The sequence below is a fragment of the Rhinatrema bivittatum genome, chromosome 3 (genome assembly GCF_901001135.1).
Source record: "Rhinatrema bivittatum chromosome 3, aRhiBiv1.1, whole genome shotgun sequence".
NCBI lineage: Eukaryota > Metazoa > Chordata > Amphibia > Gymnophiona > Rhinatrematidae > Rhinatrema > Rhinatrema bivittatum.
The window spans coordinates 276,831,165-276,903,253 of NC_042617.1; the positions used below are offsets into that span (position 1 = coordinate 276,831,165).

At 45.4% G+C, this 72,089-nt stretch overlaps 1 protein-coding gene across 4 annotated transcripts; it reads right to left on the bottom strand.

Annotated features, from left to right (window-relative positions):
• Nucleotides 1–25,075: 25,075 nt before the first annotated feature.
• On the bottom strand, nt 25,076–43,374 carry LOC115087484 (myosin light polypeptide 6-like). 4 transcript variants are annotated; one of them, XM_029594730.1, is made up of 8 exons: nt 43,226–43,374; nt 43,058–43,085; nt 42,914–42,943; nt 36,662–36,805; nt 31,741–31,914; nt 26,771–26,848; nt 26,343–26,384; nt 25,076–25,444 (listed from the first exon to the last, which is right to left on the bottom strand). In XM_029594730.1, exons 1-7 carry the CDS (start codon nt 43,226–43,228, stop codon nt 26,356–26,358), a joined length of 486 nt encoding a protein of 161 aa, XP_029450590.1. In that variant the 5' UTR covers nt 43,229–43,374; the 3' UTR covers nt 25,076–25,444; nt 26,343–26,355. The 4 variants fall into 4 exon arrangements, with proteins under 4 accessions (XP_029450590.1, XP_029450589.1, XP_029450592.1 ...); XM_029594729.1 differs by lacking the exon at nt 26,343–26,384 and having other exon boundaries at nt 43,226–43,371; XM_029594732.1 differs by lacking the exons at nt 26,343–26,384; nt 42,914–42,943 and having other exon boundaries at nt 43,226–43,368.
• Nucleotides 43,375–72,089: the final 28,715 nt, after the last annotated feature.

Here is a 72,089-nt window from a genome sequence, read left to right on the forward strand (position 1 = left end):
CCTTTTCATTTGTATCTGTTGTTTCTCAGCTGTTACATTTTTAGTTTTGAATTGTTTTATGATGCTTTGTTTTATTTTTTAGATGTTTTTATCATGATTATATATGTACTATTGTGATCTGTCATAATCTTATGGAATGCACAGAATATAAATATTGTAAATAAATAAGTAAATAAATAAATAACCAGACTCACTGCTGGTAAACAGTGTCTACCTGTGACAGGAAAGTGACTGAAGTAGTGGGAGCGAGTGGCTGTCAAAAGGCATGAAAGCAAGATCCAGCCTAATGTTTTTTCTAATATGTGGAAGGGTTAGACAGTAAAGCATGCCTGTTTACTCTTAAATTTCCATATTAGCTGCAACCAAGCTGGGGGGAGGAGTGAATAAATAAGATAAAAGATTTAAAAAAAAAAAAAAAGGAAACATGGGTTAAGGTTTGCTGACTACACTTTAATCCCGTAAAATGGGAAACTGTACATGCAGTATGTAAAAATCTGGATGTCCGTTATTATCGTGGAAGAGGAAAAACCAGGAAAGCAACCCATGGAGAGCGAGGAGAATGGAGGGGGTTCACCATAACAAATTACCACAAAGATAGCTACAGCAGTTGAGAAAGCTAATAGTAAGTTTAGGCTCATAACCAGTCGAAAGAGGAAAAATTCCCTCTCTATGGGTCTCTGATGAGAACCCCAGTTGCGTACTGTGTCCAGCTCTGAAAACCACATCTACAAAAGGACACAGACTAGGTGGAGGAAACTTAAGAGGCACCAAAATAGTGCATGGCTTACACGAAGAGGCCGGAAGACTTAAAGATGGCCCCCTTAAAAAGGAAAGGAAGGGGAAGGAAGTGAGGTCATGCACCCAAATGGGTGCCTGAAATTGGAACTCCCGCCTGTGTCTGCTATTGCAGCGATCCGCAACAATTGCTTAATAGAGATTAAGTAGCAAAAACAGGCATGATGTCAACGTGCAAAAAAATCGATTAATTTGAAGCATTTCACATATGTCGCCAGTGCGGCACTGATGGAAGAAGGCCCATCAGGTGACAAATGCATGGAAAATGGAGCAGACGAGGTAGACCAGAACAATGGTGCAGCTAAGCCTGATGCAACTCATTTAAACTGTTCAGAACTTCTAACTCATGCCAACTTCCAAAGCTGGTTTAATGAACTGCACCACAATATAAGAACTATTAAAAATTAGATCTTTGGGGGTCCTGACCTGTGTGGAGGGAAGGAGCCGACCAGACCTGCCTGGTACAGAGGAGTGGTGAGGAATTGTGATCGCCTGCAGCTGTGGGACTCCTGCCCCTGAAGTCATCTGCCAGAGACCATGAGCTGAAAAGCCCCCCGGGACTGCGGCGCATCGTAGCTGCCGGCGCATCGTCTAAGCCGCACACGTCCAAGGGGCGTGCGGGACTTAGATCGACTTTGATCGACTTAGATCGCTTTTGGAAATTATTGGGCTGTATATGGGGCGTATAAGGAAGGCGAAATTTGTCACCCTCCTCCCCAACCGCACAAAGATCTGGCCCGATGGACGCTCATGTCTGCAGGATTTCGCCGCAAAGGGACTGCACTAGAGATTCTCTTGAGGTCTCGTTGAGTCCCGGCACTGGCCCAACGCCTCTACAACTCCCACCCGGAAAATCAGGAGTAGAATCCAATATGGAAGAGCAAGCAAGAGTAAGTGATTTGGATACTGTTCCTCAATCACCAAATGTTGCAGGGACTTCCCAGTCTGAATTAGACAGACAGGGGATAGTTGAGGATTCTCCAATACTTAACATTGAGAGTGCAAGGTTGGATACTGTTGACACAAACAATGTGACATTGGGGGATATATGGAGGATGATGATCAAATTGGACTCTAACATGCAAACTATGAATCTATCTCTTGGAGCAATTGTAAATCGTAACAAGATTTTAATACAGGAACAGGGGAAAAAGTTAAATGGGATGAAACAACTGTGTCTAACTTATCTATAGAATAGATAATGTTAAGAAAATGGAAGATTTACATACAGCAGATAATGTTATTTTACATGCAAATGTGGAAAATTTGGAAAATTTTATGCGTATAAGAAATCTGCGTATTGTGAATTTTCCAATTACCAGATTGCTTTCACCATTAGAGATGTTCTCGAAATATGTAAGAGAAATCTTAGTATGTGAAGAGGTTCCAGCTATCTCGAAAATGTACTATTTCCCATGCCAATTAGGTAATACACCTGGGAGAGAAGGAGAAAACCCCAGGTATATCTACCTTTTTGGAGGAATCAATAGATTTGATAAGTAAGAGAACAACCTTGTTTGTTTCCTTTGCTCTAGAAAGAGATAAGGAGAATATTATGGAAAAATTCTTTAAGAATAAAGATATATTGTTTTGTGGGCAGTAGGGATGTGAATCGTTTTCCATATCGTCTTAACGATAGAAATCGTGTGGCAGGGCAAGAAAATCGTCTTAGGCACGATTTTTTAGTTAAAAAATCGTTAAAAATCGTTTTTTCCGATTAGTGCGCACTAACTCGAGTTAGTGCGCACTAACTGAAAATGATACAATTTGACACTTTTCAGGTCAGTTAAGGTCAGTTTAGGAATGAATATGTATTCCTATTGGCTGCCCTCTTATTTATTCATGTTACCAAGCTTCCTACTGACAGTATATGGGGGATGGGAAATGGAAACAGTTGGTAGCTTGACAAAACAAGTAATGTGATCAGTCAATGTGACTAGAACTTGTGCCCTAACCCTGATACCAGGGGTATTGTGATCTTCCTGCACACAGTGCCCTATCCCTATTAATACCAGGAGTGTTGTGATCTTCCTGCACACAGTGCCCTATCCCTAATACCAGGGGTGTTGTGATCTTCCTGCACACAGTGCCCTATTCCTGATACTGGGGGTGTTGTGATCTTCCTGCACACAGTGCCCTATCCCTATTAATACCAGGAGTGTTGTGATCTTCCTGCACACAGTGCCCTATCCCTAATACCAGGGGTGTTGTGATCTTCCTGCACACAGTGCCCTATTCCTGATACTGGGGGTGTTGTGATCTTCCTGCACACAGTGCCCTATTCCTGATACCGGGGGTGTTGTGATCTTCTTGCACACATCCTGGTATCAGGGATAGGGCACTGCATGCAGGAAGATCACAACACTCCTGGTATTAATAGGGATAGGGCACTGCATGCAGGAAGATCACAACACTCCTGGTATTAATAGGGATAGGGCACTGCATGCAGGAAGATCACAACACCCCTGGTATCAGGGATAGGGCACTGTGTGCAGGAAGATCACAATACCCCGAAGAAGTGAGGGTCAGGCAGCTCCCCCCTGTCTGTGAAGCCAGCCTCTCACTAGTAATGCAGGGAGGGAGCTGTCTCAGACTTCACCATCCTCCCCCCCCCCTCACCCACACACCATTCACTAGCTGGGACATGGGGGAAGTCAGGAGTGAGGGTCAGGCAGCTCCCCCCTGTCTGTGAAGCCAGCCTCTCACTAGTAATGCAGGGAGGGAGCTGTCTCAGACTTCACCATCCTCCCCCCCCCCTCACCCACACACCATTCACTAGCTGGGACATGGGGGGAAGTCAGGAGTGAGGGTCAGGCAGCTCCCCCCTGTCTGTGAAGCCAGCCTCTCACTAGTAATGCAGGAAGGGAGCTGTCTCAGACTTCACCATCCTCCCCCCCCCCTCCTCACCCACACACCATTCACTAGCTGGGACATGGGGGAAGTCAGGAGTGAGGGTCAGGCAGCTCCCCCCTGTCTGTGAAGCCAGCCTCTCACTAGTAATGCAGGGAGGGAGCTGTCTCAGACTTCACCCCCCCCCCCCCCCCCCCTCACCCACACACCATTCACTAGCTGGGACATGGGGGAAGTCAGGAGTGAGGGTCAGGCAGCTCCCCCCTGTCTGTGAAGCCAGCCTCTCACTAGTAATGCAGGGAGGGAGCTGTCTCAGACTGGTATCAGGGTTAGGGCACTGTGTGCAGGAAGATCACAACACTCCTGGTATTAATAGGGATAGGGCACTGTAAGAGATGACTGTAGTAGATTGAATAAAGATCTGATGTTTCTGCTCTCCTCACACCAAACAAAAACAACACACAAGCAGAGAAGCCCTTCTTACAAAGCTGAGCTAGTGAGTTAAGTAGGAGGAAAAGTAAACATACTTGTGCCAGTGTGGCTATTTAAAAAATACACTTACCAACAATCAATTACATATATTTGAACTGTGTACAGTTCCAGCCAGGACCACCTTTCTAAAATGCACAGTGATTGGCAAATTCAACATGCACTAGCATTTCAGGTGCCTGCTAACAAAAATAATAAACAAACAAGTTCTAGTCACGTGAGTGCTGATCATTACATTACTTTTTTTGTCAAGCTTCCAACTGTTTCCATTTCACATCCCCCCAACCATTACCTCAGTATTAGCCTTGGTAACATCAATAGATAAGAGCACAGCCAGCCAATAGGAATACATACATACATATTCATTCCTAAGTGACCTTTACTGACCTGGGAAGTGTGAACAATTTGTTTCATTTTCTGTTGGTGTTCGTTAGTTTCCAGTTCCATTTCCCATCCCCCCAACCATCACCTCAGTGGTAACCTTGGTAACATCAATAGATAAGAGGGCAGCCAGCCAATAGGAACACATATTCATTCCTAACTGACCTTCAGTGACCTGGAAAGTGTTTATTTGTATCATTTTCAGTTAGTGCGCACTAAATCGAGTTAGTGCGCACTAACCGGGGAGTTAGTGCGCACTAACTCGAGTTAGTGCGCACTAACACGATTTAACGATTTTTAACGATAAATCGTTAGAATTTCTATTGTATCGTGTTCTATAACGATTTAAGACGATATAAACATTATCGGATGATAATTTTAATCGTTGAAAAATGATTCACATCCCTAGTGGGCAGAAGGTTTTCATTTTTCCTGATGTCTCTAAACCAACACAGGTTAGGAGAAGGCAGTTTTTAGCCCTAAAAAATGCAACATTAGAGCTGGGGCAACTTTTTTTTTTAAGTACTCCAGCAAATGCTGCATTAATTATCAGGGAAAAAAAATTATTTTTTCTCAACCTTCACATTTGGAGAATTTTTTGAGAGATAAAACTCATGCAAAGCTAGAGAACAAAGTATCACCTATGTTAAGCCAAACAGAATAAAATAATTGTCATTGCTCCTACCTCTTTGATAAAATATTATTTGGATTGAAAGTCGCCTTTCATTATGTGGCCCCCACATTATAAGTTTAAATATAGCAGTGATTTAGTTATTGTATAGTGAAAGTTTCCCTTAGATATTTGGAAATATTGCTGTTATATTTAATTTACCTGATTTATGCATGAATAATGCAAAATTTTGTTGTAATGATTTTGAAAAATCTCAATAAAGAATAAATTATTTTTAAAAAAAATTAGATCTTTGATACAGTGGCTGATCTCAAGGAAGATTTCACTGACCTGGGGTGTGTGTGTAGGAAGTGGAGGGCCACTTGGATGAGCATAATGCAGCATGGCAGAAAAATCACAGGGTGGTAAATCCACTGACAGTGAAAAATAAAGATTTTGAAGGATCGCATCAAAGATCTAGAAAATAGGTCACGGAGGGGGAAGCTCTGCATAAGAAGAATCCTGGAGGGAGACACTTTTTAGATTGTGTGCAAGTTGCCATGAGTATCTGCATGGTGATCCTGAGACATGACGAGGAGGCAGAAGATATGCCCAAGATAGATCAGGAAAGGGCTCAGCCCAGGGGAAGATCTGGCGAGAGACATAGTAAATTTATCAAAACAGACCACTATTAAGGCAAAAGTCCTCAGCCAAGCGAGAAAAATTAGAGAAATACAATGGATTATCTGGAGATAAGGTGGAGATATTCTCTGCAAAGAAAACTACAGATACAAATGATTGTGTTGATGTAGTGTTAAGGAGAGTCCGCTCGGTTGGTTTTGGTTTTTTTTTCTCTGCAGTTTTTAGATGAATCTGAAGATTTTTAAGCAAGTTTATCCATGGAAGCATTTCAGTCCATACTCTTGTCCTATACATAGTTTTCACAGGTTATTGTTCAGCTAAATTCTCTTGATCTAGTCATTGGTTGTTTAAATTTACTTCATTCTGCTTTGATAATTGATTATACTGAAGGGGTCGCAGGTGGCACACCAGGTTATATGGGGGGTGCTTTTCAGCTTTTCTCTCACTCCATCTGCTGGAAGGGAGGCTTAACCCAGCGGTCTGGACTGATCCTTGGTACTACAGGAACAGCACACAGCAGGGACTCGCAAGATACTGTGTTCAATTCTGGTCGCCGCATCTCAAAAAAGATATAATTGTGATGGAGAAGGTACAGAGAAGGGCTACCAAAATGATAAGGGGAATGGAACAACTCCCCTATGAGGAAAGACTAAAGAGGTTAGGGCTGTTCAGCTTGGAGAAGATACGGCTGAGGGGGGATATGATAGAGGTGTTTAAAATCATGAGAGGTCTAGAACGGGTAGATGTGAATCAGTTATTTACTCTTTCGGATAATAGAAAGACTAGGGGGCACTCCATGAAGTTAGCATGTGGCACATTTAAAACTAATCGGAGAAAGTTCTTTTTTACTCAATGCACAATTAAACTCTGGAATTTGTTACCAGAGGAGGTGGTTAGTGCAGTTAGTATAGCTGTGTTTAAAAAAGGATTGGATAAGTTCTTCGAGGAGAAGTCCATTACCTGCTATTAAGTTCACTTAGAGAATAGCCACTGCTATTACTAGCAACGGTAACATGGAATAGACTTAGTTTTTGGGGTACTTGCCAGGTTCTTATGGCCTGGATTGGCCACTGTTGGAAACAGGATGCTGGGCTTGATGGACCCTTGGTCTGACCCAGTATGGCATGTTCTTATTGTTCCTGTTCGGCCTACACTTTACAATTAATGGAATGGCCTCTTGGGTCAAAACAGTGGAAGAGGCAGCTGAAATTCTGCATGCAGCAGGGTTGATACAGAAATTACCAGCTAGTAAGGGGGCTTCCATCCACTAGCAAGGAAGGTCCCATCAAATGGCAGTGGATACAACATTGTGGCAGGAGGCTGCGGAGACAGTCCAGAGAATCATCTTCTTGAAAGAGCCTGACATGGGATAAGAAGGAACCTCTGATTTTCATTTGGTTGTGCCTGCTTCCTAGAGACATGCCTAGAGGACAAGTCTGTGGATAATTTTGGGGTAAGGAGCGACAGTGTGCAGTTTAACTGGATCACTGGTTTGGATTGTTCATTTTGCAATAACAGTTGAGGATATTAATATTGTTCAAAGATTTTCTGGAGCGGGTTTGGTTCTGGGGATATCTGTGGGTGGAATCTGGTGGTGGAGGCATCATTCCGCAAAGAGGAGGAATGGAGGAGAAGATTGGGAAGGGTGGATTAGGGAAGGAGAAAGAGGGAGGGAGGGGGGATTCAATAATGGTACCATTGGAAAGTTATTCTGTGATAATGCAAATCGAAAGGAGAACAATGCTTATGGGTGCAGACTAGTGTCAGAGATGGTGGAGAAAGAGAAGGTCTTTGTTAGAGGAATTAAGGGATATATAGCAGGGATATTCTAACATTGATGGTGCATGAATGGCAAGAATGAAAATTGCATCCCTAAATGTAAAGGGTTTAAATACTTAATTTAAAAGGAAATGACTATTAAAAGATGTGATGCAGATGAATATTAATATTTATTTTTGCAGAAACTAATTTGAGGAAAAGGAATGAGAATCTGTTGCTTTTGAATTGCTATCCTCAGCAATAGTTTGCTTTGGCTACTCTGCAAAACAAATATAGTGGAGTGGAGATTCTTTTTGCAAAAAACATGGTCGTGGATGTGTAGTCAGTCATTAGGGATGTAGAGGGACGATCTATTATCGCCAAGATAAGAATGAATAAAGAGATGTATACCTTAGTAAGTATTTATGCACCTAATACAGCTCAAGGAGTGTTTTTTTATTCCATTCTAAGGTCCTTGAAAGCTGGGCTGAGGGACATGTTATAATTGGCAGGGATTTTAATTTGACAAGGCACACATTCTTGGATAACTGTAGGTGGGTGTTTATCCTCATGGTTTCATAGGAAGAGTTTGAAATCACTGATGTCTGACTGGGGATTAATTGATATCTGGAGACTGTTTCACCCTAGTGTAATTACACATTCTATTTGAAGGTCTATTCAAGAATTATAATAGTCAGAGATAGGGCCAATAACTCAAGTCTGTCCTTTCAGCCATATAGTTATGTTTATCATAATCAGGTGGGAACACAGGAAAATGTTTTTGGAAACTTAACAAAAGCCTGCTAGACCAAGAATTTTGTGATAAAACTAAGTTCAGATCTGCAGGAATATTTACTGGATAATAATAATGGTGAAGTTTCCCCAGTTACCTTATAAGACTGCCTGAAAGTGGTGGCTAAGGGGAAAATTCATTGCAAGAGCATCATATGTAAAACAGCAGATGGAAAGGGAAACAGCAGGTTATCCATTTTGCAGAAAATAGAGAAACTGGAAGGTATACATAAGAGGAATGCTTCTTCACACCTTAGGAAAGAGCTGAAGAATTTAGATCTAAGAGAGATTGCCTTTCAATTGAATAAAGCCAAAATAGGAATACTCCAAAGGGGGCAACAAAGCTAGCAGAATATTAGCTGAGAAATTAAAGGAGAAAATGACAAAATCAGATTTAAAAAATCAAAGAAAGAGCGGGAAAAATGATTCATGATACAGAAGGAATTAGTAGCCACTTCTTCCAATTTTATAGACTTGTACTCTGCTGACCAGAATATCAAGGCAGATATAGACAAAGACTTAGAGTAGGTTAAGTTGTCAACAGTGAAAGGGAAGGGAGGACTAAACAAGGAAATAGTTTTCAAAGTTGATCAGGCAATCAAGGACCTTAAACAGAGTAAAGCACCAGGTGCAGATGGCTTCTCCATGAAATTCTATAAAAATATGGGCCTCATTATTACCAAACTGCTGGTCTCTATGTTTAGTTATTTATTGATGAACAATTACATAGCAGTGGATTAAAATATGGCAGGAATTACGGTACTAGCAAAAACCAGAAGATATTATGTGGGTTGTATAGGCCCATTTTGTTCATTAATGTAGATCTAAAGATTTTGGCAAAAGTGTTGGCCTGGAGATTTGGAGCTCTAGCTTCTTCATTGATACATTACAAATAGAGTTTTGTCCCAGGGAAACTAGCTTCAGACAATGATCATAGGGCATTGTCTCAATGTTGTGTCCACCATACTAAATTCATCCCCTCTGTCTTTCTAACAATTGATGCGGTAAAAGGTTTAATATGGTGCACTGGGATACTTATTCATGCTTATGGAAAAAATGGGGTTGGGAAGGAAATTTCATAACCTGGCTGAGAAAGTTCTATGCAGGGCCAACTACTTGCATAAAGATAATGGGAGATATTCCCCATTTCCTGTATGTAGGGGCACCAGGCAGGGCTCTCCTTTGTCACCACTGCTTTTTGCTCTTTATTTGGGAGTTTTGACTGAGAGAATTAGAAGTTCAGCTGAGAATCAAGGAGGTACTACTACCTTTAATAGAACAGATGGAGGTAACCTGCATGGAGCAGTGATTACTACCATTAACAGAACATATGGGGGGTAACTTGCACCAAGTGGTAGTTGCTACCATGGGCAGATTGGTCTTTATCTGCCATCCATACTATGTTATTTTACAGCAACATAAAAACATAGAAAAGGACAGCAGAAAAGGACATAATTGTCCATCTCGTCTGCCCAGCAAGCTCACATCCTATTTGGTTCACAGACTGATGGTCTGGGCCTTGTAGGTTACTTGTTTGAAATCAATTTCCTGTTGTCCTCTGCCATTGTGGTAGAGAGCACTGCTGGGATTACCCCAGCTGTGTTATGGTTAATTCTTTAAGGGTAATATGAGTCTCATCTATAAGTCACCCCCCTTGGTTATTAGTCTACCTAGACTTCCTCTTGTGCTATTTGATTTACATTTTGCACTGGCATGTCTCATAGGATTTACATTATGCACTGGCATATGACCCCTGTGCCTGCTGGTTTCCCAGACTGCCGCCTTTTGCTGTCAGATTTATTTTTAACTGTATGAAGGACTGTGCCTCTTTCCTCATTTCACTTCCCTCGCCTCTAGGGATTTACAGTGTTTATCTCATGTCCTTTTGAATTCCCTCACTGTCCCAGTCCTCACCACATCCTCCGGTAGGGCGTTCCATGCATCCACCACCCTCTCTGAGAAGAAATATTTCCTGACATTCAATCTGACACATCCTCCCTGGAGCTTCATTCCATGACCTCTAGTTCTCCTTATTTCTTTCCAACAAAAGAGGTTTGTTATTAAAGTTGCATCATTTATGCTTTTTAAGTATCTGAAGGTCTGTATCATGTCTCCTCTGCTCCTCCTCTCCTCCAGGGTGTACATATTGAGGACCTTCAACCTCGCCTCATAAGACTTTTGGTGGAGACCCCCCCACCATTCTGGTTGCTTTTCTCTGGTCCATCTCCATCCTATCTCTGTCCCCTTTGAGGTACGGTCTCCAGAACTGTACACAGTACTCCAGGTGGGGTCTCACCAGGGACCTGTACAAGGGAATTATCACTTCCTTTTTTTTTTTTTTTTACTGGATACTTCTCTTTCTATGCAGCCCAGCATTCTTCTGGCCTTGGCTATCGCCTTGTCACATTTTTTCATATTCAGATCGCTAGACACTATCAGCCCAATGTCCCTCTCTTGCTCCGTGCACATCAGTCCTTCTCCCCCCAGCTTGTATAACTCTTTTGGGTTACCCCTCCTCAGATGCATGACTCTGCACTTCTTGGCATTAAACTTCAGCTGCCATGTTTCAGACCACTTCTCTAGTTTCTTTAAATCTCTATTCATTCTGTCCACACCTTCCAGAGTGTCCACTCTGTTGCAGGTCTTTGTGTCATCCACGAATAGGTAGATTTTGTCCTCTATTCCCTCAGCACTGTCCCTCACAAGATATTAAACAAGACCGGTCCTAGCACCAAACCCTGCATCATACCACTCAACACTGTTCTGAGTAGCTTCCATAGACCATCACACGCTGTCTTCTATCAGACAACCAGTTTGTAATCCACAACACCATCTTGTCACTCAGCCCTAAACTTCTCATTTTGTTCATGAGTCTTCTGTGCGGGACCATATCAAAAGCTTTACTAAATTCCAAGTAGATCACATCTAGTGCATTTCCCTGATCCAGTTCCTTAGTCACCCAATCAAAGAAGTCTATCAGATTCATCTAACATGGCCTCCCTTGGTGAATCCATGCTGTCTCGGATCAAACAACCCTCCAGATTGTAAATAGCTATCCTTTCTTTCAACAGTGTCTCCATTAATTTGCAAACCACCGAGGTGAGGCTAACAGGCCTGTAATTTCCAGCCTTTTTCCTACTCCTACTCGTGTGTAGCGATACCACCCTCGCACGTCTCCAATCTCTAGGCTCAACCCCCGCATCTAGTGATCTATTGAACAGGATGCACAGAGGACCTGCCAGCACATCCCTGAGTTCTTTGAGTATCCTAGGGTGAATCTCGTCCGGCCCCCATGGCTTTGTCTCATTTTACCTAGCTCTTCCCATACATTTTCTTGCATGAAAGGCATATCTTTTATTTCACCCCCCTCTACAATATTTTTAACCAACAGAGATCCTTCTCCTGGGTCTTTTGTGGTGAACACTGAGCTGAAGTATTTGTTTAATATTTCTGCCATCTCTTTGTCTTTCTCCATACAATGATCTGTGTCAACTTTTACTTTCAGAATACCTCTTTGGACTTCTCTTTTCATTGATGTATCTGAAAAATGTTTTGTTACCTCTTTTAACCTCTTTGGCAATGTTTATCTCTGCCTGACTTTTTGCTTTCCTGATTACTATTTTTGTTTCTCTCAGTTTCCTCCAGTATTCTTCCCTGTGTTCCACGTTTTGGGATCTTTTGTATTTTCTGAATGCTGTTTTTTTTTTGCTCTTATAATCTCAGCCACTTTCTTAGTGTATCAGATTGTTTTTTTTTTCTTTTGCTCTTTCTTACTTGTTTAACCAATCTATTTGTTGCCTTTTTGATTATTCCTTTTAGGTTGGCCCACTGCTGTTCTACCCCCTCCTTTTCCTCCCAGTCCTTTATTTGTAGCTCCAGTTACTTCCCCATTTCGACAAAGTCCATATTTTTTTAAATTCAGCACCCTGGTCTTTGAGTAGAAGATGAAGAGTATAAATTATCATTATTTGCTGATGTTTTATTCACAATAGCACAATCAGAGCTTCCACCTCTAATAAAAGAACTAGTGAGATTTGGCGGGGTCTTGGAATACAAAATCAACAAAGAGAAGTCAGAACTGCTAAATATTTAATTTTCAGATAACCAAATAGCATTTATAAAAACTAGATTCCCAATTAAGGTGGTAAGAATAGGTCTGAAATATCTTGAAGTGAGAACAGGCACCCATTTAGGCCAATTATCGGGCCGATTCAGTAAAGTCCACGGGAGAGCGGACGAACGCCCGCTCTCCCGGCGCGCGCACAGGCCACTTGCCTATGCCCGCGATTCTGTATTTAAATTAGGTGGTGCAGTAGAAATGGGCAAAAGGAGGCGCTGGGGACACTAGCGCATCCCTAGCGCCTCCTTTTTGACAGGAGCGGCGGCTGTCAGCGGGTTTGACAGCCGACGCTCAATTTTGCCGGCGTAGGTTCTCGAGCCCGCTGACAGCCACGGGCTCGGAAACCAGACACCGGCAAAATTGAGCATCCGGTTTTCGGCCCGACAGCCGCCGGCCCATTTAAAAAATTTTTTTGTTTAACTTTTTTTTACCCTTTGGGACCTCCGACTTAATATCGCCATGATTTTAAGTCAGAGGGAGCACAGAAAAGCAGTTTTTACTGCTTTTCTGTGCACTTTCCCGGTGCTGGCAGAAACTAGTTCCTACCTTTGGGTAGGCGCTAATTTCTTAAAGTAAAATGTGCGGCTTGGCTGCACATTTTACTTTCTGTATTGTGCGGGCATACCTAATAGCGCCATCAACATGCATTTGCATGTTGAGGGCGCTATTAGGTGCCACGGGTTGGACGCGCGTTTTCCGCCCCTTACTGAATAAGGGGTAAGGGAAAACACGCGTCCAAGGGCAGGTTAACAGTGTGCTCCGTCGAAGCGCACTGTACTGTATCGGCCTGTATATAAGCTGAATTATGAGGGGCTAATGAAGAGAAATTACACAAGATCTACTACACTGGGATAGGGAAAGCTCCCATCACTTGGAAGGTCTGAAGCTATAAAACGAATATATTACCAAGATTATTTCTTTCAGACGCTCCCAATAAGCATCCTGGAGGAATCATTTAGAATATGGCAGAGAAAACTGCTTAGATTCATAGGGAAAAGAAAACCTACCAGGGCAGCGGGGGAGAGTGATGTATCAAACGAAGGAGAGGGGGGATTGGCAGTTCTTTGCCTACAGCTTAAAGCAGTTACGACTGACATAAAAACAGAAATTAAAAAGTGGGTTTGTACAGATCGGGCTATGATGGGTGGATCACTACTGGAAGTGCTAACTTGGCTACCCAAAAAGGCAAGGTTCTTACCAGCTATGATGCCCCCTATTCCAGGAATGACTATCAGGTCGATACTGTAAGACCGCGGGAGAGCGGACGAACGCCCGCTCTCCCGGCGCGCGCACCGGCCCTTCGCCGGTGCGGGCGATTCAGTATTTAAATGAGGCGACGCGGTGCAAACGAGGGAAAGGAGGCGCTAGGGACACTAGCGCGTCCCTAGCGCCTCCTTTTGGCCTGGAGCGGCGGCTGTCAGCGGGTTTGACAGCCGACGCTCAATTTTGCCGGCGTCGGTTCTCGAGCCCGCTGACAGCCACGGGCTCGGAAACCGGACGCCGGCAAAATTGAGCGTCCGGTTTTCGGCCCGACAGCTGCGGGCCGAATTCAAAATTTATTTTTTTTTTTTTTACTTTTTTTTACTTTTGGGGACCTCCGACTTAATATCACTATGATATTAAGTCGGAGGGTGCACAGAAAAGCAGTTTTTACTGCTTTTCTGTGCACTTTCCTGGCGCTGGAAGAAATTAGCGCCGACCTTTGGGTCGGCGCTAATTTCTTAGAGTAAAATGTGCGGCTTGGCTGCACATTTTACTTACTGAATCGCGCGCGCATACCTAATAGGGCCATCAACATGCATTTGCATGTTGAGGGCGCTATTAGGTGCCGCGGGTGGGCCGCGTGTTTTCCTCCCTTTACTGAATAAGGGGTAAGGGAAAACACGCGTCCAGAGCAGGCTGACAGTGCGCTCCGACGGAGCACACTTTACTGTATCGACCTGTATGAAAGTAAGGGATAAATGGAGGTCTTCTATAGTAGGTGATAGGAAATATAATTTCAGAACATCCTGCCATCATAATAGGGAATTTGAGCAGAGTACTATGATGGTTGCTTTTGCTAGATGGAAAGAAAAGGGATGCACAAAACTAAAAGAAATGTGGGAGGGCAAGGGTATACAGCTGTTTGCTAAAGTACAGCAAACATCTGCACTACCAGATGAAGATTTTTTTTATCTTCAGGTATATCCCATGCTGTAGTTACACGATGTTAGATTCCATATATTAGGAGCTACCACCCAGGAAAGAGATCTAGGCGTCATAGTGGATAACACATTGAAATCGTCGGTACAGTGAGCTGCGGCAGTCAAAAAAGCAAACAGAATGTTGGGAATTATTAGAAAGGGAATGGTGAATAAAACGGAAAATGTCATAATTCCTCTGTATCGTTCCTTGGTGAAACCGCACCTTGAATACTGTGTACAATTCTGGTCACCGCATCTCAAAAAAGATATAATTGTGATGGAGAAGGTACGAGAAGGGCAACCAAAATGATAAAGGGAATGAAACAGCTCCCCTATGAGGAAAGACTAAAGAGGTTAGGACTTTTCAGCTGGGAGAAGAGACTGCTGAGGGGGGACATGATAGAGGTGTTTAAAATCATGAGAGGTCTAGAACGGGTAGATGTGAATCGGTTATTTACTCTTTTGGATAGTAGAAAGACTAGGGGGCACTCCATGAAGTTAGCAAGTAGCACATTTACAACTAAATGCAGAAAATTCTTTTTCACTCAACACACAATTAAACTCTGGAATTTGTTGCCAGGAGATGTGGTTAATGTACTTAGTGTAGATGGGTTTAAAAAAGGTTTGGATGAGTTCTTGGAGGAGAAGTCCATTACCTAATAGCAAGTTGACTTAGAAAATAGCCACTGCTTTTACTAGCAACTGTAGAATGGGATATACTTAGGGGTGGATTTTCAAAGGCCTGGCGACGCGTATGTAAGTCCTGGGGCTTTACTAAAGGGGCGGGAAGGGGGTGGGGCGGGGGCAAGGCGGGGCGGTCCGGAGCTGGGCAGGGGCGGGTCAGAGGCTCCAGGCACAGTGGCCATTTGCGCTCTTCTTGGGATCGCGCACTGGCAGTTGGCCGGTGCGCGCAACTTACTTCAGCCCCAGGGCTGAAGTAAGTTTTGAAATGCAATCAAAAAATAGAAAAAGGTAGGGGGGAAAGGGTGGGGGTGATAGGGGAAGGGACACATGTACGCCCTGATTTTATAACTTGCACGCACAAGTTATAAAATCGGGCGTACATGTGTGAGCGCCGGGTAGCACGCGCACCCTTTTAAAATCTACCCCTTAGTTTTTGGGTACTTGCCAGGTACTTATAACCTGGATTGGCCACTGTTGGAAACAGGATGCTGGGCTTGATGGATCCTTGGTCTGATCCAGTATGGCAATTTCTTATGTTCTTATCACTATATGAAACAGAGAGGTGTTTGAGAAATTACTACTTGCCTGATAATTTCCTTTTCCTTAGACCAGACAGATGAATTCAGCACCAGTGTGTTATGCACCTTTACCAGCATATGGAGACGGAGCAAATCTGATGTCACAGTATATATATCCCTACAGTGACATCAGCCTGCCTGTATTCTCTTCAAAAGCCAACTGTGGACAGACCAGCAAAAAACTTGATTAATAACAGAGAACCATTTCAGTACTCAGCCAACAGGAAGCACTGAGCTCAGACAAAGAATGCATTATACTGTACCCATGTATTCCAGTAATTTATCTCCCCCATACTTGTAATAATATTGTTCAGTAAATTCTCCCCTCCTTATTTGCAACATCCCTGTACCTTTGTAGATACTTCCGGAAATTTTCTCCACCTCAATTATATTAATACTGTACCCTTGTATCTTTTCTCTCCACCTTTACCTCTTTAATACTGTACAAGTTAAACCCCCCCCACGTTATTAACTCCCTGTTCCACATACATTAATACTGTACCCATGTATATATTCTCCCCACCTTATTTCGCTAATTCTGTACAAGTTATAACCCCCCCCCCCAGTTCTTAACTCCCTGTTCAACGTACTTTCACTGTTTAGTTCTATGTAAACCGATATGATGTTTCAATGAATATCGTGTTTAAATAAATAAAAATTAAATAAATTAACACTGGTCTAGAGATTGGTCTAACACTTACCAGTAACCTCTGAAACACGTAGCCACGCAGGAAGGCCATAATACAATCATTCGGCAGCCAAGGGTGGGAAGCTGAATTCATCTATCTGGTCTAAGAAAAAGGAAATTATCAGGCAAGTAGTAGTTTCTCATTTCCTAGTGCCCAGACAGATGAATTCAGAACCAGTGAGATGCTACTCCCGAATAAGGCGGGAGGCTGCCTGCGGCCCTGTCAAAACCACACGTGCAAAGACTACATCCTCCCGGGCTTGCACATCCAAACGATAATACCTGGGAAAAGGTGTCCAAGGAGGACCACATCGCAGCTCAGCAAATGTCAAAGGGAGACAACAATGTAACTTCCGCCCAAAACAACCGCCTGAGCCCTGGTGGAATGAGCCCTAACCTGACTAGGTAACGGCTTTTCAGCATCCACATACATGGCCATGACTACTTCCTTAATCCAGCGAGCTATTGTAGCCCGCAAAGCTGGCTTGCCCTATTTACCGGAAAGGTTTAGAAACCTCCAGATACCTCACGATATGTCTCTTGACATGCAAGGGTCGTAACAGGCAATATTCCCCTGCATCTCTCTCTCCCTATCCAGAGGTGGCAGGGAAAGGGACTAATTCAAGTGAAAATATGAGACCACTTTTGGCAAAAAGGAAGGAACAGTACGCAGCTGTTCACCTCTGGAGTCACCCGAAGGAATGGCTCGTGGCAAAACAAGGCCTGCAGCTTGGATATTCAATGCGCAGAACAAATCACCACAAGAAACACCATTTTCAAGGTCAGTAACCCCAAGCAAAGGCTAAATGTATGGCCCGCTAAGAAATCCAACACCAGATTAAGACTCCACAAGGGTACCAGTAACTGCAAGGGAGGACGAAGATGTTTCACCTCTTTCAAGAAATGGGCCACATCTGGATGAGCCAATAAGGATTTACCATTCATCTGACCCCTGAAACAGGCAAGAGCCGCTACTTGCATCTTTAAGGAATTAAGGGCCAACCCTTTATTCAATCCATCCTGCAAAAATTCCAAAATGAGCGGAATCTTAACTGAACAAGGAAGAACATTTCAATCTTCACACCAAGTCTCAAACACTTGCCAAATCCGCACATAGGCTAAGGAAGTGGAGAACTTTCTCGCTCTTAGCAAGTTGGCAATCACCACGGTAGAATATTCTTGCTTCAGTAACCGAGCCTTTTCAAGGGCCATACTGTAAGACAAAATAGAGTCAGATCTTTGTGAAAAACAGGTCCCTGCCATAAAGAATCCTGTGCGCTGGAAACCGGAGGGGGGAAGTCTACCAGGAGCTGTCACAGATCCACATACCATGGTCTCCTGGGCCAATCCGGTGCCACCAAAAGCACCATCCCTCTGTGACCCTCGACCCTCTGAACCATTTTGCCCAAATGGGCCATGGGGCAAACGCATACAGCAGCTCGTCTTCTGGTCATACTTGCATGAGAGCATTGATACCCAAGGACTGCGGATTTCTTCTGTGAATGAAGAATCGAGGAAACCGCATTGTGAGAAGTCGCCAACAAGTCTAGAAATGGAAGGCCCCAGTGATCCACTATCAGCTGAAACGCTTTGTCTCACAATACCCATTCTCCTGGGTCCAGATTCTCCCTGTTGAGAAAGTCTGCTCTTAGATTGTCTTTTCTTGCAACGTGCGAGGTCACGATCTTCTGAAGATGCACTTCACCCAGTCGACACTTGCCCGCTCTTGGTTCCTCCCTGCTGATTGATGTAAGCCACTCTCGTTGCATTGTCTGACCTTATCTGAACCACTTGAGATTGCAACCTGCTGCTGAACTGCAAGCACACCAACCAGACTGCCTAGGCTTCCAGTCGATTAATGTCCAGAGAGACTCTTCTGCAGACCAGTGCCTTTGCACTCTCAGTTCCTGACAGTGAGCTCCCCAACTCTGGAGGCTTGCATCCATCGTGAGTACTAACCAGTCTGGTGATTTGGGGGACATTCCCTCTTAGATGATCCACTTGTAACCACCACCATAGGAAAACTGAATCTTACCTGCTCATTTTCGTTCCTGAAATACCACAGATCAGTCCAGACCAGTTGGGTTATGCACTCCCACTAGCAGATGGAGGCAGAGAACAAAACATTGAGGCATTGCTATATACCAAGTGTGCCAGCTGCAGCTTCTCAGTATTGATTAATACCCAAGATTGGTTCCTCCCTGTCGGTTGAGGTATGCCACTGTGGTGGTGGTGTCCGAGAAGACGCGAACCATTCTCCCACGAGCCTGAGGTTGAAATTCCACCAATGCCCTGCAGACCGCTCTTGTCTCAAGGCGATTGATGGACCAGGACCAGGACCTGGAGGCTTGCATCCGTCGACATGACCACCCAATCCAGGACCAAGGGGCATGCCCTTCTGAAATTTGGTCTCCGACAACCACCACTCCAGGCTGGACCTGGGTTCCATCGGAATAGTAACGTTCTCTGTAACAGTCGCATGTGAGCAAAGACCCACATTTTAACTCCAATGTCGATGCCATGGAGCCCAAAATCTGCAGATAGTCCCAAACTCTGAGGATGTAGGAGGTGAAGCACTTGCTGCTGTAATTTGCGCATCCTGTCCATTGTGAGGAACACCTTGCCCATCTGATGGGGGTCAGCATCACCCGGTCGACCACCAACATCCGGGCTCTTCCTCTTCCTATGTGGAGGTAGGCCTTGGTGAGATCCAAGGAGGTGAGGAATTCTCCTTTGTGGACGGCCTTGATGACCGTTCTTAGAGTCTCCATTCGAAAACGCGGAATCCTCAAGCTCGAGTTCATCTGTTTTAGGTCCAGGATGGGACGGAGTGTGTACCCTCTTTCTTTGGGACCACAAAGTAAATGGAGTTCCTTCCTCTTCCCTGCTCGTCCAGCGGGACTGGGACAATCACCTCCAGATCTAGCAACCTTTACAGGGTGTCCTCCACCGCGGCCCGCTTGTTGCTGGAAATGCAGCGCGATTTCAGGAAGGCGTCCTTGAGATGGCGAGAAAATTCTAAGGCATAGCTGTCCTTTATCACCTCCAAGACCCACTGATTGGAGGTGATTTTGACCCTCTCCTCGTAAAAATGGGGCAACCTGCCCCCGACCACTATGAACGAGGAGTGGGTGGGACTGATTTCATTGGGTAGACTTACCGGTCCCAGCTCCCTGGCCAGAACCACCTCTTGCAGACCTGTTGGAGCCCCGAAAGGACTGCTGTCAAGCTGTGGACTGTCAGGAACTGGAGGAGGGTACACTCCTCCCAGACCTGAATCTTCAAGAATCCCGAAAACAGGCACACAGAGCGAAGGACTTTCTGAAAGGCTTATCATCTTCGGGCAGCTTGTTACCCTTGGTTTCCCCGAGATACTTCATAAGCTGGTCTAGATCCTCTCCAAATAGAAGCTTCCCCCAAAAGGGAAGGTTACATAACTGAGATTTGGAGGACATGTCCGCCGCCCAATTCCGAAGCCACAGCAGCTGCCTACCCGCTACCGATGAAACCATGCTCTGGGCTGCAGTACGTACCAGATCGTACAAAGCATCTGCTACATAAGCGATTCCCGCCTCCATTCGGGCCACTTAGGAAGGGATCATGACTCCGGAGGAACACGGATCCTGAAGTTTTTAAATCCAACACAAACAGGCGCGTTGTTTCATGTTCGCACAGACCACCACTCGAAGACTCCAAGATGAAACCTCACACAGGCGCTTGAAATGAAGGTTCAACTTGAGGTCCTGCACATCCCTCAGAGCAGCGGCCCCTGCCACCAGGATGGTATTCTTCTTAGTGACCGCTGATACCGCGGCATCCACCTTAGGTGTCTTAAGGTGTTCCAAATGTTCTTCAAGCACCGGATACAGCTTTGTCATAGCCCGGCCCACCTCTGGAGAGTCCCATTCCCGATTAATAAGCTTCTGGATTTTCTTCGAGATAGGAAAGGTGCTGGGAGGGCCCCGGAGACCGTCCAGGACTGGGTTAACACCCTCTCTATCCGACTCCTCCTGGGTGAGCTTCACCCCCAACTCCTCCAACACCTGGAGGATAAGCAGCCACAACTCATCCTTTTTAAACAAAAGAACCACGTGTCATCCCCTTCTGACCCAGTCTCCATCAGAAGTTGATCATCCCCGCCGGTATCCAAATCCAGCACCAGGGTCTCATTCAGGTCAGCGACGGTGTCGCCCTGTGGGGAGGGAACCTCCTCCCCTTGCAGGTCCCCTGAGACGCCCAAATCTTCACGGGCCACGGATGCACGTGAGCCCCAAGATTCATCACGAAGCCTGGGCCGTTTCAGGGTGCCCCAACCCCCATCCAGGAGTTTACGTTTTGCTGACTTCCTAGCCAAAAAGGCCTCATGCATCAGGAGTATGAACTCGGGCGAGAAACCACCTGGGCCTGTCTCCTCACAGCTGGAATCAGATTCTGTGTCCCATGTGTCTCCCTGAACAGGCTCCCAGACCGCGGGAGAAAGCGGAGAGGGATCATCCTTGAACTCCTTCCTGGAAGTCACAGAGGAGGCAGCAGGAGCTCTGACCCTGATTCCAGCCCTCGAAGCAGGCAAATGCATGGCCTTTTTGGGCTTAGACCCCTTACCAGAAGAGCCCTTTCCCCCTGAAGCATAGGAAGAGCACAGGGAGAGGGAATCCAAATATGCTGACCAAATGACACAGGCCTTGCAGGCCTCCACAAGTGGCTTGTCTGCCATTAAAACAGTTGCAGTGCAATTCCAAGTGACCTCCGGGCCGAGAAACAGCGCTGGTGCGGTGATCGTGCGAGAAAAACAGCCAGTTCCCCAAAATTGCGCACGCAACAAAAATAACTTGGGCCTCTGAGCAGATGCGCGGGAAAGCTGGCAGCAGAAACAAAAATGGCCCTCACACTAAAATTAGCTCAGCACCACCGAGCGAACACGGGAAGGAAACACCTCTCCCTGCTGGGGAAGGGAATTCCCACGGCCCTGCACAAACGCAGCCTGCTCCCCCCTCCAGGAACTCCCCAGTACCTATTGGTCTTACGGGCTCAGCATTGCTGAGCAGACCGATAACCGGCCGTGCCGCTGAGCTCAGAAAAAAATAAATAAAAGGGATAGCCTCCTTTTTTTTTTTTTTTTTTAACTTAATGAAATCAAAGATAGAAAAACAAAGATTATCCAACAGGGAAGCCAGAGGGAGGCTTCGGGGCTTCCGAGGGAGCCAGTCCCCTGGCTATTGGGGGTCCCCAGACGCTCAGGCTATCACTGCCAGGGGTATCCAACCCCCCCTTTCGCCCAGTTCCACCTGAGGGATGGCCCAAAAAATGGAACCTTGCATCTCAGGGAGCAAACGTAACTCCAGATAGCATAGCCAAGAGCTGCAGGTATGCACCACTACTATCTGCTGGAGATAGAGAAATACTGAGGAGCTGCAGGTATGCATCACTATCTGCTGGAGACAGAGAAATACTGAGGAGCTGCTGGTATGCATCACTACTATCTGCTGGAGACAGAGAAATACTGAGGAGCTGCAGGTATGCATCACTACTATCTGCTGGAGACAGAGAAATACTGAGGAGCTGCAGGTATGCATCACTATCTGCTGGAGACAGAGAAATACTGAGGAGCTGCTGGTATGCATCACTACTATCTGCTGGAGACAGAGAAATACTGAGGAGCTGCAGGTATGCATCACTATCTGCTGGAGACAGAGAAATAGTGAGGAGCTGCTGGTATGCACCTCTACTATCTGCTGGAGACAGAGAAATAGACAGAGGTTGATGCCGCTACGAGATTAAATATTTTCAGCGCACCAAATCCTTTGGAGTACGTTGGTTTTTCTAATAATATTGCGGCACAGGATAATATTATCTGCCAGAGACTTTTGATGCACAAATCTCTCGGGAGCAGGAACAAATGTCGGAAAGGCACGCTGAGCCCGGAGGAAGCCTTACAAATAACCCTTCTACTTGTGTCTTTTTTTTTTTTTAAACCTTACCTGAGCTCAGCCTTATCTGGCCGAGTACTGAGACTGTCTCCAGCTGTGGGGGAGAGGGCACACACCGTTACTGCCGCGCTCAGCTTCCTGCACCCACTGCCTTTCCGCTGTTTTAACACTTAAGTCCACGGCCACTGAGAAAACCAGCTACTAGACCAAGGCACTCATCTGAGGGACCATGGACATCACCTCAGGAATTCTCAAGTGGAGGCAGGACCATTTTGTATCACCACAGGACAGCAGGGCGAATTAAACCTTTTATTTCTCCTCCTAAAATTTGAAGCAATCCCCAGTAGGGAGATGCACGTCCACCATCTGCTGGAGATGGAGAATCCTGGCAGGCTGATGTCACTGTAGGGGTATATATACTGTAATATCAACTTTGCTCTGACTCCATCTGCTGGTAGAGACATATAACCCACTGGTTCTGAATGTCTGGGTGCTAGGAAATAGTGCATTCTTAAAAGGGAAGATATTTTTTGAAGGTTATTGTGACCACACTGACCAGATGACACAAGGAATATCCAGAATATATAGTTATTTATTTATTTAGAATTTTTATAGTATCCCAAATGGAGATTTAAAAGAAAATCCAGACACACAGTGGCATGGGAACATGATTTAGGGCAGATTTTAAATAAGATGCAGGACCTCTGTTAGTTCAGCAGGACGTGCCATATCTACTCAAAGTAGAAAATGGCTCTCAAGTAAGGTATTTTTGGTTATTTGACCCCAGAGCGCTTCCACAATTTATACCCTGGAGTGGAGGAAAATTGTTGGAGACAGAGTGAAGGGCACCTTTTTAAGGTCAGATATTGAGATAAGATTGAATTTGATGTACAGCATTGTAGGGAAGCAGACATCAAGGGATATGTTGGTTATTGAACATGCCAGTCTCAGGCCCAGATACTTCAGTGACAGCCTTATTACAGCAAATTGCCAGAGCAGGCAGATGTGAATTAGCACATTGCTGGAGGAAAACCCATAATGCCACCAGTAGGAAGATTCTATAAGCATTTGGAAGGAGGTATATAGTTTATGAGTTAGCCGACAGCCTTCAAGAGGGGAAGGCAAGAGTCCTTTGAAGAAATCTGGAAAGCATATGAGCACTGGCACCAACAGAAGTAAATGTGAGAGAACACTCAGACTGATGGGAAACTGAATTGAACTGATCTACTGTTCAGAGTTATGCCAGAGAGTAAAATTTGACAGCCTGTCTTCCAAGAGGGATGGGTGGGGAGAAAAACCATGAAAGATTGTACCAACCACCTAATCTACTATGGATAATAATACAGGGGCTATATATTTTGAGACAGGTTATCCTTTTGTTGTGAAAGTGTGGTGTTGGATCAGTAAAATTAGTTCAAAAAAAAAAAAAAGGGGGGGGGAGGAACATGATATTCACATAGCAAGTAGCATGTAAGATAGCAGCAGGATATTTGTCTGTAGAATGACAAGGTCAAGGGGTCATTGTAGAATGTAAGGTCCAAGGAGCAGGGATGGTTTATTTCTATTATTGCAGAGGCCTGCCACCACTATACACATATGAAGTGGAAGAGAGGACAAGCTTAAAAAGTAGAATCTTTCAGAAAAGAAGAGCACCAACCAAAATATTTAGGTTTCAGGAAAAAAAAAAAAAAAAAGTCTTAGTTTACAGGGTCTCTCTAGATTCTTCCAGCCCATTGCTCTCCTTTCCCGGCAGTATTTTTCCACTTTTTCTTTGTCTATTTGCAGTGACCTCCTCTGAGCAGTTACAGCAGCTCCTCTGGCTAAGCATCCCCCCCTTCACCTCCTTGATACAATTGCCCACTGTTGAAATTCAATGTGACTGATTTCAGACCTGCTTAAAGACAGGTTAAGATTGGTAACAGCCAAAGACTGGCAGAATTTAAGCGTGCCTATGACAGATATAAAGGGATCCTCATGGCAGGAGGCTGCAGCCGCCAGGCACTGCTAGAGCAACACCTAGCACAAGAGGCAGGTAGAGTAGACCAACCCATCCTATATTATTTTTTAAGACAGTTTTAGTCCTAGTAAGGAAAAAAAGTTTGTCTTAGCTTTTTTTTAAGTGTGCAGCAAACAAACAAAAAAAAAAAATAAATAAAGTCAAGAGTCTGTACAGTCAGGGAAAGATTTAGGATTCTGCCACCCCCGTTGCACTTTTGATATCTTTAACCCCTCCACGTACAGATATGTTAAGGTTAGCAGGGGGCTGTTCTTTGCTGAATGAGACTCTGCAGAGCTGGAAAGCAGCAATTCTTAGTCGGTCTGCTGCCCCTAAATGTTTGCCACCCTAGGCAGAGACATAGTGGGTGCCTACTGACAAATCCAGGGCTGCGTTTAGTAAGCAGCTCCTGTTTGCCTCTTGAAGCTTTTGCAACCAAACATCTGTCGAAGAGCATCACAAGCCTCCCCCGTGAAGGATACTTGCAGCTCACATTAAAATGTTTACGAAGTGGCAAGACTTCTCAAAAAAAAGGGGAAACCATAATCACACCTGGAGACTGCAATAAACCAACAGCACAGCATCTTAAAAATGATTTCTTTATTGCAGTACAGCATAAGAATAATTTATTTTTTTCCGTATCCTTGATTAGAACATGGATCTTGCCTTCCTCCCTACAGAAACAGATGGAGGGGGCATCTGCTCGACACTTTTAGGTCTGGATGCTGACAGAGGCACGGACAAGGAGCTCCTTTCCCATCTGTCAGAGGAAGTGTGCAGTGGGGGGGGGGGGGGGGGGGGGGATGTGCACATACAGCTGCAGCTTAAGTAGGTCTTACAGTGAATTTAAGAAGTTACACAGAAAATAGGTACTTCAACATAAAAATGATAATGAAGTCGGAAACGGTCATCCTCTGAAGCATCAGCCGCTCATCACTATTCGGACCAGCTCTGGGGAGAGAATAGAGGAACGTTAGGATCTGGTGCATGTACTGCCAGCACAAGCAGAAGAGAAGGGCTCATATTACAGGTGTATGTCAAGTCTTATAACAGACTCTTCCACTGTGAGGCTGTCCTTTAATACAAACATACAAAGAGACTCTGGGACCCACCATAAGTACAGTTTCCCCCCTCATACAGGAGAGCAGGGCCTGCTCCTTTATGCCTACAGCTACTCTTAAGTCGCATGAGGCCCCTTGGTGCTTTGCCGAGGTTCAGCATGCTTCTTACCCTGCAGTAAGAGCCCCTCTCCCCACACTGAGGGATACAACCACCTCCTCCCCCTATGGATGGGGGCCCCGCACTGGAGCACAGTCAAAGCATTGCTGTATAAAATACAGAATGAAAAAAAAACAAAAAAAAAAGGAGGAAGGGACAGCATCAGGCAGCAGCCACCCTGATCACTTCAACAGGAAATGAGAGAGGGGGTAGAGGTTTCCTACCTTTTCATTTCTGGTAAAGGGATGCACAAGGGGTTACTGGCTAAAGCTTGCTTTACTCTCATGCTCAAAAGCAAATCCAGCTTTCATAAAAATGGCAACAGTCTTGAAAAGGAGGCGCAGCTGCTTAGGCCCCAACCGTTACATGGGTGACCAATTTGACTAAGTTGCCATAGCAAAGTTCTTCCTTTGGTTAGGAATTAGACACATGTCAGAGCCGCCTCATTCAGCCCAGAATCTGTTAATACATATTATAGCTATGGAAAAATATGATACATAGGATTTCCTTTAGGTCAGCTCCATGCAGAAGCATGCTAAGAAAAAAAAAAAAAAGAGACTTAAAGGAAAAAAAGAAAAAAGGAAAAAACTTAAGACCCAAACTTAAACAGCAGCAGGTTGCTGAGGCCTACCCCAGAGAGCCTCTCACGCAGACATGATGTGCCTGACAAACGCTGCAGGAAGGAAGAAATGGACACAACTATCAGAAACTGACACGCCACACCAACTCAAGACGTCAAGAACCACAACCAGGCCTTGGCTTTCTGGATATCCACAGTGAATATGCACGAGATGTGTTTGAGGCAGTATATGCATATTCATGGTGGGTATCCAGAAATCCTGGCCCGTTTGTAGGTTCTTGAGGATTGAAGATTACCATCCCTGCCTTAAACCAGTATGATTTGGTCAAAAGATTTAGAGACCCCTCCCGCCCTCAACTGCCAAACACAGAAAACTAGAAACCAAATAGCAGTTACCTGACCCTTACAGAACTTCAGTTACAAAGAAACCTTGCCATTCTCTTCCCCACTACAAACTAGCTCACAGGTGCAAACCTTACCTTCATAGTTTATGCAGCCATTGGAATCCTCCTGTCCAGCCACAAGTGCTTCCACCTCCTCCTCTGACATCTTTTCACCTGCAAGGGAAGGATCACAAGAGTCACAAAACTGTCCCATAAGCAGCTATGGGCCAAGGCCACCAAGTCTGCATATCAAGGCCACTTAAAGTCACCCAAGTTCAGTATTTCCCCCAGTTACAAAAGAGGTACCTTATCCATACATCCTCACCCCTTCCACATTACCTACAGAATATTCCCTTCATTTGATTTGCATTCAGCTTCTATCTTCAGACCAACAGCAGTCCCAAAAAAAGCAGAATTGCTTACCTTAACAGGTGTTCTCCTAGGACAGCAGGATGTTAGTCCTCACACATTGGTGACATCGGGTGGAGCCCGGCACAGAAAAACTACTGAACATTTCTGGAACTTTGACTAGGCACACTGAGCATGCCCTAATCCATGTGGGGTCCTTCAGTCTTGTAACAGAATTATGATAAAAATAAAATAAACCATAGGAGAAACCCAACTCCATGAGGTGGTGGGTGAGTGGGTTTTGTGAGGACTACCATCCGGCTGTCCTAGGAGAACACCAGTAACAACTCTCTCATAGGACAAGCAGGATGGTAGTCCTCATACAAAAGGGGACCAACAAGGTGCCAACAGGCACAGCCACCACAGTGCTTTTGGTAACAGAGGGGTTCTAGGCAGAGAGAATGAGGTTCTACACCTCAAACAGATTCCAGAGGTCAGACTGGCTGAACCTACTATCACCCTTTGCAGATAGTAGCGAGATGCAAATATGTGGAGAGAACTCCATGTTGCAGCCTTGCAGATCTCCATGGGAACTGCTTACAAGTGGCCACCAATGTTGCCATGGCTCTGACAGAATCAGCCTAGATATGACCCCCAAGATGCAGTCCTGCCTCAGTATAACAGGAGATGCAATCTGCTAGCCAACTGGATAGTGTTTGGCAGCAGCAACTCCCAATCTATTCCTGTCAAAAGAAATAGAAAGTTGGGTAAACTGTCTATGGGCTTCTGTCTGCTCCGGGTAGAAAGCCAAGGCTCTCTTGCAATCCAAACTATGCAATGCTCATTCACCTTGGTGCGAGAATGGGGCCTAGGAAAGAATGTTGGCAGGATGACTGACTGGTTAAGAAGGAAGTCAGTCACCACCTTAGGCAGGAACTTAGGGTGTGTACACAAGACCACCCTGTCACAATAAAGCTTGGTATAAGGTGGATAAGTCACTAAGGCCTGAAACTTGCTGACGCTGTGTGCCGAAGTGACTGCCACCAAAAATATGACCTTTCAGGTCAGGTACTTCAGGTCACAGGTGTGCAGCGGCTTAAAAGGAGCTTTCATCAACTGAGCTAGCATCATGTTGTGTCTTGGGACCTCAAGAGGCTTTAGGGGAGGCTTCAACTGAAGCATGTCCCACATGAAATGAACAACTATGGGCTGTAAAGAGGGTGTACCATCTACACCTTGGTGGTATGTTCCAATTGCACTTAGATGAACCTGAATGGAGTTGGAGTTGGTTTTTAGGCCAGCCTCGGATAGGTGCAAGAGGTAGTCAAGAAGTTTGTGTGGGGCAGGAGAAAGGATCTAGTGCCTTTTGCTCACACCACAAGGAAAAGCCTCCTTCACTTCAACCTGTAGGACTTCTAGTAGCAAGCTTTCTAGAAGCTACCAGGACCTGCAGCATCAACCTTTCAACATCCAGGCTGTGAGTGATGGGCCTGGAGGTTGGGATGCTGCAGCCTGCCCTGATCCTGCATGATTAGATTTGGGGGAAGTCCCCAGACTGATCAGTTTCCGGAAGGAAAACCAGACCCGTCTGCCAATGAGGGGCTATGAGAATTTTAGTCCCTCTGTCCTCACAAAGCTTCAGGAGGGTATGCATATGGAAGACCCTTGCCCTAATGACAAGCAAAGGCATCAGGAGGCTGATTTGCCATCTGACCTGTAAAGGGAACAGAACTGAGTCACCTTCCCATTGCAGAGGGATGCGAACAAGTCCATGTCTAGGGTTCCCCAGAGGCAGAAGATCCGATTTGCTACCCTTAGTCGAGCGACCACTTGTGGGGTCTGAAGGCCCAACTCAATCTGTCCGCTATTACGTTTTCTGCTCCAGAGCACCATTCCATGGGTCAAAGCCCAGGACCAGATCTGGACTGCTTCCTGACAGAGGAGGTATGACCCTGTGCTTCCCTGCTTGTTGACTTACCAACTGAGGTGAGACTTTGGGTAATTGATGAACCCTAGTGACTCCAGCACCTGGATCAATCTCCCCTGCCTGAGCAGCACTCTTGACCAGCCAATCATCCAAATAAAGGGAAAATACTCACTCCCAGCCTGCGGAGGTGCACCCACACCACGGCTAGACACCTCAAAGACATGGTGGGGGGGGGGGGGGGGGTGTTTCGAAGCTAGCCTGAACGGCAACACTACTAGACATGCTGTTTTCCCACCTCAAGTCTGAGATACTTCCTGTGACCTGGAAAGATCTATGTGAGTGTAGGTGTCTTAAATCAAGGGAGCATAGCCAGTCCTCTTCTTGCAGGAGGGGAATCAATGTGCCCAAGGAAACCATCCTGAACTCTTATTTTAGAAATCTGATCAAGGCCCTCAAGGTCTAAGGTGAGACAGAATCCCCATGTTCTTTTGAATCAGAAAGTACTGGGAGTAGAATCCTTGCCCTCGTGGGGCAGGCTCAACTGCTCTGGCCGTTAAGAGGGCTAAGAGCTGATGTACTATCAGCCCCCAAAACGGGTACTGAGGAGAATTTGGCAGGACACCCAATAGGTTGTCTGTACCCTTGGCGGACGATAGACAGAACCCCATAAGTTGTGCGATGCCCCTAGGCAGAGGATGCGCCCTCGGGTACCAACTAGGCCAAGACAACATGAAACGAAGGGGTGAAACACGACAGAGGCAGTGGGGGCAACCGACGCCGGCAAGCACAGAGGCACTGCCCCCACAGGGTATGGAAGCAGAAAGCTTACAGAATCACCTGATTTAAGATACAGGGGAACTGAGAGGGACCCGTACACGGCATGAAAACGAAAAGTGGAAAGTTTTCCCCAAACACTTTCAGAGAGAAAGAAAGTGAGCTCAGTAACAGTGAGGCAAAAGCCCTGTGGAAAATAAAAACAAACCTGAAGCGGGACCCTGGACGCGTGGATTAGGGCATGCTCAGTGTGCCTAGTCAAACTGACATATGTTTTCTGTGCCAGGCTCCATCCGATGTCACCCATGTGTCATCATCCTGCTTGTTCTAGGAGAAACCAGAACTTTCCCTACCCTTAGAACAGGGGTCGGCAATCAATGGAATGTGAGGCTTTTTTTTTTTTTTTTTTAAACACTGGTAGGGAGGCAGCAGCCCAGCACTGAATAGCAGCTGAGTGGTCACTGCTGATAAAGACAAGCAGACCAGTGTAGCATAGGTATCACAATACCATGGAGATACATCCCTCACATTCCCTTGGCAGCGGGAGTCATGTTCAAACACCTCCTGCTGCCACGGAGCCAGTCTCACAGCTCTTATCGCGAGACCAGCCCGATGGCAGCAGGAGACATTTGGTTAAACGCAACTGCTGCGCGTGCCATGATCAGGCAAGCTGCCATAGGAGGCCAGCCTGCAGCAAAAAAGGGACCTGGTGGCTGCCAGCAGACTTCCTCTTGCTGGTGGCTGAAGACTTCAGAGCCTATAGGCCACTGCAGAGTACATCCTGTGACAGCCAAAGAGACACAGGACCCATCGGCTGCCAGGAGACCCCATGATAGCAGAGAAGAGGCACAGGCAAGTATGTTTTGCAAGCTGGAATGAGTGGGTGGGTGATTACATGTGGAGAGAGAATGCCATGGGAGAAAGCGTGAGATTGCAAACAGGGAAAGGGAGACAGTGTGTGTGGATTGGAGACTAGAGAAGGAAGTCTGTGTGTACCTCCCCCACCCCAATAATTTATGACCATCTCAGGGTGACTGGAAATCAGAAGCTCCCAGGTATAGAGAGCAGTTTTATCATCCTTAAAAGTTTTAAATTATTGCGTGTTTTGATGTGTCTGCAGTTTAGAAATGTTATTGGTATTTGGAAAAATGTTTTAAAATTTGTGTACGAGTTTAATTACTGGATGCTATTCCATTTGCCAGCTGTTTTGAAATATTTATTCTTAATATTTTAGTATTTGGATTGTTTTATCTTAATTGTGTTTGATGTTTTATGAGGCATATTACTGTTTTAAAAATGACTCAATCAGGAGGAAAAAGAAAAAAAAAAAAAATCACCACATTGTGGAAAACAGAGAAAGCTAGGGAACCGCAGGGTCAACTGCCTGCCTCTGCTGGGAGACAGAGAAATACTGAAGGGACGCAGGGTGAGTACTGTCCTGATATAGGATACCTTTTCAGTTTCTCTGTCTCCCTCTGCTGGACAGGAGGCTCAACCCACTGTCTGGGCTGATCCGGGTACGTACAGGGAATAATGTTTTCCCATTGTTGCATATGCAGAGTTTTTTTTTTTGTTTTGTTTTTTTTGCTGTTTCCAGTTGTTTGCTTGTGTTTCTAATTTATATTACTTTGTGTCACTTTATTCTGGATTTGGTGAGGTTCTGCATGTGTGACAGATTATATATTCAGCTAACTAGCATGTAGTTTGTGTAGGGATCTATATAGCAGCCTGGCCTGTTTTCCTAATAGGGGGTGTGTATTGGAGAGAAAAGGGACAGATTTTTTTTTATATAATTTTTTTTTCATAAGAAAAACATGATTTTTACATAGCTAATTTAAACTGAAAGTTAAATTAATATTCAAGAGTTGTGTGAAAGGAATCTGGTGGTTCAGAGTGCCAGCCGGCCTTATCTACCCCTCCCCCGATTTAAATCTTAGCACACCATTTCAAAAAAAAAAAAAAAAAAAAGAAAAAAGGCTGCCTACCCCTACCTTAGAAAGTCTGATATGCAGCTTACCGAGGCTAACAAGGACATGGCGCAGCTCAGCTGCGTTCACCGTTCCATTCCCTTCCTTATCAAAGACCCGCAGCCCCTCCACATAGTCCTCATGAGTGCCCTGCTCTCTGTTCTTGCTAACAGCCATTAACATGGGCAGGAAGCGTTCAAAGTCCAACATCTTTGTGCTCAACTCTGCAAATACAAAAAAAAGAGGGCATGATTAGAACCCAAGGACACCCCGAGTAAGGCCAGGGATTTTCTGACCTGGGGGCCGCACACACCAGCCCTATCCCACATGACCTCCATGCCCAAACAGTCTATAAGAATCCATGAAGGCCAAGATTGTACATTTCAAGAACTGAATGGGCTTTATCCAAAGATTATACATTTAGAGATATTATAGGCTTCAACAGATCCCAATACTCAAAAGTGCTGAAATATGAGAGTGAATCTGTCTCCATCCTATAAAACTTAAGACAATCATTGATGAATAGCAACAGTATTTGCAAACCCACAAAAAACCTAAAAAGATGAAAAAAAATTACACACAGGGCATGGCTGACAGTGTGCTAGTAATGTATCTAGAGAGATTGTTACCCGTTAATTCTCTTCTCTTGAATCCAGTTAAACCAATCCAGACAAGTCAATTGTTCCAGAAGATGGAGGTAGAGAGCACAGCTACGGTGTAGATATGCAACACACTAGAGGCAGTGCTGCCAACAGGGGTCGGGGCAGGTAGGTTGTGTGGAAGATTCTGGTTTTAACCACACAATGCAGTGTTAAAATGTTGGTGGCACGTCTGGCCTCTTGAGAGAAATCCAAAGCATGGGAAGAAGGTACATATCAATTCATATTGTGCCTTTCCAGCCAGGAAGTTCAAGGAAAGCAATTCATGGTTAAAAACAGACCGCATTAGCTTACCTAGTTATAGATATTCAGAGGGATAACAGTGTTGGTCTGGTGTAGCAAAAAAAGTCAAGTGAGTGGCACCTTATAAACTTAGCCAATTTGAGGCATATTAGTCAATCTAAAAGAGGAGCCACATGCTTTGTGTCATTTAGTTATATACAAGAATATTTAAATATATGCTAGAAACAGAAGTTTGTAGAGTTACTTAGGTTATAAAAGTATCAAGTAAGGTGAGGGAGACTATCAGAGGCCTATTGATATGCATATGAAGTAGTTAGCAGCTTTCTTCAGAGGTTTAAGTCCTTAAGAGTCCCTACCTCTATCAGCAATATAGATTCTATGTACAGTATTCAGGAGCTATGTACAGGGATTTACAGAGAAAGGATATAAGTCAACTCAGCCACATCCTGGTGGGCAGGTTTAAGATTATCAAAAAACTCTGCACAGTGTCATTGGCAGATGGAAAAAAAGCTGTTTCAGAGAGCCAGTTCTTGCTCTTGCCTAAAGGCAGGTTCAGATCAGCCTAGAGTCTTTGGGAGCAGGGAATCTGGAGAGTTTCCGATCCCAGCTTATGGGCGGATTTCTAAAGGCACAGGCCTTTTGCGATTTGAAGGCAATGCATAAGGCTTTGAATTGGACCTGGTAAGGAACTGCAATCAGATTAAGAAAACAAAGCAGAAAGGTACAGAAAATCCCAACTGTATTGGGCACCACTGGCCTGATTAAGTATCATCCTGGTGCACCTTTACATATTATGAATGGCAGAAAGTATATCTCTGGTACAACGCAAGCAGTAATGGCATTGGTAGTAGAGTAAATATTAAAAAGATCACATCCAACATACTTTGACTTAATGAGGGAGGTTCATTCCGGTCATAGTATGTGCAAAGGCTAACCCATTTGGAGACACTGCCCCAAGAAAGCCTACGTATGGGCCTGGGGGAAAGCACTGCTGCAGGCAGTGCCCCTCCATGAACGAAGATAGCCCCTTACCTCATCACATATAGAGTAGGAACGGTCTGCAGTGGGGCCTGCACACGCCTTCTCCTCTCAAGTCCAAATCTGCAACTTAAAGCCTAAAGCAGCCCCCTCTCCTCTGCAAACAAACTGCACTAAAGCAGATGCCAATGAAAACGAGCGGCACAAAAACACACTCTGGAAATCCCATAAGATTTCCCACTACATCGATATCCAATGGATAAAAAAAAAAAAAAAAGCCAGAAAAAAATACACCTGTGGGTACTCAGGAACGAGGTACAAAGTAAGGTGAAATTGAAGAAGTGGTTTACAGAAAGCCTGGCCAGCATTATCCTTGAGATCTACCAGGTACTCGCAACCCAAAACGAACCATTGTTGGAGGCAAGATGCTGGGGCTCAATGGACCTTGCTCTGACACAGCTTGGCAAATCTTGTGTGCACAAGTAGGGAAGGGACCTTCATTTTTTTCCCAGAAATTTTATCAGGGTTTATTTTGACAAGAACATGAGAAGAGTCAGTAGGGGAAAAAAATGCATTTTTCAGGAGAATATCTGAATTTTGGTGGACAGAAGCTGCCCACCGTCTCAGTCTCTCCCAACCCACCTAAATAACCTCCCCTCAAATGATCCTGATCCCTTTACTCCCCTCCCCAGCATTTCCCCCTTTTCTGCCACTTTCAGTCTCCCTTTCCAAAAATCCCCCCCCCTCCAGAAGTTCTCCCAAAAAACCTCCCACCCCAGAATCCCTTCTCTCAAAATCTTTTTGCTCTCCCAAGAATCCATCCCCCCCCCCCCCCATCTCTCTCCCCCTTCAAAGAACTGCCCCCGCTCTCCCCACCCAAGAATCCCCTCTCCCAAACCATAATTCATCCTTACCAGCTCCGGTGGCTCCAAGCTCCTCCTCTGTCTTGTTTTCGGCATCACGCTCGTTTCCCTACACTGCACATCAGAGAGGCAGAGATCCTGCCAGGAAGCTCTGGCGGGTGACTGAATCACAGCCGGGCACTGCCCGACCCGATGGCAGCCACACTCCTACAGGATCCAAGAGGCGCCTTGCAGGCTCAGTTCTGCTGACCTCCTCTCCCATGTGCCGGAAAAGCTCTCACCTAGGCAGGTGGCTTCCAGCACCCGGCGAGGAGATCCAACAGAACTGAGCCTGCAAGGCAGCTCTCCTGCTCCTGCAGGCGAGCATGGCTGAGGCACTTTTTCACTGCTGTACTTCTAGCAGGTTCTTCAGCCTGCACAGACTTGGGGGCGCTACAAGAAACGCTGCCTCTGCAACTGCTGAAGATGCACATTAGGGTGAAAATCTGTTCAAACCAAAATTTTTACCTTTGCAAAAAATCCAGGAATTTACAAATGAAAATTCTGGTTAAATGAAAAATGAACGTCTCTATGGACGAGATACATACAGGCATTGTAGTTGTTACTAACTGCTGAGGTGGCTAAAATATCTTGCACACAGTTTTGTTTCTTTTTTAGATTAAAAGACATTTGTTCTAATTCTGGCAAGTGTAGGAGAGTTAAGAAAAAAAGTTTCAGCCTAGTTTTCTATAACACTGGTCTCATGCATCTATTAACTTCAGAGCCATTCATCCTTTTTCATTCAAATCTGTCAGTGCCCAGTGACCCTTGGCTTCTACTTTTCGTGTACCCTTAGCACTTAGAACCTCAGGGAGGTGGTGGTGGTTCTCTTTCCCATAGGGAAAACAGCCAGCTCAATTACTCGGTGAGGTCACGTCACCTTGTGACATCATGGAGCATTTTGAAAGATGCCCCGCAATTGGTTAATGCCTGTGGTCCCCAGCTGACTGAGTACCTTCCTGGTAGGGGAAGGAGAGTGGGAGGGTGAAGAACAAGCTCTAAATCTAATATTTACCTGGTGACTGATGCAGAAATTCAAGAACATAAGAAACTGCCATGCTGGGTCAGACCAAGGGTCCATCAAGCCCAGCATCCTGTTTCCAACAGAGGCCAAAACCAGGCCACAAGAACCTGGCAATTACCCAAACACTAAGAAGATCCCATGCTACTGATGCAATTAATAGCAGTGGCTATTCCCCAAGTAAACTTGATTAATAGCCATTAATGGACCTCTCCTCCAAGAACTTATCCAAACCTTTTTTGAACCCAGCTACACTAACTGCACTAACCACATCCTCTGGCAACAAATTGCAGAGCTTTATTGTGCGTTGAGTGAAAAAGAATTTTCTCCAATTAGTCTTAAATGTGCTATCTGCTAACTTCATGGAATGCCCCCTAGTCTATTATCTAAAAGTGTAAATAACAGATTCACATCTACTCATTCAAGACCTCTCATGATCTTAAAGACCTCTATCATATCCCCCCCTCAGCCGTCTCTTCTCTAAGGGGTGGGAAAATATTTATGGCTACTAAGATTGAGCTGGCAAACGCCAAAATAGGTGATCTTTACAGAGCTTAAATATATTTCTTTAGTCTAATATAAAAAAAAAAAAAGTTAGTAACTGAGAAAGACAGGCAAATAAAGTTTAGGAGCCAAGTAAAGTCACTTTTCATTTTTGGCTAACTTGCATCTGTTATTTTCCATGCAAGTTTTTTTTCTTCTTGTGGAATGTCGCCTTTGTCATGGATATTACTCAGGCCCTTCTTGTCCCAACCCTCTTCCTCCCTGCTCTAAACCCCACCCCTCTTCCCGATCATTGGCATCTTTTTTTCAGCCGAACCAGCACCCAGAATATTTCCAGCCCCTCCAACGGCATCAAAACCTCTGAACCAAAGGAGAACACAGGCATAATGAAATAGTCATACATTTCTCTTTTAAAACATTTTAGGTCTCAAGATGCTAACAACTGTCATTCTCCAAGTGAGATTTCCAGAGTCCTCTATCAGTATAAAACCTTGCTGAGGGCAATACTTGTTTTTAAGTAGATCAGAAACAATGGAAAAGTTGGTGATAAGAGTATGAGGCAGGGAAGGAGGTTAGGGTTTTGAGTTTATTCTGCATTTCTCCTCAATTGAAAGGCACAGCCCAGCACCGCAAAAAAAAAGCCTCCAAGCAAGGGCTCACTCACCCTCCGGCTTGGGATTGCCAAGAACTTTTATAACTTCAGCGTTGGTCGGGTTCTGACCCAGGGCCCTCATCACATCACCGCACTGGCTCAGCTGGATTTTGCCATCTCCGGTCTTGTCAAAGAGTTGGAAAGCCTCCCTGAATTCTGAGGAGAGGAGAAAGGTCAAATCAAAAAGCAGGACAGGCAGCGTGCTCATAGCAGGCACCACACACTCGTGAGCAGGCCAGAGATTCAGCGTTCTTTACAACGCCTGGGTCACGGCAGCACAACACAATGTTAGAGCCAATCCAGAATGCATCAAGTAGTTAGAACACATGCTGATTTTAAAACCTGCAGTGGAAGTATTTACCTCTTAAAAAGAGGGAGGGGGGGACACTTCAAGTTTGCTAATCTCATCCTTAGCACAGGCACATGCATGTTTGTCTCTGGGGGAAGTTGGATAGCCACCATTAGCAGCCTGTCAAAATGCTAAAAGCAAATCTTTCAGGGAATGCTTCACTTCAGGATCGAGTGTCACACCTGCCTCCCTAGTCACGGCTCCATCACGTACGACACGGCAGGAGACTGGAAGCCATCGACGTTTCACAGGCATCTACCTCAGGCCACCTCTCTCAGGTGAGCACAGACTCCGTGGTCTCTGCTCTTTTCCCAACCCATCTCAGCAACCACAGACACCAAGATAGACTTACACAGGTTCTGCTGGTGGCAGGGAATGACTTTCAATGGCACTGCTCCTATGGACTTCACTTGAGAAAATGCGTTCAATATATTTTTTTTTGAAATTTTTTTTATTTATTCTTTTCAAAAACAGAAAACGCAACAGACCTTCAGATGAGTAATAGTCAGCAACACACAGGATTTACACAGCCCTGTATACAATAGTAGAGTGAAAGATCCCCCATTCGATCATAATTGTCTGGTGCACTTGTCATGTAACAAATAAACCGTTTATATAATATCACGTGTTCTGTCATTCTTGGAATATATCAAACATCTTGGTATTAGGCTGTAGCCCCCCCTGATCATACCCTCCCCCCCCTTACTGTACTAACCCAACTATGTGCAAGCAAGAATCAATGCTGTTTAGTTTTCCACTCTTGGTAAGGTTCCCATATGGCAAAGAAATTATTAACTCGATCATGCTGAACAGCAGTAAGATATTCCAACTGGTAGACTCTATCCAATCTAGAAAGGACATGTGCGAAGGTGGGCGCTTTATCAGCCTTCCATCTGAACGCAATTTCACACCGTGTGGCTACAAAAATGTGCAATGTCAACCTTCTTTGTTTGTCGCTACCCGTCCCCCCAACCAGACCTAGTAGGCAACCCTTGGGGTCTAGCGGAACAACTACCCCAAATATCTTGGAGGCAAACCGGGTCACTTCAGCCCACAGGCCCTGTACAGTTTTACACCTCCACCACATATGAAAAAGTGTACCCTTCTCCCCACACTGGCGCCAGCAGCGGTCACTCAGCTGGGGTTGTATACAATGTAATCTCTCCGGTGCCATATACCACCTATACAGTAATTTATATCCATTCTCTAATGTTGGCAGAGATAGAGCCCCGTCCCATAATCATGTGACATTGGTCCCAGTCTGAGTCCGAGAGGGCCTGCCCAAGGTCTCCTTCCCACCGGGTCTGATAGCACATCTTAAGTTTGGGGCCACTATTGATAAGCATATATAGCCAGGAGAGAGGCTTGGATAAGGGCCCAGCCTCTTCACAAAACGATTCAAAGGACTTGCCCTTGAACAATTCACCAGGCGTTCCTTCTGATCGTAAAAAAAATGTATAATTTGCCTGTATGAATACAGATCCATGGGGGACAACATATAGGTATCTTGCAAGTCTATGGCTGAGATCAGCTGGGTCCCCTGATAAAATTGTCCTGCTGTGGTGATCCCCAATTGCCGCCATCGCCTGACAAAAGCGAAATCCTGCCCCGGGGGGGGGAATCGTGGATGCATTAAAAAGGTAGTCAGGTGGTAAATACTCTTGTCCCCCACCAGACGTCCCCTCCATCTCATCCAGTGCTGTAAGACTGCTTGGGTAAATGGCGTAAGGGACTTAGCACTGCCCCTGCCAGCCTCTCAACACCACACCTGAGAAGCCTAATACCAAGATGTTTGATATGTTCCAAGAATGACAGAACACGTGATATTATATAAACGGTTTGTTACATGACAAGTGCACCAGCCAATTATGATCGGATGGAGGATCTTTCACTCTACTATTGTATACAGGGCTGTGTAAATCCTGTGTGTGTTGCTGACTATTACTCATCTGAAAGTCTGTTGCGTTTTCTGTTTTTGAAAAGAATAAATAAAAAATTTCAAAAAAAAAACAAAAAACAAAAAACTTCCACACCCGAATGTAGGTGAGCGAAGTAGATGTCTTTCGGGCGCGTAGAAGAGTGGTAATGACAGCCTCCGGGTAGCTCTTCTTCCTTAACTGTCTCCTCTCATAAGCCAAGCCGCTAGACAGAAGTGAGCTGCCTGATCGAAAAATACTGGACCCTGCCGGAGTAGATTTGGCAGATGACCCAGGCACAAGGGACCGTCCACCGCCAAGTTGATCAGGTCTGCGAACCACGGTCGTCGCGGTCACTCCGGAGCCACTAGAATAACCGTTCCCCGGTGGAACTCTATTCATCATAGAATCTTTCCCACCAGTGGCCAAGGAAGAAACACGTAAAGGAGAATGTCTGCAGACCACAGAAGGACGAGGGCGGCCACTCCTTCCGACCCGTGTTCTCGTCTGTGACTGAAGAACCGAGCCACCATCAAGTCCAGTCGTGGGACACCCCACCGGTGTGTCACGAGTCCCATCGCATCCTCTGACAGTTCCCATTCACCGGGTTCTAGCCTTTGTCGACTGAGAAAATCTGCTTGGACGTGGTCCACCCTGGCTATATGAGACGCCGCCAGACGGGCCAGATTGTGTTCTGCTCATACCATCAATCTGTCCGACTCTGTGGCTACCGGCTGACTCTTTGTACCCCCTTGACTGTTTATGTAAGCCACGGGACGACATCGGGAGCAGAGGCTCTCCACAAGCATCACAACGGGACCCGCGTGGCATGAAAACATGGCAGTGCAGGAGGGTGGAGAAATCCACCCCTTCCGGAGGCCCGGGAGAAAAATAGACAGGCTAGGGCTGAGTAACAAAGGTAAAATATGCCCAATTCAATTTTAAAAGCACCGTGCTTGACAAAAAAAACAAACACAAAAAACGCAAGCAGGGGGGATTAGCTTCCCTGCCTTCAGTGCACAGACATACGTACCCACCATAGCCCAGAGGAATTACAACTTCTCTGGGTCTGTACAGGAGGGGGGAGAGGGACTGGCCCACCGGTAAATCTCCCCAACTCACCAGGAAGGAGCCAATCTCTGGGTATAACGGCCATAGGCCACTGCCTAGTCGTGCCTGCCCTTTTGCCGTCTTGGAGTTTAATTTTTATTTTTTTAAACTTACAGTATGTTGATCTAGTCAGAGGTATACAAAAAAAAAAAACAACTTTACTACAACTGATTAAGCAACAGTTATCTATAAGGATCAGGACTATAGGTTACGACTGTGGAACGTGCCAAAAGGACGAGACTGTCTGGGCTTGTAAACCTTGTTCTCTCCCAAGTTTTTAACCAACTGTTCCAGCTCGGCCCCAAACAGCTTCCCTTTGAAAGGAAAGGACCCCGGCTGAGACTTTGACGAAACATCAGCCGACCAATTACGGAGCCACAGAAGCAGTCTTGCTGAAACTGCCGAAGACATAGTACGAGCCAAGGTACGAAGAAGATCGTACAAAGCATCAGCCGTATAGGCTACTGCAGATTCCATGCGGTTCGCTTGTTCAGCCTCCCCCGGAGGAAGCTCCTGAGATGTGAGCAATTGCTGAACCCAGTGTAGGGTAGCCCTCTGCATCAGGCTGCTACAGATGGCCGCCCGCACTCCAAGTGAATATTTGAGGTTTCAGCGCTTGAGTAAAACTTCCAGTTTCCTATCCTGAAGATCCTTGAGAGCTGCCCCTCCCATTACCGGAATCGTTGTGTGCTTAGCTATGGCCGTGATGGCTGAGTCCACCATAGGAATCTTAAGAAGATACAAGGACTCACCTGGCAGCGGATAAAGCTTTTCCATAGCCCTGCTAACTCGTAAAGAGGCTTCCGGGACAGAATCTGAAAAAGTTTCAGATGAAAAGGGAAGGTTTGCGGAGGAGATCACAAGCCAGATAAAAACGGGATCCCCAGAGGAAGAATCCGTCACTGGTTCAGGAGCTGGAATATCTAGTTCTTGCAGGACATGCAGAATTAATGGATCCAGTTCCTCTTTGCGGAACAAGCGAAGCACTGGCGGATCATCCCCCTCTACCGGAGCGGCGCTATCTACGTCATCGCTCAAATCCACTGAGGAGGGGTCCGGGATTGCAGAATCCGGAGGCGTGGTGGGAGTTGGGAACTCCTGGTTAGGAACTGGACAAGGAAGCTGTATTCCAACACTTCCCTGTTCCTCCGCTGGCTTAAAAAAAAGTCTTAGCCGGAGGAGGAGACTGCATTTCCCAGTCAGACTCAGCTTCCAAATATGCCTTGTGTAGCAGGAACATAAACTGGGAAGAAAATGGGTGCTGTCTTGGAGTTTAATTTTTTTTTTTTTTTTTTAAACTTACAGTATGTTGATTTAGTCAGAGGAATAAGGAAAAAACCTTACTAAAACTGATTAAGCAACAGTTATCTATAAGGATCAGGACCACAGGTTATTCCATCCTCATCTGCTGGAACCAGAGTATACTGCGGGATCGCAGGTGGCACACCAGGTTATCTAGGGGGTGCTTTTCAGCTTTTCTCTGTCTCCTGCTGCTAGAAGAGAGGCATAACCCAGCAGTCTGGACTGATCCTGGTATGTATAGGGAATGGAAGCTAAGAGGAGGAAAAGATGGGAGATGAATGGAAGGAATGGAAGGTAAGAGCGAGGCTGCAGGCAGAGGAGTGAAGATGATTATCTTTCACCAGTGCTGAGCACCAATTTCATTGTTCACACAGGGCCACTGCTGTTCAGATTCAGCACCCCAGGGTGTCTGGTCAGCTACCCGTGGATAAACACCACAGAGACCCAGAGGCGGGACAGACAGGAGCTTCCAACTGGGATTCCTCTATCAAAGATCTAGAGCAGATGTCTCCAAACTACAACCCACAGTGCTCATTTGGCTGGCCCACAAGATGTTTCCTTCACACAGCCACATAAGGCTTGCAGAGGAATTATTTTAACCCACAGCTGGCAGAGAGAGAAGAGGCACCAGGCCCAAACCATTAAGCGACAACTGGCAGGAAGGCCAGGCCCCACCAATGGGAAGGACAGTGGGTGAGTAAAAGAGAAGGGGGATGTAGGAAGGAGGAAAAAAAAAAAAAAAAGGAAGGAGCAAATGAGGGGGTAGGGCAAGAAAAGAATGGGGGTGAGAAAGAGGGGAGGGAGGGCCAGCATGAGAGGAGGGTAAGAGATTAAGGCAAATGAGATGAGGACAGGGGTGAGTGTGAGTAGGGTGCTATTGAGAGGGAAAGGATGAATGATAAGGGGAGGGGGTAAGAGTGAAGGAGGCATACCACACACCTGGGGGAGGGGGGGGGTTAAAGAATTGATTTTGGGGCATTCTACAAATTACTGGCATATTTTCCACATTCCTGGAACCCGATTTTTTTTCCCCCTTCTCGGCATTTTAGTTCATGCAAGAGGGCCATCCACTCCAGGTGATGATCTGACATTTCCCATTTCTCTTGGGAAGTTTGGGGGCCCCGTAGCCTAGAGGAGATTAAGCAAAAAGGAAAGCCATTCACCTCCCAGGCAGAGGCCAAAATCCCGGTTTAGTACAATCTCACCTCACGCCGCAGCATTTAGCTTCAACCCGCCCAGGGGAGCCTCTCTCCGGCTCTATACCCATATAAGGCAGCGAGTGAGCGGGCTCTACCCCGGAGGAAGGATAGTCTTCGCCTCCCCAGTCCAGCCCATTATCGCGACATATCCCGAGCAGGAGCACCTCACCCGCTCACTCCATCACGCATGGCTACGTTATGGGGAACGGCAAGACGCCGGGGGCGGGTCCTACCTGCACAGACTGGGTTAGGAGGAGGAATGTGATGGGGAGGGAGGGAGGCCGGCCCGATCTACTCCTACCGGGCACCCTGTGGGAAGAGGCTGCCAAACTCCGGGGCACACTACAGGCACGGGCAATTTAAAGGGAATCACACACCCTGCACTTACCGGCGATCTGCTTCAGGGGGGGGACTCGATCTAAGTAGTGCGGGGGATAGAGAGAGAGAGAAAGAACAAGGTTAGGAGAGGGACCGGGGGAGGGCGGCTGGGACCGGGGCTCGGCCGCAGCCCCCGAAATTCGCAGTCACTTACCGCTGATCTGATCTTCCGAGAAGTCGCACTGTTAACAGGAAAGAGAGTGGGTGAGAGCTGGCCGGACACACCCTACAGTCCCCGCCAATCCCCCAGTTTCCCCCAAACACTCAGCCCTCCAATTTCCCGGCTGTCGCCCTCCCTCTTCCCCTCCTGCATGCCCCGCACCATGTTTGCTGCTCCCGCTGCGGTCCGAAATGTAGCAAATGCCCTAGAGATCGACCGCTTTCAACTCTCTGTGACGACACAATTGCCGAAGGAATCCTCGACCACCAATCACAAGCACTGACGTCAAGCGCTCTCCTTATAAGAGCAGTTCAGTTGGGTGGGGAGGAGGCGGAAGTTCCTACGCTTCCTGGTTTTGCTCGTCAGTCTGGTGACATCTGGTGCCTGCTGGGCGCAACTGACACGCATAGTGGTGGTGAGATTTGTGCTAAGCTTTCGTGGCCGCCTTGTGGTCAGTTGGATGAACACAAAATATTTGTATTCTCTCTGCAAGTAATATAGGGGCCAGTTTTCAAAAGGTTTAAGTATCTAACTTCGGGACTTCGGTAACTAAATCGGCCCCTTTGAAAACAGACTAAGACTGAGAGTCTACATTTAGGAGACTGAAAATTGGATTGCTATGGGGCAGAATTAGAGTGAAAAAAAACAACTTTGGTTCTTAACAATTACTTTCAGCACCAGGCATTTAACTTAAACACTGAAATCTAGGCAAATGAAATTAGAGATCTAGATTTAGGAGAAATTTCATCTTAAAAAGGTACCTGGATCAGTCCAGACTCCTGGGTTTATGCATGCCTGCCAGCAGATGGAGACAAAGAAAGTTTCACTGACACTGCTTCATAAACCCCAGTGCCACCTGCAGTCCCTCAGTATTTCTCTGTCTCCAGCAGATGGTAGAGAGTGCTAAAACTGCAGTTCTGTGGTTTTGAATAACTTTCTCTTTTGAGTCTTCCTCCCGGGGGTTTATGTATTTCCTTTTAGGAATCCTTTTGGGTTCTACCCCGTCTGGTTGAGGTGGACGAGCCGGGGGTTGTTACTCTTCTGTGTGCTTGTCTGTGCGCCCGTGGGGTATAAATCTGATTGTCCAGATCCCTCCCCGTCACGAGGCCGCTCAGATGGCTGCAGGCTTCATCAGGGTTTATTCCTCTACTCCTGAGACTTGCCTTGTTTTTAGTTTAAACGGTTTTATTGAATTGCAAACATGACAATGTACAAAGGGTACCACATGCGCATAGTAGCTCTTATGTGCCTTGTTTTTTAGGCTCTTAGTCTCAGTAAGGTAAAGTTTTTATTGACTAAAAAAAAAAGGTATTTGATTCAGTCAGGCAACGGGGCGCACAGCATGGCTGTGCGGGCGACTTCCTCCTCTCAGTTTGGCAGTAAGAGGGGCTGTTTTTGTGAGGGGGACTGCTTTGTTTTTTACGGTTTCTAATGGTCTCTGGGTCTCCCCGTATCGGGAAGCTTCTCCCCTCTGTGATGGCTCGTGGTTCTGCTTGTTCACGGTTTAATAGGGGCGGACACTGTGCCGGTTGTGCTGAGGGAGGGGAGGGCTCCTCCGACAGTTCCCCAGCCGCGAAGCAGCGTCACAGGTTGGGCAATTTGGGGCCGGATGTGTGCCGGGGATCTGGGCTGGGCACTGCTTCTTGCCCAGCTGGCACGGGAGCGGTGGCCATATTAGATTTTTCGGTGCCTATTCCTGCGCCGTGGGGGAGGGTCCTCCGCGTTTGGGTCCAGCCAGGTCTGACTTTGGGAACGGTCGGGGGGAGGAAAGCCCTTTGCTGCCGGTTCCTGCCACATTCCCTGAGGGGGCTGGAGCAGTGAGATCTTTTTTGCCTGAATTTGTATTGTTGCTCCACGATGCTTATTTGGCCAGGCAACAGGCTGCTGATGGAGTCACATTCCCAGCCCCTACTGGCCCAGCCCATGGGAAGGGCTGGGTCTGGTTCTGGTCAGGTTAAGTTGGGCAGACAAAGGATTTTCCCTGTTCAGAGGGGGCCGCTCGGGGAGAGATGAATCCGAGGAGTCCGACGAGGCTCCTAGGGAGACAGGGGATGAGCCTGACCAAGGAGCACTGGCGGGTCCGGTTGATCCGGCAGCCGGAGATGAGGGTCAAGGAGACAATCAGGTGGTTTCTATTCCCAGGGAAGATGACCCGAAGGTGATGCGCCTTTTTAAGAGGGATGAACTGGATGCTTTGCTCCCTTTGGCTTTTCATGTGTTAGGGGTCAAGATGCCCCAAGACAACCTGGATTTGGAGGGAGCGGATTCAATCCTGGATGGGTTAAGGGGTCCCCCGACATCCTTCCCATACCACAAGTCGATTAAGAGGATAGTTGAGGGGGAGGAAGTGACGTCACCGATGGTGGAGGCAGCTTAACTGCGGAGCTCCCCACTCCACTCGGCGAATCCTCCCGCATCTAACCATTTACAGGTCGTTTGAAGCTAAATTCAGCAATGGATCGCAAAATAGAAGAAGCCAGCATGAATAATAAGCAAAAATCTGTAGATTTTCGCTAATTTTCGTATCGCAAAGAGGCGGCCGCGGAGGGTGGAGATGGAAGCATGGATAGGCCTGATGACCCAGATGCAGGCCCCAACCTAGCAGATGATATATGCCCAACTACCGATATGCCATCAAGAGATGAATTCCGCGACTGGTTTTGCGAGCTATGCAGAGACTTAAAAAAACAATAAAAAAGAGTTGCTGGAAAGCATGGCGGAAATCAAAGAAGAAATAGTGTCGATGGGACACCATGTGGACGAAATGGACACTCGTCTTGACTGCCAGGAGGAGTTAAGCAAAACGTCTGTGCTAAGCTTCAGGAAGACAACTCCGCCTTAAAAAAAAAAAAAAAAAAGCTAGCCGATTTGGAAAATCGGACCTGCCAAAACAACTTGAGATTCCGTGGTTTTGTGAAACTCCGGAGAACAAGAACTGTGGCGAAATAGTGGTAAGATTTTGCCAGCACTTACTTTCTACTACAAGCTCTGATTCGGAAGCACTGTCGTCTAATGTGAAACTCGACCAAGCCCACCGTGCATTAGGTCCGATTATAGCAAACTGTCCGAGGGACATCATAGTCTGCTTTCACAACTACTGCGTGAAGGAAAAAATTGTGCAGGCAGCCCGACAGCATCCTAAGTCAGGGGTCGGGAACCTATGGCTCGCGAGCCAGATGTGGCTCTTTTGATGGCTGCATCTGGCTCGCAGACAAATCTTTAATAAAAAAGTAAAAATCTTAACAAAACCCCCCATCCTCCTGACGCCCCCCAAGACGTCCAAAATTAATTTACTACAACCCCCCCACCCTCTTGACCCCCCCAAGACCTGCCAAAAGTCTCTGGAGGTCCAGCGGAGGTCCAGGAGCGATCTCCTGGACTTGGGCTGTCGGCGGCCAGTGGTCAAAATGGCGCCGAAGGCCCTTTGCCCTCACTATGTCACTGGGGTCGACACCGCCATTGGTCGACCCCAGTGATATAGTGAGGGCAAAGGGCCTTCGGCGCCATTTTGACCACTGGCCGCCGACAGCCCAAGTCCAGGAGATCGCTCCCGGACTGCTCCTGGACTCCCGCTGGACCACCAGGGACTTTTGGCAGGTCTTGGGGGGGGCCGTTGTAGTAAATTCATTTTGGAGGTCTTGGGGGGCGTCAGGAGGGTGGAGGGTTTTGTTAGATTTTTACTTTTTTGTTAAAGATTTGTCTGCGAGCCCTGGACCACCAGGGACTTTTGCCAGGTCTTGGGGGGGTCGGGACGGTGGGGGGTTGTAGTAAATTAATTTTGGAGGTCTTGGGGGGTGTCAGGAGGGTGGGGGGTTTTGTTAGATTTTTACTTTTTTATTAAAGATTTGTCTGCGAGCTCTGGACCACCAGGGACTTTTGGCAGGTCTTGGGGGGGTCAGGAGGGTGGGGGTTGTAGTAAATTAATTTTGGAGGTCTTGGGGGGTGTCAGGAGGGTGGGGGGTTTTATTAGATTTTTACTTTTTTATTAAAGATTTGTCTGCGAGCCCTGGACCCCCGCTGGACCACCAGGGACTTTTGGCAGGTCTTGGGGGGGTTAGGAGGATGGGGGGGTTGTAGTAAATTAATTTGGCAGGTCTTGGGAGGGGCGTCAGGAGAGTAGGGGGTTGTAGTAAATTAATTTGGTAGGTCTTGTATGACTCTCACGGAGTTACATTTTAAAATATGTGGCGTTCATGGCTCTCTCAGCCAAAAAGGTTCCCGACCCCTGTCCTAAGTGGTCCTGGGAAGATCAGGAAATATCTATCTTTGCAGACCTGTCTAAAGCGACGCTCCAGAGTCGCCAAGAACTGAAGGATATCACCAGCTTTCTGCGTAAGGAGAGCATAAAATACAGATGGCTACATCCCTTTGGCTTAATGTTTAGTGTTGATGGTGCTACATCTAAAATTCACTCATACGACAAGACGGCGGCCATCTTGCAACCTCGTGGTTTTCTCCCTATGGAGCAAGCTACGCAACAGGATCAAGCTTGAGCTTTCAAAAGCTCACACCCGACATGGCAGCATGTCAGAAAAGGCAACACAGGTTGTGCAGACAACCTGGAAGTCCATCTTCGCACAAGGACAGTACCTGACTTTCATCACAAGCAATAGCGATGATTTGCTTTTGAATGGTCACAACTAAATAATGACTCTTCTCTTTAGTTGCGTTTAACGATCACTGCAAGCAACATCATTATGCATCTGGTTACCTGACAAAGACTGTTATGCTTATGGAATCAGTGAAGGAAGGCTTGTATCTGCCTATTTATAGGTTTAATTGCTCTGTATAATAAGGGCTTTCTTCTAAGGGCTAGAATTTTGTATTTAATCATCGAGTGGCGAGGGGACCCTCCCCCCCCCCGGAGAGTGGCAGAGCCTCCTCCTAAGATATGGTGGGACGTGGCCTGCGTAGAGGTAATTGCAGGCCTAAGGGTTGCACAGGTTGGGGAGGGCTGGGGAGGAAGAAGATGGTGGGAGGGGGATGTAGAGATCCCAGATGTTTTTTCTTCAGATGGATATATGATCCTACACTCCAGTCTGTTAATCATATTATATCTAAACCATTGAGGCAGAGGGGTTGCAATACCTAATGAGGGGGAGGAAGATGACTTGCCGAGAGCATATCAGTACCCTCAGAGCCTGATTCTTCACGATAATATTATCCCTTAAGTACTCCCGATGGCCAGGCAGACTCCCATTCACACATACACACATGCACACACAAGAAGGCTCCCATTCATACACTTGCCCATTCCAGGCAAGCTCCCATTCAAAAATCCACTCATCCCAGGCAGCCTCTCATTCACTCTCTCTCTCACACACACATACACACAAATACATATACACACACACATCCAGCACAGGCAACCAGACTTCATGGGTCATTCCTCCTCCTCTGCTGCTCTATTTGAGCAGGTAGGGAATGGGTGCTGCCATTCTGAGGCTCCTCCTGTGAGCTGGTCCTATGGTAGTCAACACTCATGTATCGAATACCATAGGACCTGTATTTTCATCTCGTGCATCACAAGATGAGAATACAGGAGGTGCTAGGACTGTGAGTGTTGAATATTGCGTGGCCAGCACATGAGGAGGAGCTGTTCTGGGCTCTGCCGGCAACACAAGGCCGGATCTTCTCCTCCTCCTGCCGCCGGTGGGATGGGCTCTAACAGCAGTGCGTAGGGCCTCCTTTATTTTTTGGTTGCCGGCAGGGGTTGGGAACCCCGACAATGTTTAGCTAACCAATCTGGCGGCCACTCAGCATTTTGGTGGCACTTTGCCACTCCAAACTTTTGCCACCTGAGGCGGCCGCCTCACCCTGTCTCATTACAGAACCTGCCATGGAGAGAGCATAATACTGGTACGTCGCACCGCTCAGCCTCCCCACTCCAACCACACTTCCTTCCCTTCCCCCCCCCCCCCCCCCCCAATACAATATACACCAGGACACCTGTTCTTCAAAATCAAAATGTATTCTTTCAAACAAAAGGTAACACATTGTGTTTATATTGTGTTTGCCTACTTGGGGGCTGTTTTGAAATGTACTGACACCACTGGCCCAGGTGCCCCCCTATCTAAAGGCACCTGAGTGCCCCCATTTTCTTCTTCCTTTTTGGCGGGTGAGCTGCTGCCACAGGAGGGACCAGTAACCCCTTACCAGGGCCTGACCCCTACCCTTTTCTGCGATTCAATGTAAGCTTCGCTTTCTGTCTGAATATCCAAATGAATAATGTCCAAACCTATGTTTAGCAGGTGCACCCCATCTCCTCTACAGAAATCTTCGCATTGTGTTGTTAGCTCTGCATGCTGCACTTTTTCCCCTTCCACTTCTCTTATCACATTTCTTTTTGCTTTTTTCTACTCCTTGGCTGCTCCTGGCTTCTTTCCATTCCAATGTAGGAATGATCTGGGATCAGCCGATTATCACACCCTGCTACTGCTCTCTAATCAATGTCATGTCTCTTTCTATTGCTATTATCAGATTGACCCCCTTTTGTGACACCAAACCCCCCTCCAAGTGTTTGATGATTATAACAGGCTTAGGGCTGCCTGCCATAGCCTGGATACCAGCTGGTCCCATTTCATTCCTCTTTGCCCCATCCACTTTATGATGGACTGTTCTCTAAATCTGCCCAAAGCGTCTCCACCTGACCTGGTGACCGCTCTTTTTCCTTGCCCAATGTACACATGAATGACCCACAAACCACACCATTTTCGGCTGATGTTCACAAGCTGTCCTGTGCCCTGCCACGATAAGATAATAAATGTGTGAGAATGGATATTCATCGCCAGTACATGTCCCCTCTCACATTCACCTTTAAATTTGACTAATGTCCAGCGCCCAATCTGCTGTATCTGCTTATCCCCCATTGCCTAATTTCTTAGCCAGTGATGCGGCCCCAATCTTAAATGAGTGTGTCCCATATAACTTGGGGTCCTGGCCTGCAATTCAAGGCATCTCGATATCACTCTCTGGAACTGGAACCATGAAAGCACTGACCCATCTTTGTATTTGGTGGCCTTATTTGACTGTAATTTTCTACTGCCCTAACTGGGCATAAAGCCCTTCACAGTATCACTTTGCATCCCTCTTCTTTTTCCTCTGTTTTAGGTCGCCACAGCCACACCTCCACCTGCTCCTCCCCGAGTTGATAGAGCCAGACCATGAGTTATAGGCCTGGTTTTGTGTATCACCTCAATAACCTGAAATGCCCAAAAAAGATGACCGGCAATACTGCCCCCAATAGCCTGGCCTTAGAGCCATCCCATGACACCTGAAGTAAGGCCCTCTTTCATATTTCTCAAGATGCTTATTGTTCTGGGACTCCTCCAATCCTTAGTAGTCTCTGATCGTTTTTTCCACCCCCTCCATTCATTTCTTTACCATGAAAGCTTTTGTTGGGTCTTCCCTACCATTAATCTTACACATTAATGCAATATCAGCTAAATAGGATTTTGTTTGTGTCACTGAATGGCCTTTTCCTTTTGCAACCAATATGAACTCTATCGGAATACCCGCGCTAATGTCCCTCCGTCAGGCCCTTCTTGCTCATGAACTCCATCAGCTTTTCGCAGCTGTGCTTGTAGCTTTTCCATCTGTTTTTGGCTAGGGAATGTTGTTGTATCAGGCCTAACGCTCTAAGGGGGTAATTTTCAAAGGAGTTACGTGCATAAATGTAACTACTATTGTAGCAATTTTCAAAAGCCATTTACTCACGTAAAGTGCACTTATGCGAATAAATCCTATGGATAATTCAATGGCATATATTGTAGCAATTTTCAAAAGCCCACTTACTCGAGTAAAGTGCATTTACACGTGTAAAACCCAGTTTTACGCATGTAAATGCTTTTTAAAATCAGACCCTAAGAGCCCAATGTTCCACAGTCATGGCGCTATTCTCGTAAGCTGTGCCTCAGCTTCTGGTGCTGGACCCAACACCACTGAAAGCGAGAAAGAGCATCAGCTATGGCGTTCCATTTACCAAGGACAGGTTTTGCCTTGAATTCGGTGTTTAGCTCCAGGCACTTCAAGACTAGTCGCCTGAGAAGGCTCATCACTGAATCCGAGAGCACTATTTGTCATACTTCCGCCATGTTATCAGCCCAGAAAACCACCCTCTTGTTTCTGAACTCCGCCACCCATCCATGCAGAGCTACCGTTATAGGGAACAGCTCCAAAAACATAACACCTTTGGCCACTTCTTAACATCGCCATTCTGCTGGCCATTTCTTGGCTCACCATTTTCCATTTAGGCAAGCCCCAAAACCCTTTCCCCCAGCTGCATCTGTAAACAGCTGCATGTCATTGCTGCTAATAACTACAGGATGCCTTATCGTGATTCTCCCATTGTAACCCTCTAGAAATTGTTCCCATATCATTAGATCTTTTTAGGTCCCTTTAGTAACCCTACTGAAGCTTTTCTGACTTCAGCTGTAGTCAGCGCTGTCCTCTTTATAAAAGCCCTACAATTCGACGTCGCTCGACAAGCAAAATTAAGGTGACCTATGAGGGCTTGCACAGTTATCTTATTTTGTATTGTAAAACTAATTAATCGCTTTAATGTTTCAATTTTGTCAGTTGGTAGCCTTGTCTCCATGCTTACTAAATTAATCTCGATCTCCAAGAAAGTAATAATGTGCGCTGGCCCTTCAGTTTTATTTTGGGCTGGGGGACTCCTAACTCCCTTGCCTTGTCCTGAAAAGCTCCCAGCACCTCCCCCGCATGTGTTAAGATTTATCTGGGCCAACAAATAAGAAATCATCTAAACAATGGACAATTTTGTTTGTCCCAACAATTCTCTCCATCACCCACTGCACGAAGGTGCTGGACTTCTGAAAATACGCACAGGAGATGGTGCAACCCATGGGTAGGGATCTGTGAAAGTAAAATTTTCCTTTGAACTGGAAACCTAGCAGGTTAAAACTTTCTGGATGTCCCGGCAACAATCTAAAAGCTGATTCTACGTCTGTCTTTGCTAATCATGCCCCCCCGTTCCCAATGCCTGAGCAGGTAAGTTGCCTGCTGTGCTGAGGAGTATTCCACTGAGCACAGCAATGGCTTTAAAAAATCATTCACAGAGTCTCCGTGAGGATAAGACAGGTGATATCGTAAACAGATTTGTCCTCGTTCTTTATAGGGACCACCCCCAATGGAAAGACGCAAAGGTTTCTTAGTGGGCGCTCTTTGAAGGGACTCGCTATTCTACCTAATTCCTTTTGCAATTTCTTCTTAACCACCTCTTGATGTTCCAAAGCTGACTTAACAGTGGAATAGTCCATCTGCAGGCCCATGTGTGGTGTGGTAAAACTATATTTAAATCCCTTTAAAATAAAATGTGCGCATGGATCACCGTAGTCTTCCAACTCGTCCTGAAGTGTCTGTCTTAATTGACGTAAGAGCTTGCATGCAGACAGCGGTCCTCTCCCCCCAATTTTAGCTTAGAACCCCCCCCCCCTACCGCCTCCTTCTGCCACCTGCTCTTCTGAAGTATTTTGCTTGTGAGTGGTTCTCCCCTCAGGCTCACCGCAGTTGTTTTGGTACTTGCAGAAACTTGTGCTATATAACCTGCATATCCCCCCCGACTCTTGTGGAACCTGACCCATTTGCCTGGCCTGCGGGCCAACCCTGTCCTGTCCGGAGCTTTGAAAAACTGATCTCACCCCACCCCTGCTGCTGCACTGCAGCCCGCCACCTGCCTGGACCCATTCATACCCCTGGGGTTTTCCAGCTGGCCTCGCCATTGTCGCAAACCTGGGACAAAACCATTGTCGCAAAACCTGGGACTCTGACTCTCCCAGGTTAAAGCACCATTACGCTTTAACCCGTACGCCCTATGGTATCACTTCATATTTATTTCCTGCCTTATCTTCTTTCCAGCTTGTTGCAAGCTTCCAAGTTCTCTTCCCTGTTGATTGTAACTTTGACTCATTCCTACCTACTGTTTATCTTTCGTTTACTTGAATAGTTACCCCAGTTTTATTCTTGTTAATTGTAAACCGATCCGATATGGTTATTTACTATGAAGGTCGGTATATAAAACTGTTAAATAAATAAATAAATAAACCACAAATCAATGTCCTTTTTTTGTCCCAATTAAGGTTTTTCTTCTCTGCCATATTGCGCCTGCAGCATTTGTCATAATCTAGCCATGCATTCCCCCCCCCCCCCCCCCCCCCCCGCGCATTGTGTATGCATCACTGATGACATCCATGTATTTAAACAAGGAGCAGCATTTTTCCGGGTGGTACTCCCCAAAGATGTTATCCTGGATGCTGCAGCCCAATTAGCTACATTCCTTATACTTGGGATTTTATGCTTTACAGGGTTATTACATTTTTCTTTACACTCTGCTTCACATATTTCCTTTTCTTTTTTCAATAGATCAAATATATCCACATATTCGCTGTTCAAGGTTTTCTCCTTTGATTGAAGCCTGCACGTGACGGATAATCGCGCTGGTAATGCATACCAGCTCTGCTGTCTCTATTGTCCTTTTAACCACTCCTTCTCCCCGCCCCCGAGAACGGGCTCTTTATTTTTGCCCAAACTGTTTTCACTTCTTTCTTGCTCCATTACCTGTTTTTCATCATTCCCCACTGGTGCCTACGGGGACCTCCCTCTGCAACTGTAGCTGCTGGCTCTGCTCCACTCCCGACTCCTCCCCCCCTGCAGTCACCTTGTCCTGTTTGCAGTCATTGCCCCTTGATCGAAGCCCTCCCTTCCCCCCCACCCCCCGCTCGTCCCCCACCTTTTCTTGTGTAGTCTGTGCCCTTCCTGTGTTCCAGATGACATCAATTTTTTTCTAGAAGTTTATTCAATAGTGGCAACAACATCGAGTCGCTTTCTATATGGTTTTGCTTACCCTGCCACACTTCCGCCGCCCATCCACTCCAATGTTACCTCATTTCCCCCCCGTCCTCTATCATGTCACCTTCCCCTCTGGGTGCCCTCTCTATCACGAGTCTGTGTGCATCTTGAATGCTGATGCTAACCTTGATGCTGGGTGCCTCCTTGCCTGTCTACTTCTGTTCTTTCTGCCGTGGGCTGTGGTCTCCCGCTCTGGGTGCTTCCGAGGATGGCGGTAAAGGTGGTGCGCACTGGGCAGCAGCAATGAGGCCTTGCAACTTTGTTCTGTGCCGTGAACGGCTGCTGCGGCTCTCCATAGTTTCATTAAGTCCATAAGTTGCCGATCCTCACTATCAACCTGTCTCTCTTGGTAACTGTCGTCCGCACTGCCCGCACCAGCTTGCTATTCCGCGTTGTTGTTGACCCTGTTTGCTGTGTTCGTCCCCTTTTTGCTCCTGTCTTTTTTTGGTTTAACTCTTGCCCTTCTTCCTCTTAGTGCCCTTCTTGGCGCTAGCTCCTTCTGACTTCCACTTACCGTTGCCTTCCTTGCTAGGATGATTCTGCCACTTTGTTTCTTTATTGGTGCTGGGGAGTCTAAGGCCTTTACCTCCAGCATCGGCTGGAAACCCCCCCTGGCTCCACTATTCTCGGCGCTTCTGCTACCCGTGGGGTCCATGACTGTGGCGAAGTCAAGTTCTCATAGGCTACTAGGCTCAAGGGAACCCCACAGGGATCCCAAAGCTCTGGCAAAGCTGACAGGATATGACCTCATGTCTGTGATGGCACTCACCATGGAGGCGCTTATGCCTGTGGGGACGCTGTTTCTTGCTGTCCACATAGCTGCTAGGTGGATCCTGATGGCTATGGAGATTAGTGTGACTGCACTGGTTGATGTTGCTCCCAGAGGAGAGGGGGATTCCAAAACCACCAGGGTACCAGTGAATCGGGTTTCCCCTCTAATTATGACCAATACTGTTGCTGCAGCTGATAAGGCTGCAGGGGCTGTGTTCCGGCACCTAAGTGGATGCAGAGGTGCTCTTCTTGTGCTGGGTTCTTTCTGCCTGGGTTCTTGCTGCCTGGTATCCCCCTTCCTGTGGCATCTCTTCCATGTAATGGGACACAAGGTGGAAGTGGTCATCAGGTCTCCTAGCTGAGGAGTGGGTTTCCACTGGGGGGGGGGGGAAGTCTAGGGAGTGGGGTTGTTGTTGGTTGTTCTGCTGACATTATTCCCTGTGGTAGAGACAGCTGTAGGATAGTGTAGGGGGTGCCACTATGCCCGGAGAGGCTTAGAACCCGAGATTGAGGGCCTGCTGCCATTCCAAAGATGGCTGTTTAAGAAATTGGTTGCCTTAAATTCCCAGAAGCCCAGCACCGCAGAGCAAGATGGATGCCTGAATCCGAGCTCCTGCTTTCTCCCAAGCAATTATTATTGAAATCACAGCACAGCAGATATCATTTTGGATTCTCTTCAATCTCCTCAAGAAATATATATATATATATATATATATATATATATATATTTATTGATTGATTGATTGATTGTTATACCAAGTTTCATGATAGGCATCACATCAACCCGGTTTACAAATAACAAGGAGTGTAAAGCATAACGTAACGTAAAAAAACAATATTTTCAATAAGAACCTTGAACTTTAAATACAGTGAATCAGAAAAGGGAGAGGGAAAGTTACAAAAAACAAGGAAAATAAACTTGGGATGGAAGGGGAGAAATTGAACAGCACAATATTTACATTTCAGCCTATTGATACATTAGAATAGCAAGTGAAAAAATAAGACTATAAAATGGTACATAGGTAATCAAATGAATAAATATGACACAGTTGTGAATGGTAATAGTATGATAAATATTCAGCAGGAATTAGTGAGAGAGGGTTTGAGGATGGTTGATTCGTGTTTACATTCCATTATTGTATTATATACTCGGCCAAGATGGCACAAAAGAAAAAAGGTCCCAATTTCAAGCAATTTTAATGTCAAAACAGCAATTGATACTGATGGGCCTACTGGGGAAAGAGAAGTGGCGTGCTCAATTAATGAGGAGATGGAGGATGACTTGGCTGCCGATGCCATGGAGCAGAGCACTAATGAAATTCCGACTGGAGCAGAATTCTGGCAATGGTTCTGTGATTTACGTAAAGACATGAGAGATAATAAACAAGAGCTATTAACCATGATGTTGGACATATGTGAGGAAATGTCCGACATTGGAAGGCGTGTGGACGAATGTGACACAAGGCTGGATGCTCAGGCAACAAGATGAATCACTACAAAAGCAATTTGATCAACTTACTCAGGACAACTCAGAGCTTCAGTCTAAACTAGAAGATACAGAGAATCAAAGCCGCAGGAACAACCTTCGGTTTCGTGGAATCGCAGAATCGGAAGAGTTCTCCGATTGCAGGGTGACTGTTCAGAAGTTGTGCGCTTTTTTTCTGACGTAGCAGCAAGTTCTGAGTTATCACTGGCTGAACAAGAGGTGGAGATAGAGAGAGCACATAGGTCTCTCAGCCCAAAAGTAGGAAATAAACCCTGCGATATCCTTGCCTGTTTCAATCGCTTTACTGTAAAGGAAAAAGTGCTTACGGTCACCCGGAAACAGCAAACTTGAGCCTGGGACTCACACACCATCTCTGTCTTTGCAGATATATCTCCGGTGACACTCCGTAAGAGGATGGACTGTCGTGAAATCACCTTGACACTCCATAAAGAAGGGATCAGATATAGATGGCTTTTCCCTTTTGGGTTAGCCATGACAGTGTAGGGAATCTCCTCTAAAGCGAAGACCGTCGAGGAGGCAGCAGCCATCTTGCAGGAAGCAGGCCATGCAGTTAAGATGGCCGTCGCGGCAAAGAGCTTGATCGTGGTAGTGAGTGAGGAAACTCCGAGATGGCAAGGGAGGTCGGAGGCTGCGAAGGAATTCTGGGTACTCTATAAATGACAAAGACTATGGGAAGGGATGAAGTCTTCCCTGTATATGGAGTTGGTTCTTAGTTAACATGGCAAAGATTCCTTATTATTATCAAGAGGCTTGGTGAATTAACCATATGGGTGGATTTACCATCATTTCTTTTTTTTCCTATGGACGTGATTTCAATAAGACTAAATAGTTTGTTAATACTAAGGCTCGGGAGAGGCTGGGGCATGCTCTGTGGATGCTCCAGCCTTCATCTGCGCCTGCAGAGCTGCTAAGGGTTAGCAGCAGCGGGATTTGGTTTAAAGGAAAAGGGAGGGGAGCTTTATTTTTATTTGTATTATCTCTTGTTCCTTATGTTTACCAGTTTAAACAACTGGGCTAGTAAGCATTGATACTTATTTTTATTTGAAATTTATTCAAAAGTTGCTCGAATTAAGAAAATGGGGTGAAAAAGAAATCTGGGGAATATGTACGGGTCGGAGAGTAGCAGGCCAGGAGACGGTATGTGTATACTAACTTTCATTTTCTTATACCATCATGGTCACCTCAATCAGGATACTCTTTCTAAATGTTAAGGGTCTTAACAGCCGACGCAAATGACAACAGCTTAGATCAGAGATCATGGGATCAGGCACCTCTATGATATTCCTCCAAGAAACCCACTTAAAGCGCCGCTATGAACATTTATTAAAGTGGCCTTTTTTTCCCATCTCAGTTTTTTGCTGTAGCCTCAAAGTCCGCCAAATACTCCAGGTTGGGGATTTTGATTCATAAAGACTTTCAATTTACCACTAGGAAGTTCCTAGCAGACCCAAATGGGCATTTTCTGTCACTACAGTTAGAAGTAGGGAATGAAGTTTATTCTCTTTTAAATGTTTATGCCCTGAACTTAGAGCATCCTGCTTTTATAGATGCTATTGATAAACTTTTGGGAACAATAGGAGAGGGTCACTTAATGATAGCTGGGGATTTTAATTTAACGTTGCAACCCTGTCTGGATAATTCAACAGGGGACGGCCTGGGAGCAAGTGAAGTAGGAAACGTCTTAAATCTTTTATCAAAAAATGGGAATTATTGGATATATGGAGGCACAGATCTCCTCAGGACAGAAACTACTCTTTTTATTCCCATCCACATAAATCCTATTCAAGGATAGATTTTTTTCCTGGTGGACAAAATTATTAGTCAACGGATCACCGGGGTGGACAATGGTCAGATAACGTGGACAGATCATGCTTCTACTTGGTTAGAGCTACGGATGTCAGGCTTAGACCCTGGGAATAGATTCTGGAAGCTAAATGATACTATTTTGGAGGGTAAGGCATTTTATTCCTCAATATCATTTGCTATTACAGACTATGAGCTTCATAATAGAGCAGACTCACAAGTCCGCTCTTTATTATGGGAATGTTTAAAGGCAGTAATAAGGGGAAGGTTAATATCCCAGGCAACCTTTAAAAAAAAAAGAAAAATTAGCGTTAAAAATGAAATTACTAGCAGAGATCAATGCATTGGAGATGCTTCATAAATGCAATCCTTCCTATTCAATATACTCTAAATTACTATAAGCAAGAAATTCACTGTGCTCCTTAGATTTAGGCTCTATTTTATTTCAACTGAACTTGGTTAAACAAGAGCATTTTGAATGGGGAAATAAGGCTAGCAGAATTCTAGCTAGAAGGTTGCAAAAAGGAATTGCCCAAAATCAAATTACTAGGATTTGAGATGCAGATGATCCTTGCTGACTTCCTCCAAAGATATTCAGCAAAGATTCAAGCAATTTTATAGGGAATTATATAAGGCAGAATCTGACAATCAGGAGGGAATAATAGACTCTTACCTAGATCAAGTCACTCTCTCATGTATATCAGAGGAGGAAAAGCAATATTTTGAAAAAGAAATTACACAGCTTGAGGTTCTACAGGTCATTCAAGATCTTAAAGCCAACAAAGCCCCAGGTCTGGATGGATTCACAGTCCAGTTCTATAAAACATTTGCGCCTTATCTAGCGCCATTATTAATGGCAATGTTTAATTCTTTGTGTTTGGGAACATCTTTGTTTCCAGGATCAAACGTGGCTGGAATCACTGTATTAGCTAAACCGGGCTGAAACCCTTTGGAATGCGGGCCTTATAGACCTATCTCATTAATTAATATTGACCTGAAGATCTTAGCCAAAATATTGACAAACTGATTAAACAGAGTCATGGCAAAATTAGTACACCTCGATCAGGCGGGATTTATACCTGGAAGGATGGTGGCCGACAACGCCCGCAAAATTATCGATCTAATTTGGTGGATAAAGCAGAGACACATTCCCACAGTCTTGTTTTCAGTGGATGCGGAAAAAGCGTTTGATATGGTCCACTGGCCATTTTTGTTCTGCACTCTTGAAAAGATGAATTTTGGACCATCATTCTTAAGCTGGTTACATCAGGTATATGAATCCCCAAAAGCCTGTGTCAATGTTAATGGATCCTATTCTGATCCATTTCCAGTTCAGAGAGGGATGAGGCAGGGATGTCCACTAGCCCCGCTACTGTTCGCTTTATTTTTGAAACCTCTGGCCATCAAAGTCCAAGCATCGGAATCTATCTCAGGAATCAGTAAGGGAGGGACAGACTACAAAATGTCACTCTTTGCAGACGATATAATTTTTACTTTGTCCAAACCACAACAATCCTCGACAGGGGTGGTAGAAGCGATGACAGAGTTTAGTTCTGTTTTGGGTTTTAAATTAAACCTTGATAAGTCAGAGGTTTTAAATATCTCTGTCCCTCCGGATCAATTACCCTTAATGAAAAAAAGGTTTTCATTTAAGTGGGCTAATCGGAAAATAAAATATCTGGGTATTATGATCAGTAGTAAGATAGAAGTTCTGTTCAGCTTAAATTATACACCCATGGCCTCCAAGGTATTTAAAGCCTTAGATATATGGTCTGGATACCCCCTATCATGGCTAAGTAGAATAGCGTCAATAAAAATGAATGTTCTCCCCATGTTTTGTTATCTTTTTCAAATCGCTACCAATTCATATATCTACAGCTGCTTTAAAATGCTGGCAGAAACTAATTTTTGCCTTCATATGGAAAAGAAAACCACCCAGGGTGGCTCAGAGCGTTATGTTCAGACCTAAATTGAGAGGTGGGTTAGGAGTCCCTAATCTTAGGTGGTATTTTGTGGCGGCCCAATGAGAACTATCATAGACTGGAATAAAGGGGGTGAACAGAAAAGTTGGGTAGTGATAGTACAATCCTGTTTAGGTAAGATGCCGTTATGGGCTCTCACATAGCAGCCCCATCCAACCTGGATGATTAATACAGAAATTCCTCCTACAACGCTTATTACCCTCCAGTTATGGAAGCAATGGCGAACTAACCTAGTGGGTAATAGAAGGTATTTCTTTTGCTCCTCTTTGTTCCACAATAGTTCCTTTACCCCAGGGTGGAATTCCCAGTTTTTCAGGGTTTGGAGGGAGAGGGGGAACTCATCTCTCGGGAAGATATGGAGATCTGAGGGCTTTTTAACTTTCTCTAATATCAAGGATAAATATCAACTTTCCAGTAATGAAATACTCCCATATTTACAATTACAACACTTCCTAAGACAGGAAAGAGTTGGGGCGGATCTAATTCTGGGAAACCCCCGATTCGAACATTGGTGCGAACAAGCAGATAAGCTGAAAGGGGGAATCTCTAAGATTTATAGTCTTCTTAAATAAAGACCCCAGTAGGAAACTTACTTATATAAAGGCGTGGGAAGCTGATTTACGGCGGGAAGTATCAGACGAGGAGTGGGGACTGACTTTCCTTAATACTAAACGCAGCTCTTATTCTGCCTTCTTTTTTTTTGTGATTAACTGTTTATTGAGAGAGTTGTAATACAGAACAATTCCAAAATATCAACAACATCCAACATATACATAGCATAATCTCCAACCTCTCTTTTGTGTTTATTCCCCCTTCCCATCCACCCCCCTCCCTTTTTACCCCCCTTTCTCATCCTTTTCGTTACAGATCAGGGATTCTTTAAACCTCTCCCCTGGGTAGATCATCCACTTTCGGACGACAAAACCCTTTGGGATTTGGCACATTAGTTAATGAAGAGTACTACAGTTGCTATACTTTCAGCCATTTTTTAAAAGGTGTCCAGGTTAGCTCTTATTTGGCTACTCGGTCTTATCTTAATGCTGAGATTTTTTCCATGCTTCGTATACCATTAATTTTTTTTAACTACCAGAGATCTTGGAGGATCCTCACCCCGACATCACCATGCCGCCACCACTTGGCGTGCGGCCGTAGCAGCAAAATTAATAAGGTGGCTTTGGGGTGCTAAGTTGTTTTCCTGGCATAACCCCCAGCAGCCACACCTCTGGTTGGGCGGGAATCTCACAACCCAGAATTTCTGTAAGCATTTGTCTAACCCCAAGCCAGAAACGTCTGTATTATCTCACAAATTATGAAATTTCCCAAACATCAATAATATTTCAAAATAGCAGACATCAAATAACTCCAATAAGTAAAACTAATAAGGATTTTAAAAAAATCTCCGCTTTCCATACCTGGGAACTTTTGATTTCCAGTCACCCTGAGATTTAAATGGATTATTCTGGGGAGGAGGAGGGGGAAGAGAAGTGATCTTTCTCCTCTTATATACACACTCACATACACACACATATTCAAACTGTCTCACACACACACAAACATGCTTTTACAAATGCTCACAGATGCTCTCATACATGCTCTTTCATACAAACACAGATACTCTCACACATAAGATGCTCATATACATGCTCCTTCTCACAGATGCTCACACATACTCACATATGTATATAGATGCTCTTGCATATGCTCCTCACACACAGACTCTCACACATGCTTTCACAAACACACACACACACACAGGTGCTCTCATACATCATCTCTCACACACAGATGCTCACATGCTCTTTCACATACACACCACATGCTCTCTTACCCACATGCCCATGCTTTCTCTCAAACATACAGGCGCACACACACCACACACACACACACACTCTCCCTCTACCTCACTCACCTGTGCTCTCTTTTTCTCTTTTTTTTTTTATGGCTGCCAGCGGGACCTCCTCTTCAACTTCTGCCACCGGCAGGATGGGCTCTGCTGGCAGTGCAAGTCTTGTTGTCCTCCTTCTGCCACCAATGGGGCTTCCATTTCCTGTCATTGCCGGGGGTTTGAGAACCCTGCTGACGTTTAGCTAACCATGTAATCTGGTGGCAAGGTGAGGCAGCCGCCCAGTGTTTATCGGGTGCAGTTTTTGCCGCTCCAAACTTTTGCTGCCTGAGGCGGTTGCCTCATTATAAAACTGCCCCAGGCCTCAATACTGCACTTTTATGTGACAAACATCTCCCCGCTTTGTTAAAGGATGCAATTTCTGACTTTAATGCATGTAATCCTGAAAAGGATTAAATGCCTTTACTCTGCTAGGAGGTCATTAAGGCCTTTATATGAGGTAAATTATAAGCAAGTTTCCTGTAGCAGGAGCGCAGGTAGAAGATTTATTTATTTATTTATTTTTATATACTGATGTTTCATGAGTACATATCAAATCTGTTTACGTTAACAAATATTCATTTAAAAATATTTGTATTTCCAAAAGATAGATGCTCTCATGTTTAAAATCAGCCAATTGTAAGCTCAGCATAAAAAAAATTTGCACTGCTCATACACCAAGGCTGCTGGAAATTAATCGAAGAGAGCGTAAGTCCTTAGAGATGGGTAAAACTGGAAGGGCATTAGAAGGCCATTAAAATATACTTGGCTTAGATTCCTCGAGCATGGGACAAACCAGGGGCATTTTTGGCATGTGTGGTTCAGAAAAAAAGCTGGCAGATCCCATATTTTTCAAATAAAAAAGGCAAATGGAGTCACTGCTTCGGATCCTAGGGAAGTGAAAAACACTTTTGTTAAATATTTTTGCTGATCTTTATACAGACTGCACTACGGCAAATCAGGTAGACATAAGAGACTGCCTTTGTAGTTTGAACTTAACCCGCCTGCAGAGAACTCAGATAGGGAAACTCTCGGCACCCCATCTCACTGAGGGAAATCCAGGTAGCGGTTAAAGCACTCCCAGGAGGCAAGTGTCCTGGCCCCGATGGGTTTTACATTGATTTTCTAAAGAAATCTCTTCCTGATATAGCCCTGTTCCTTCTTTAGTCTTTTAGTGTTGCTGGGACCAGGGAACGGTTGCTAGGTGAAGTGACTGATCCTACCATCTTTCTTATCTATAAAAAGTGAAACAGTGCCTTAGAATGTGGCTCTCATCGACCTATATCCCTTTTGAATTCTGATATTAAAATACTTGCAACAAAAATGACTTGGAGGCAAGATGGCGGCATAGTACGGAGCACGGAACGCACGAGATGTAATTCCTTTTTTTTCCTGAAATATATTGTGTCATGCCTACAAAGAGAAAAGGCAAAGTAAGGATTTACCCTTCCGAATCCTTACCGCTGCTAACACAGCTCGATATTGAGCGTTTCTTGTCCACTCCGGATGAACAGGGAACTGATGAACTCGTTGAGAATCCCCGTGAAGGAGAGCGAGGAGTTCTCCAGGAGGAAGCTTCCCTGAGCCCTGACCAACGTCAGCCTCCAGCTCAACGTGACCCCGGTGGAGACGCGGCCCAGGCGCCTACCGATGACGCAGTGAAGGTGACAGGGCAGGAGGGGGCAGTCTCCACTGTAGTGCTGAACGCTGAGAATACCCCGGACGCCGTGGAAGGAGTTGACCACGCCGATGGAGGAGGAGGAGTGTGAGAGAAGGGGTGTTTTCAGAGGAACATCGTGGCCAGATGACATCAAGCACCGGGGGTGAGTTAATGGTAATACCACCCAGACTGGAGGCTATTACCCTGGAGATAATTTGGGGAGTTGATGGTGGGGCTCGGGGCCTCACTAAACAGGTTGGAGAAAAAAAATGGACTCTGTTGCCTACAAATTTCAACAGAAAACAGATGAAATCCAAGAACAAGTACAAGAAATTTCGAATAAAGTTCAGCGTGGCAGAGAATAAGATAAAAGCTATACAGGACTTAAATGGGACTATTCTTAGAGACCAGATTTCCTGTTTAAGATGTTGGAAGCTATTGAAAACAGTACTAAACATCTCAATATAAGGATTTTAAACTTTCCTAAAATTGCTGGAGAAATCTCCTATATTACACTGAAAAGATTTCTTATAGAAGGTCTCTCTTTTTCTTCTGATAACATTCCCTCTATTAATTGCTGTTACTTTTTGAATAAGAGAGCCTCGTTAAGAGGAACAAATCCATTAAATATACCAGCAAATGTGTCTAGCTTCCTGGAGAAGTCCAACACGGATGTTTTAGAGAGGAATACTCTCTTGGTATCATTTATTAACAAACGGGATGTGAATAACATTATGAAATCCTACTTTAGGAATTTTCCCTTAATGTTTTATGGCCAGCCTGTAAAGTTATTTCCTGATCTGGCTCAGGCCACTCAGATCAGGAGAAAAGAATTCCTTACTTTGCGGCAGAAAGTAATTGCCTTAGGTTTTTCTTTTGTGTTACGTTACCCGTGCAAATGTATCTTAAAGAGAGGCGCAGAGGTATTTATATTTTTTCCAGTTTGAGCAATTTCGAAAATTTGTGGAATCCCGACAGCCCGAGTTAATCCATGTTAGAGCCCTTTTGATAGTAAAGTCTATGTTTTCTTTTTCGGTAATCTCCTTTAAGAATTTCATGTGCCTCCAGGTCTCAAGTTTCTTTACAAAAATGGCTCTTGTTTAAATACAAATTGAACAATTAAAAAAAAAAAAAAAAACTTGCAACAATTATGCAGATGAGGTTAGAATTGGTTCTTCCTACTCTTGCTCCTCGTGATCAGACAGGATTTGTTAAGGGGAGGGTATCTACCTCTAATACCAGACGATTGTTTAATATAACTCCCATGGCTCAACATAAAGGTGTCTCAGGTTTGATACTTTCCTTAGATGCAGAAAAGGCCTTCGATTGATCGGCTGTCTTGGCCTTTATTTGTTGGCAGTGCAAGCCCATGCAGGGATCCCGGATAAATTCATTGCCTGGATTTTAGCTATGTACGAAAGACCCAGGGTGCGACTTTTGACAAACTGTTCGCTGTCTCCTTTTATTACTATAGCTCAGGGCATCAGACAACGGTGCCCTCTTTCATTTTTGCTATTTGACTTGGCTATTGAGCCTCTATCAGGAGCCATTAGGCAGCATTTGGGTATCCAGATGTGGTTGGGGGGAGGGAAGAACAACACGATATCCTTATATGCCAATGATGTCTTGATATAGTTATCGGCCCCACAATTATCTGGTCAGGTATTTCTTGATTTATATGTTTTTTTTGTCTGGATGTAAGTTTAACCTAGATAAATCTAAGCTATATCCTATAGGTGCTAAAGTTACTCTTCTGCCGGAGTGCCTCACAGTTTTCCGGCAGGTGAGAGATGGATTTAAATATCTGGGAGTATATGTTCCTAAGAACTTCAAGGATTTATTTGCCAAGAACTATGGTCCACTAATAAGTCAAATAAAACAAGATATGCTGGGAACACTGAACTCTCTCTTGAGCAGGTAGAATTAATTTGATTTAAAAAAACAAAAAAACATATTGCTTAAGCTTTTATATCTTTTCCAAAATATCCCCTGTTCTGTCCCGGCGCACATCCTCCACAGATCTGCGCAGCCTTATGATTAAATTTGTTTTGCAGCATCGGCCAGCCAGAATTAAACTAAGTCAATTATGGTTGGCCAAGTGCCATGGGGTTATGGCTCTCCCTACTGCACATCTGTTTCTGGGCGGCTCGTCTGGTGTGTTTAAAGGCTTGGTTCAAGTAACCAAGCGAAATCTTGGGTGGCCTTGAAAAGAGAGCGGGCGGATATGATTAACTTAGCAGCCTTGCCTTTCATGCCCCCTCCCCCCCCGATTCTCCACATAGTCGCAGGGTCTGTAGAGCTGGACCTGCTCTGGCCCCCACCCTTCAGATTTGGCGACAGGCTAAATCGATTTTTAGGGAAGGACCAGATAGCTCCTATCTCCTTTTGCCCCGATTTATGCAAATCCTGTGTATCCGATTGTACCTTCTTGCCAGTGTTCTGGGAATGGCGGGATAAAGGGCCAGTTTTTATTGCTCAGCTGTGGGAAGCTACGGGATTTCATGAATTTCCAACACTTCATCATGACTTTGACCTTGACCCTGGTCCTCAAGCTGGCTATTTTCAATTGAGGCAAAGCTTGGAAAACTCCTTTGATTTGACAAAGCCTATTTGGCCCCTAAAAGGAATGGAGAATTATTTAACTGGCTTAGACTCTATGATGAAGGGCTATTTACCAGGGCATATTAGCTGATAAATATGAGGAACTAACTCCACAGTCATTAATAGAATGGAATGATTGTAAGGCATGGAAAAATATTTGGCTTTCAGCACACCGTATTACTATTTGTACAGGACAGATAGGTCTATTGCACTCCAGTCTTTTATTCTAAGTTTCTTCCAGAGTCTGCTAGAGAGGATGTGGTGAAATGGGCACATAGATACACATGTGGATTTAGTGGCACTGCCAGGGTGTACATCAGTTTTGGTCTCAGGTTGCTCAAGAAAAAGCTGATATTCCAGGCTGTACATGTTTTGCCGTTATTAGGACTTTTGGGGGAGTGGGATGGATCCCTGGACCCAATGACGTTAAGGAAGTTGATTGACCAGTTACTGTTAGCAGCTTGTTTCACCATTGCGACTTTTTGGAAATCTAACCCAAGTATGAAACAATGGAAAGCACAAGTTCAAGAGATTGTGGATATCAAAAAATGGAGATATGAGTTAAAAGGTGAGCACTGTAAATATGAGAGAGTTTGGGGAATATACCATCAATATTATGGCCTTCCACTTGATAGCCTGCGGGATCTCATATCTATTACCTTTTTTCCTGATTATACTAGTTGCATAGAAGCTGTTTGATGTCATTGTGCTGTATGAAGCTGGTGCATGCTGGAAAAATAATAAATAGTTATAAAAAAATATTCAATAGACTGCCGAAAAAACCCCCAAACATAACTTGTAAAAAAAAAAAAAAAAAAAAGCTGTCTGTATGAAACAAGTTTAGGAAACTACCTGTAACCCATTTTCAATAAATAAGTCTTTAGGGAAGACTTGAACTGTTTTGGACACATCATCAGCCCTAGATCAATGGGTAAATTATTCCAAAATTCGGGAGCAGCAAAGAGAAAGCTCTTTCACGAGTTCCATCTATCTAGATGTGCCATTTTGTTTGAGGGAACATCAAGCAAACCCCTATGGGCAGCACCAGCATTCCTAGTAACATAGCAATGATGGCAGAAAAGGACCAAATGGTCCATCCAGTAGTAGTTAACAATAAATGACGTGGTGGTTGATGCAAACCCCTCACAACATACATACAATGTGTAAATATAACACTTAATTACATCAAATATATTTTATTCCAAAAAATATACATTGGAGCAAGAAAATATACAATGTTCAAAAAATATAAAACACACTTATACCTTATAATATATGCAAAAGATGTTAAATGAATAATAATAATCACAATATGATATATGACAAAAACTCTCAAAAAAAACACTCAGTCATACTCACACATCCACCTGCACATTAATCCACATCCATACAACCTAATATAAAATCATCATCATACTCTTGCTCTACATTATTCAAATCACTGAAGTCTCAATTGGTGAAACCTTGATAAAAAAAAAAAAAAAAAGCCACAAATGTAGCTTTCGCTGATTCAATTTACAACAAGCTCCAACATCCAGTAGTAGGACATAAATTCTCAGAAGAGCATTTACCCTCGGGAAAAAAAAAATAAAAAAAATCGAGCTTTAAAAGCTTAAAAGCCATAACTGCAACTTTATACAGAACCCCCTGTGGAATAGGCAGTCAATATAAGGACCTCATCACAGGGGTAATGTGTTCACACATATTTGTACCAGTAAAAAGGTGAGCTGCCAAGTTCTATAGGAGATGCAGCACTTTCAGAGCATAAGCAGGTAAGCCTTAAAAAAGTTACAGCAATCAAGCAGAGAGAGTGGAAAAGTCTGTACAACCATATGAAAATCTGAGGCATTGAGTAAAGATTTTAAATTCTGAACCAGACCTGGGCTGGAGAACTGAACCTAGGTCCTCCAGAGGGCAGTGCTGGCCACTGCTGGCCACTGCACCTCCTGCAGGCCTGCTCTGCACCTCCCTCCTCCCCCTTTTCAAATTCTTAGATATGCCCTCCTGACAATGTATGAAATTGTTTTTCCTTGCATGGCCAGATTGAAAAATGAGGACACGTCTGAGTCCTGTTCTTGCTTAAGCAGGTCAGAGGGCAATCTCTTTAAAAAAAAAAAAAAAAAAAAGGATTGTACTGTATAAAGCAGGACAATTATCATCCTAGACTGGAAGGAAGGCAAGGGGAAGGAGACCAGAGGGTGGCAGAGAAGGTGGCTGGATTGAGGGAGAGAGAGAACAGAAGATCAGACAGGCATAAAGAACAAAAGAGAAGACAAAAAGTGAGCCAAATAAGAAGAAAAATGAGCAAAACAAACAAAACAAAACAAGGGAAATCCCAACATTTTCCTCTGGTTCTTAAAAGTTTTGACTGTCACCCAAGAGTTGTTTTTCCAGCCCTGGCTTGGAGTTAATCCGTAGATGTGGGGAACAACAGGGGGGCAGCACAGAGTGAAATTCAGGGTGGGTAAGTGCCAACCAAACAGGCCGATACAAACGGTGCGCTCGGCTGACCGCACCGTTTAACACGCAATTGGCCACGCGTTTCCCACCAGCGTCTATTACCCCTTATACAGTAAGTGGTAATAGCACGTGGAAAACGCACGGCCAACCCTCCCCCCCGAAACTAATAGCGCTCATCACAAGCAAATGCATGCTGATGAGCCTATTAGTTTGTCGCCCGGGATACTAAAAGTATCCCGGGCGACAAACTAAAACGCACATTTTACTCTCAGAAATTAATACCTGCACAAGGGCAGGCGTTAGGTTCTAAGCAACCCTGAAAAGTGTACAGAAAAGCAGAAAATCTGCCCGCCGGTCGGCGGATTAGAAAATAGACACCGGTAAAGTTGAGCAACAGCCATTCCCAACGCTAATGAGGCACTAGGGATGCGCTATTGTCCCTAGCGCCTCCTTATTAGCTTGTGGCCTCATTTAAATAGAGAATCGCGGGGCCAGGAGAGATGCCTGGGTGTGCATCGGGAGAGTGGGGCGCTCAACACGGAGCGCTGGCCCTCCCACATTTTTTATTGAATCGGCCTGTTAAGTGTTCCAGCCAGATTGGGGAGTGGGCGGGGCAATCTCCTTGTAGAGGAGGCCGTCGTCCCTTCCTCTTTTGTATAGCTGCTCCTGGTGGAGAATGTGTCTGCAGAAGCCTGTGTCCTAAATTAGTGCTGGGGGGAATTCTGCACTACTGCGGAACGCAGGATTTGCGAAGAATTCCCCCCTGCGCAGAATTGCCATTTTATGCGCAGAATTTGACGAAGTTGGAGGAGGCCCCGGCATACCGCGAGCAGAGCGCATCCCACTCACGGCAAAGATAAAGGCCCCGGTGAAGATGGAGCAGGCTCTGGTGAGAGTGTATGTAGAGGTGTGTGTAAGACTGAGCCTGGGGGAGGAGGGAGCGAGAGAGAACATGTGTGAGGGTGCCAGAGAGAGGGAGCCTATGTGAGGATATCTTGAAGGAGTGTGTATACGTATGAGAGATTGGGAGCTGGTGTGTGTAAAAAAGGGATTGTGTGTATGTGAGAGTTCTGGTTTGTGAGAGAGGGAGCCTGTGTGAAGGGATTGTGTTGTGTGAGAAAGAGCCTGTGTAAAGGGGTGTGTGAGAGAGACATAGGTAGCCTGTGTGAGGGTGTATGCGTGAGAAAGGGAACTTGTGTGGATGTGTATGCAAGAGAGAGGGGGACCCTGTAAGAGGGGATATGTGTGTGTGTGTGTGTGTGAGAGAGAGAGAGAGAGAGGGACCCTGTATAAGGGGATGTGTGTGTGCAAGAGAGAGGGAGCCTGTATGATAGAATGTGTGTGTGAGAGAGGGAGCCTTTATGAGGGTGTGTGGGTGTGAGAGAGAGAGAGAGAGGGACAGAGGAAGCCTGTGTGAGGGGCAGTACTGAGAGGTCAAACTCTGGGAGTGAAGATAGAGTACAAGGGGTTGAGCCTAGAGGGGGAGGGGAGAGATACTGGCAGGTGGAGGAATTGGGGCCTGAAAGGGCAAAGTGGCCAGGGGAGAAGGGAAAGGGATACTCTTACAGCGAACTTCTAGGGAAATTCTGCTCAAAATATTTAAAATTCTGCATCTTTAAGTAATAACTTGTTTTTCTGTATTATATTTTAAATTAATTACTTAAAGACTGTCATGTACATTGTGTCATTTTGATCAATATAAAGTGTGCAGAATTTTAAAGTTTTTGCGCGCAGAATTCCCCCAGGACTACTAAATATACCCAGAGCTTCCAAAGAAAAAGATGTAAGTCACTAAGCCCCTTAGCCGCATGAAGTAAACAAATCTATGGATGTGGTAAAAGCTGTTAGTGTAACTGGGTTTAAAAAAAAGTTTGGATAAGTTCCTGGAAGAAAAATCCATAAACCATTACTTAGGTGGGCTTGGAAAAATCCACTGCTTGTCCTTGGGATAAGCAGCATAGAATCTATTCTATTGAATTTAGGAACCCTGCCAGGGACTTGTGGCCCAGATTAGCCACTGTTGGAAACAGGATGGTGGAGTTCACAGACCCCAGCATGGCAAAAACTTATGTTCTTCACTTTTGCAAGTAATGCAATCGCGCATGGAGGCTGACTTCTGCTTTTGGTATTGCAAAAGCCTACTTTATCAAAAAGCCACATGATGCTGCTGCTGACCAGGTCAGAATTTAATCACGCGGCGCCAGTGTTGGTAACGGGAGCCCCCCTTGCGCCGCCGCCTTTGTACAGGAGATGGCGCTAGGGGCATCGTCCCCTCGCAGCGCGCCCGCCACCGCCTGCTAACCGTGCCCCGGGAACTTCTTGCAGCTTCAGTAATTCACGTCGGCGCGATGGGGCCGCTCTGTGATCAAGCGGTCCGACGTGCCAGCTTAGTTGCATTACAGCCGTTCGGTAAAGTGCAACCAGTCGCCTGGATGTTTTGCAAAAAAACAAAAAACCGGAAGCTTGCTTCCCGGCTTCGGATTTCATCCCCGCCTAAAATACTGAGAGGTTTGGCCTGCGAGGAGAAGCTGCTGCCCCCAGTGTGTGGGGGGGGGGAGAACTTAGGATCCAGAATCCGGCCTGCTTTCTGGGATCCGCGAGGAAGAGCTGCATGAAGGCGGCCCCTGCCCCCTCTTGTGTAGTTGCATCCTCTTTCCTATCCAAACAGAATTCTGCGCAGAGCGCGTGCCTCCCGGGTGGCCTTCACTCAGCTCATGAATTTATTCAACTGAAAGGGGTGTGGTTTGTACCCTTACGGACCGCAGGCCCATGGCCCTTAATATGCTTTTTAAGTCAGGCAGGAAGTGTCCTTATTGTTCAGCCCACAAGGTCCCCGCTCCCAACTGAATCCACTTTTTGCTTAATAAGGACCCAGTTTGGTCTGTGCCTCTATTTGTAATTGCAGTGTGTCGGCCTTATGAGCCCTGCTCACTCCGGTCCAGGGCTTGTGAGAGAGTAACATGTAAATGGACTTTCAAAGGTCCTGACACCTGCCTATTGTCAGCAGTTGCGTTGTGCTATGCACTCAGGAGTCCATATTCAAAGGCTTTGTCCAGCTAACTTTGGGAGTTTGAAATTGTCCTCTCGCTGAGCCATGGAACTGAGCAAATTGTAGCCTGCTCAGAATTTAGCTGGACAAAAAGTTAGCCGGATAACTTGTCCCGTATATTCACCAAAATAAACCTTCTGCTGAATATACTCAGCTACAGTTATCTGGCTACATGTATGGGTCTTTGAAAATTGAATCCTGCTGCCCCCAGTGCCTTGTAAGCCATGTTCATGCATTAACTAATTAATGTTACTGGCTCAGCCTTGCTTTCAAGCCATTGCTTGCTGTTTATCCTGCCTGCAAACAGCTGTGCTCTATAAAACTAGCAATGATTCTCCTTCCAGTCTTAATATCTGCTATATTAACACTAGATCATTGAGAAGTAAGATTTATTTGACTTGTTTAATGGATATTATTTGGACTTATGTATAACTGAATCATGGCT

Coding starts and splice junctions, on each gene's coding strand:
- LOC115087484 (XM_029594730.1), bottom strand. Junction 42,944..43,057: donor CTCGGAAGATCAGATCAGCG/GTAAGTGACTGC, acceptor CGCACTACTTAG/ATCGAGTCCCCCCCCTGAAG. Junction 31,915..36,661: donor TGGCAATCCCAAGCCGGAGG/GTGAGTGAGCCC, acceptor TTGTATTTGCAG/AGTTGAGCACAAAGATGTTG.